This window comes from Leptosomus discolor, chromosome 11 (genome assembly GCF_034619465.1).
Source record: "Leptosomus discolor isolate bLepDis1 chromosome 11, bLepDis1.hap2, whole genome shotgun sequence".
In the NCBI taxonomy this organism is placed as follows: domain Eukaryota; kingdom Metazoa; phylum Chordata; class Aves; order Leptosomiformes; family Leptosomidae; genus Leptosomus; species Leptosomus discolor.
The window spans coordinates 15,004,541-15,076,347 of NC_141401.1; the positions used below are offsets into that span (position 1 = coordinate 15,004,541).

The following is a 71,807-nucleotide window of genomic DNA, read 5'->3' on the forward strand; positions in this document are numbered from 1 at the left end:
TCATTTATCCTTGGTCACTAACCCTGCAGAAATACTGAAAAGCTCTCATATTCTCCGTGTATACTCTCCACTCATTTCACTTCGCCCTGCTTTCAAACAGTGAAAGTCAACTAGTAAGTCTTATTCCAGTTTGCAGTCTGTATTTTTTCACTCTAAATTTAAAACTGTATGGTAATTCTACATTATTGTGCTGATACATATGAAACAATGAAAGTATTTCAGCCTTAGGCCAATGGAAATCCCAGTGCAATGCTTAGTCCTTAAACAGTGGCCATGTGTGGGAGCAAAAGGGTGGGAGAACTGGTAACACCAATAAAAACTCCACAGACAAGGTCTCTGTACCAGCCTATCACACTGATGCAATCACAGAAAGCAGCACCATGCTCCATCAACCCTTTCTGGTATTAACTTGGAAAATCTAAAGCCTCTTTCCCTTGGCTGTGGACTGGGGCCAAACATCATCTCCCTCAAAATCCATGCTACTTCAAGTACATATAGAGTGGATTTTGCCTCACTGGTGATTTTGGGCCACCACTAACAGCCAGTAAACACTACATATGCCTTGCAAATAACTTGACATTATTTCTTTGAACTTTGCTTCAACCAATAATCCAAAACACATTTTATAGATTATGATTTTTGCACTGTAAGTAGGTTAAACACATCTGGAACTATCACATATCAATAACAGAAATACATGTTTTATTTTCAGTTTCTCTGTGTCAGGTGTTTTCTTTATGACCTCTTTTCACATCACATGCACTCCACAACGCTCACAGGGCTTTTCACAAGTGCAACACTATCTCCTCGTTATACCCATGTCATTTGCATTTCGGTATTCTGCCCATACCCGAATGTCAGCTATGACACACTGACTACACGGGAGGGAGCAGCTCAGCAGGATTCCTCGGGAGCTGCAGCAGCCCAGGAGGTGGGAACAGTGTGGAAGCTGTCAGGGGACAGACCTCACCTCTGATCCGTACCTCGCAATCCCCAGTTTAGATCCTGGGGACTCTCTCTCAAGGGCTGGGGAAAAGAGGATCTAACACACTTAAAAAAAAAAAGGGAAAGGACTATTGAGTTAAGATCACCTGAAATCCCATCTCATCAGAAAGCAACCAGAACAAGAAAAGCAGTGACAAGGACTAAATCTGCAGACAAAAAGGGAAAGACAGCATGGGCAACCAGTGGGGATGTGAGGGTCCACCTCTAAACTGGGATGAGGGGCAGCTCTAGTAAAATAGGAAACCTTGAGCAAAGACTAAACAGGAAAAAGGAAAGTAGAGACATAGGAGTGTAAATTCAGGAACAAAGTCGAGAAAAGGAAACATGTTACAACTTGTTAACTTACAGTAAGCTTTTTCACATACATATTTTTCCTAGCACAATACAGAAGGTTAACAGTGGTTACTGATGTCTGTGACCCTCATCAATAACTTATAATAGTTATCTTAATATTCTACTACCCTGTTTAGGCAACAAAACATTTAAAAGCCATTTAGCCAAATAGCATCCCCCCTTATTCTTCTTTATATGATCGATTCCAACCAATTCCTGTATTTTGAAAGTAAATAGAAAGGAATACATATTTTGGTAAATATGCTTACAAGTGGATTTTCTAAAGAGCTGAAAAGTCAGAAGCACAAATTACCTAAGAAGTTGAAATGGTATTTTGCCTCTTCACTCTCTCTTTTGCTGAAGTGACTGTCAGACTTACCAATACATAGGGAACGCTGTTATTTCAAAATAACGGTGTATTCATTTACATGGTTTATCTATGTTCTAAAATAGAAGGAAACGCAAATGTCGCATCCATGAGCTCATTTATCAATTGCTTGTTTCCACATGCGTGGAGCTAGAAGAAAGTGCCTACTAGCAGAGAGGCCAGGCAGGAAAGCCTGCTGGCTCCTCACTCTGCAGCTGGTACCTCCTGCCCAGACTCAGCAATCACACCCTATCTGCCCCTGCTGTTCAGGTGAGGAAGAGACAATTGAGCCAACCAGAACAATCCAAGAAAGTAATTTAGGAAGTCTGTGAATTAAGTTATCTACGTGAGATATCTAAACAATAAGACACATCCATCATTAAATGAATATGTAAGATTAATCACAGAAAGTTACTCATGGAAAAACTGCTAATTCACTTCTTGCATACTTCTACATTTTAGACAACAAAATGAAGTTTTCCTGAACACACACTGGAGCAGTAGCTCTGCCAGGAAGATACTTCATCGGGATAAATCATATTGGCTACTTCACAGACAAAACCTTTTAAGCCAGTGTGAAACTAGATTAAGAGCTCTAACTAGTCAAAGCGACCAAATAAAATATCCACAAGTATTTCCTGCTCTGCTACACCACTGGAATCAAGCTGTCAGACGAGGCTGTAAGTCAAACAAAAGTCACACAGAATTAAATGCATCTAATTTGTAACAAAGGTAGTTGTTCAGCTGGCAATTTTACAGAAGTTTAAGTAAACTTTCTAACTATAGAACCTAATTATTGGAATTCCATAAAGTCTTGGCTCCTGAGACAACTGTCTGTTCTTTCCTTCCTGCCTGTATATCTTGTGTATTCTTTTTTCCCCACAAATATCCGAGAATAAAGTGCTTTGGCAGACATTGGACAGTCTTTAAGCCACAATAAGTTAAGGGGAAAAATCTGGAGCCCCTTATGAAGTGAATAAAGAAAAACGAAAGCCAAGCTTCACAAAATAAAACAGCAAAGACCTAAAGTAAACAGAAACTATGTTCTCTGAGAAGGGACCCCTACTAAATTCGAGGTCAGACATCTACCAGGCAACACTGCTTCTCCTCCTCCTCCCCACCTAAGAAGAGCTTGGCCATTCTGTGCGAGGCATGAGCTGTCTGATAAGTAACTAACCGCTGCAATGTATTTACATGGTTTCACTTGCTGTCCCAATGCAAATCCCAGCCTTTCCAGTCTAGTCTCAGCTTCCCCCACAATTAAAGCAGACAAACAGACCGACCTACCTAAAAGTCCAAAATAACCTTCAAGGGAAAAGGAAACACCGAAAGCCCGAAAGGAGGATGGAACGTAGCTACACACGTATACGCTAACGCGTATAGCCTTTTATGTCCGGAATTCGCAGTAATAACAGAGTAAGGGCAGAGCCCCGACAGGGACAGCATCCACATGGCACCTACAGTGGCTTTATCGTCGTGAAACTCCTAGAAAGTGTCCGCTCCGAAGCCGCGCAGCGCTCCCCCGCAGGCTCGGGCACAATATATTTCCCGCAGGATCACGCCGCAAAACTCCCAGCCGAGGCGCTGGCAGAAGAAAGCGCCCTTTGCCGCCGCGGGCCCCGGGGGCTGCCGCCGGGCAGCCGGGGGCCCAGCGCCGCGGCTGGGGGTGAGGGCGTCGCACGGCCCCACGGGGGCCCCGGGGCGGCTGCCGGCGCCAGCCGGACCCTCCAGGCGCACCGACGACCAGCGCCGCCCGTCGGGGCCGCTGCAGGCCGGGGCGGAGGAGCGGTGAGGGTGCCGGAGGGACCCCCTGGGGGGGAGCGGGCGGGCGGCGGCTGCGCCCGGCCGCTCCCCTCACACCCCGCCGAGCCGCACCGCGGCCCCTTCTCGTTGCCCCCATCCGGGGCCTCGCTGAGGGAACCCGAGCCGCCGGCGCGGGCAGGGCACGAGGCCGCCGTCCCCCGGCCTCCCCTCACAGCGACGGGGACCGTCACCCCCCTCCCGCCCACGAACTCGGACCGGCCCCTCACCTGGCAGGGGCTCGCCGGCCCCGCGGCGCCTCCCGTGGGCAGGCGGCGAGGGGGGAGGCGGTAGGCGGTGGCAGCTGGGCTGCGCCGAAAAGGCTTCGTCAGCGCCGGCTCCCGCAGCCGCCAGGACCCAGACAAGAACCGACTACCGGGACGCGGCTGCGACCGCCGCGCCCGCGCGCAACAACTAACTCCGGGCGCCGCCGGCCGCGGCCCGGCCCCGCCCCCCGCGCGCCCCGCCCCTCGCGCGCGCACCAGATGAGGGCGGCGGGGAGGGGGAGGCCCCCGCCCCTCGCCCGCCCAGCCGTGCAGCGAGGCCGCCCATTGGCTGGGGAGCAGCGAGGGGGCGCGGCGCCGCCACGGGTGGCGCGAGGCCCGCTGGCGGCCGGGGGAGCCGCCACGAGGTGGGCGGGGCTGGCACGGGAACACTACAGCTCCCAGCGTGCCTCGCGCTCGGCGCGCCGCCCGGCCCTTTAAAATTGCCCAGGTATCTGCGCGCGTAGAAAGGTGGTGTGTTTCCGCCTGTGGAGAGAAAGTAGTCCCGGTGTGTTGCTTGAGCTCCCGTTCCGCGCCGGGTTGCGGGGTGGGGCGGGTGCTTCCGGCCCGGTTGGGGGTTCTCTTGCGGGGTTCCTGCGGGGGAGGCGGGCGGGCCGCGCTGAGGTGGGAGGCGGAGAGATCCGAGCGGGTTGGAGGCGCGGTGAGGCGGCGGGACGCGCGAAGGAGGCGGCCGCGGCTGCGCGGGCTGGGGGAGAGAGCGATCGCTGCCGGCGTCCCCTCGGCCCTCCGGGAGAGCCGCCTCAGGCAGGTCAGTCGGGAGGGCCGCGGCTGCGGGCCCTTCTCCTTCCCTCCCCTCCTTGCGCGGAGCGGGGGAAGCGGCTCGGCGGGCGCCCTCCTGCCGCCGCCGCGGCGGGCAGCGGTGAGGCGAGGAGCAGCCCCCCTCGCGGGCGCTGCCGGCGGCCCTGGGCTGGCCTTCCCCGGCGGCCGGGCCCGGCGGGCTTCGCTGCCGGCCTCCGCTGCCGGCCTCCCGTCCTCCCCGTGCCCCGAGCTTGCCGGCGGGCTGCCTGTTTGCTGAGGCCCGTCGGTGAGGGCGCCTGGGGGATCCTCCAGAGCTCGCGTTGGCTGAACGGAGAGAGCTGGGTGAGGGTCTAGGCACTTGGCGCTCTGTGTTCTTCCTTACGGCTCTTATCTTCTCCCTCGGTTCCCGCAAAGCGATGAGAGATAATGATATTTGATGGCTCCCTAGTGCTATTTATTTATTGTTTCATTACGTCCATTTAATGTTCCCATGTCAAGCAGGTTATTTGTCATAGGATGGCTTTCTGATGCTTCTTTCCAGTAACAGGTTTTCACATTCAGTTGTCAGTTCCTGAGCAGCTTAAGTTTTTTATTGTTGAAGTAGTAAAAAACGGCTCCAACCCTAGAATTGAACACACTGGAGCCATGTGCCTTGTGGGGCGCCATTCGTTCAAACTCTCTGAAATACCATTTTGCTGGCCTGGTCCTGGCTTTCTGGAGCAGAGTGAAAGATTGGTGTTACTTGGTGTTAACTTAGTAGCATCTAGCAAAATGAGGGAAGACAAGACAAATAGAAACCCTCTTTTTTTTACTCAGTAGGAAAAAAAATAATCCTGTTCACAGAGAAAGGGAGCTTCTGCTTTCCAGAGAAGTGGCCTCCAATTTTTTTTGGCTGTGCATACCTATCAGTAAAAAGAACTTTTTAGTATGCACTCCCAATATATGTGTATTTATTGATTTATCAATTATGTACAGGTACTATTGTACTGATATACAGTATAAAACATACTCAAAACCACAAAGGATAAGATAACAATGAAATAAACGCTTGTTTTAAAATATTAGCTATTAATGTTACAAAAAATATTTTCTTCTCATGCCGCAGTGGATTGTCTTGCATGTGTGACCCACTTTAGAGATCATGTTCTAAAGCACTGAGGTTTCAGAATTTGGTTAGGACTACTCTCTTGTAAGCAAAAAGAAGCTGGGTGCCACATCAGTGCTAGTGTCACTACAGGGGAAACTTTTTCATTGGTTTACAGTTACTGCCTTTTTCAGCAGGTGAAGTCTTGTTAGATCTTTGAAAACATCATTCTTTCCTGTGGAAAGTGAGTTGTGTAGGTGGGCTAAGCTTGGCTGAGGCCATGTAGTGACAGAACTCAGCATAGTAATTTGGGGGAACTGTGCTCTAGGAAGTTTGTGTGTTGTTCTGAAGTGATCATTCTTAATTTTGTAAGAATGTAAGCATGACCAGCTGTTGAAAGCAAAGAATTTATTTTCCTGACCTGTTTGGTTTTGGTTTTGTTTGGGTTTTTTTTTGTAATCCAGGCCACATGTGTAGATACACAAACTATCTGGTGTTTGAAGATATTAGTGAAATGCCATTTTCTATTTTTTTCTCACATACCTATGTTATATGCTTGTCAGAAGGGATGAGATACTCATCATTTCTGAAACTATACCAGTTGCTGGCAAATACTGTAACTTTAGGCTCCAGGAAGTTGAGGGGAAAGTGATTAAATTTTTTCTCTGTCCTTGGAAATCTGTCATGTCTCAAATCACAAGTTGAGATTACTAATTCTAAGGACATCTAGGCTTAGAAATGGTGGCTAAAGCAGAGTATTCAGTTTAGTCTTAATATTCTTAAGTTTGCTTTTATATAGGATACTATCAGTTTTCAAAATAGAAAAACTGAAGATTGTGTGATCTGACCCCACTGTCTTGATTGTGAATTGAATATCTTTTTCCTTTGATTGCTCATGGTGAGGCATGTAGAGGTGATGTGACAGGCTCACCTTTTATGGCTCAAAGTGGAGAGGAGAATCACGTTTTTTACACTGATGTTTCTTTAGCACCTAGGAGTAGGGTTCAACTCTTCTACCTGTACCTGACTGTTAGGAGGTGACAATAACAAGTTCTAGTACTTTGCAATAAAGCAACCAAGAGGAGACAGATTCTTACCATCTTCCATCTTCTGTTCTTGCAGGACATCTTCCCTCGACAAGCCCAGGCTTTCTGTGTCTGATGGCCAGGGCCTGTGCAGAGAACTGAGAAGACCTGCTGATTACCCTGGTGCTGCTAGACTTGTGAATGAAAGCAGTGACTGTAAGCTGTGTTTTTGTACCTGCACCACAAAGTTATTCTTAGCATCAGAGCACAGGAATTGAGCAAATTGTCAACTAGTGTGTTCAAGTTAACTTTGTAAGCTTTGTTAGTGTATCTGTTCACTTGTATTTAAATGTATTTAAAATAAAGGGTCACTTAGTGTCAAGGTGTGCCCGATTAGCAAGGTGCACCTTCTCACCTGCCAAAGCAAGGTCAGCCTCCCATAGTAAGAGCTTCTCCTTGATTAGATAGGATTTGTTTTAGGGCCTGTTCCTGGATGAGATTTTTCTCAAGCTTACCTCTGGCTGGTGCAAAGGTTGCAGGCAAATTTAGAGCATGTTTCACTCAAACAAGCTGATACAGGTTTCTGAATTCTTGCTGTACCTCCTATCCTCTCCAGGCTGTGGTTGAAAAACTTAAGCACTCCCACTCACTGAAGTGTGAGCAGAGCTGTACTGATTTTTTTTTTTTTAATATTGTGGCATGTGCTGAGAGAAGCTGTTAGATGTTAGAGTACAGATGAAGAGGCTGCACTTGTAATAATGGGGATGCTCTTCTGATAATGATCTGTGAGAGAGAAGGCTACCTCAAGGGAACATGCATGTAGTGTTTTGAGGGCAGTAGGTGGATGAAGAAATATTGTCTTCTTTTTACTGGTTGTTCATGTACCCTAATAAAATCTTCTTTCTGTCTGTAGTTTGATTGGCTTTGGAGAGCTCCTAAAACTAGGTTGCTTTCTGCATTCCTTTAATCTTTTTTATTTTTTTAATTCCATGATTTCCCTTAGAGGGAATATTTCTTGTGTTCATGGGAACTGTTGAACTACTGTTCTTTTTAAGACATGAAGAGTGGTGGATAAAAGCACTTCAGCACTAAGTGTTCACTGGCTATGAATTTACTAAGAGCAGTTTGTTTTCAGAAACCACTGTTACTTTCCTCAGTGGATTTGTTCATGAAAGCAGCTAGAGCTAGTTGGTGTCTATTTGAAGTAAACAGTGTAAGTGGTAACTAAAACTTTTGTTAGTAATGTAGGTCAGGCTCCATTGGCAAGATCTGCCATGTTGTATTGTTGTCTGACTATGAATTGGCTTGCTCCTGCTCGGGGGGTGCCAGCAGTGCAGCCGTTAGCTCAGATGGCAGCCATTAGGTTTTACTATGTGTAGTCTGATACTGGTCATTTGGGGGCAAAACAACTGGATCTGAGTTTGTACGTGCACTGCCAGTGTTACTCCCAGTGGGACAGGTCAGATGGTAAGCAATTTAAAACAGACTAGTCATGTAATAATCTCTTCCATAATGGGATTGTTGGGATGTATCTGTTAAAGCTTTTTGTATGCAAGTTAGTCCCAGAGAGGGTTAATTCTTATCGAATGAGTAACTTGTGTTCTTGGTACCTGTCCATTAGGGACAAACCTGAGACTGACATTCTATTTCTGAAGGGCTACTTAGATAAGGACAGCTTATGGTGAATTGCAGCTAGAGGTGGTTTTGAACGACACTGTTTGTCTGGGAGAAGTCTTTATTCTGTGTTACAGGGGACCAAAACCAATTATGGTGGAATAACTGAACACTTCTAAGTTCTGAATTTGTTAGGGAATCTTTCTTTTTCCTTGACCTTGCTCTCAAATGCTGATGCATTTTGAAGAAAACTTGTCTTTCAGACAAGAGCATTACTGACTAGTTTTTTTTAATAGTAAATATGTTAAACGGAAGCTGTGCTAAGTTGTCTTCAAAGAGGCATATTAACGATTTTGGTCTCGGAAACAAGTGATCCTGCTTTCCTTTGCAGGAGGCTCGGGCAATAGCTGACTTTGGCTGACTGCTTTCAGTCTTCGGGACCATACATCTTACATGGCATACAATGAGTAACAAAATAAATCTTATACTTCACTGTTCCTGAAATTCTTATGACTTGGATTGTTTGTACTGTTGGTTCAGGTAAAAGTGGATCTAAGACTTTGGAATGTGTCTGTTGGGCATTATGGCTGGGATAAATAATGAGGTGGGCAGCTGACACCCTTAGCCTGTAGTTCAAAAAAATTGTGTTAGCATGAAAATGGGAAGAGTTGTTTCAGTTGAAAGACGAAATGGCATAAAGTTTTGTTACTGATGATAAAAATGTGTGAAGTACATAAGGCAGTGAGGATCGTGGAATTGTCAGTTATTAATTGAATTCAAGAGACTTAAGACTGATGGAATTTATTTCTGAACATTTTCCAATTTTGTTTTTCTTCCACTAACTAGTGCAGAACACAGAGGACTTCTTGGCAATTGAGTGAATTACCAGGGGAAAGTCTCCTTTGTTTTATTGTTGTGTTCAAATATGAAAAGATAAATTCATAGCTTTAATTATACAGTGGTGTCTGAGGGATTGTTTGCAGCCGAAAGAAGCTCTCAACAACATGTTCTTAATTGCCCTTCAAAATATTTGTCATCTATAGAACTTGCCAGGACTTAAGTGATGGAATATATGGTTTGTGCTTTCTGCTTGGGAGGGTAATTCTGAAGGAGCTTGAGCCAGTGGATCTTCACTGCTATTGCCCTCTGCTAGGATTCATGCCTGGTTTTGGAAAACTGTTTCAAAGAGCTTATGCAATAAAAGCTGCTTTATCTAGCTGCTAAATTAGTTCAAGGACTTGGACAAGCTGAAAACCGAAGAGTTTGCATGAATGCTAGTATATGTGTGGAGGAGGCAAGTGTGTCTGCGAAGAAGACTGGGAGTAATAAGATGGAGAAGTGCTAAGGCCCATGGTTTAACTGTAACATAAAACTGTATGATGGATGAAATCAAGGGGGTACTCCACCTTAGCTGCTCTGCATCCGTACTGATAGGATAATAACAGTTGCTGAACGGCTGGTTCTGTTCCTTTTCCTTATCCTGATGCTTATCTGATTATGCAGCAGTTCAGGGGATGTTACTGTCAGGAAGGAGCATTGCTTTGCTCCCCCTTTAGCCCCCTGAACCAACTTGCTGCGTTTGTGTGCACTGACTGCTTTGGGCTCAAGCAAAACAGGCATGTGGTTTGTGAGAGGACTAGGACAGTCCACAAAGGTGCACTAGCTGTGGTGTGACGTTAAACTGCAGTGGGTGACCGGCTACTTGGATAGTGCAACTGTTACCTCGTTTGTCCCCTGGATGTGCTGAATGTCCCACCAGGTACAGGGAGTAAGAGAGGTTTGGAGATAGCGGTTTTTGTGGGTTTTTTGTGTTTGTTACTTAAAGAAACAATTTATTTCTGTTGGAATTCCCTTGGCTGCTGTTTCAAAGCCTTGGACATAAGATGGTGTGTTGTCCGACTAACTTTGGAGTGCTGTTTGCTGAAAACTAATAGTTGACAAAACCCAAGTAACGCAAATGAACTTCTTTTTTTGAAGAATGGACTGTCTTTGTCATGTATGTCAGAATAGACTAAGTAGTAATCTCAGGCTTATGACTCTGGGGCCATAATTGTATGTTGATCGAAGGTTGAATTTCTGATGTAGTGGAGTTAGTGTCCCGTACTAGTGTTCAGAGTATACTGTGCCTGACAGTAGACAGAAAGATGAAGTGTCAGTGTCCATAGTTGTGAAAGCAGAGGAGAGATGTGGCAAAACAAGTTCTGGTAATAGTAAGAGACTATACAACAGAGAAAACAGATCAATGTCAAGCAAAGTATTGAAAACAGTAAACTCTGAATCTTCTCCCCCGCTCTTAAATCTGGAGTTCGCTTACATCACATTTCTGCCAAGAAGGCTGGGGGGAATGTTGCTGGTACAGGGTAAATGGCACACAAAGGTAAGAGAAGAAAAAAGCCTGGTGTTGTAGTTTTTAAGGGTGGGGTTTTTGTTTGTTGGGTTTTTTTATTATTTTTTACTGGCATTCTAAACCGTTTTCCTTGGTACAGTGCTCCTCTTGTGTCCCACTTCTCTACAGCTTACTTTAAGAATAAGCATCATCTTCCTTGTTTGCATTTTTACTGATCCAGCATATTGACAAAGACATCTTCTGATACTTAAAGGGTAAAAAATTTAACACTTACTGAAGAAAGATATTCTATTTAAAGCTACCATATCTTCACATAAACAAGCATCTTGTTGGAATATATCATTGATCACAAATTCTATAGGCTTTCTAGAACAGACAAGCGAATCAGAGTCTCCAAAAGTCCTGAACTAGATAGGCATATCAGAATGCTTTTATTTCTCCTTCAGGATGTTTCTTAATATGCAGGTTTTACATTAGTTCTTGCTGCTTGGATCTGAATGTTCATAATTGTCTCAGCAATGGAAGGCTCTGAAACAGGAGCTGGAGGTTTGTGATTCAAAGCAGAGTACTAAAGCAGTGATAAACTGGGAGAAATTTGGAAAACTTAGTGGAAGCAGTGTAGGATTAGAAGATTCATTGCAAAATCGAATAACCACAGGGAAGAGATGTTCTTCAAATCTGCCTGCTTACCACTGCAGTTCTGTAAAAAAACATGACTTTAGGTTTTTTCAGTCCTGACAGCTAGTCAGTTACTGTCATAGGTAACCGTGCTAAAGTCTTTTGGAGCAGATTTACTGCAGTATGCTTTAGCTGGTATTGCACTTGCACGGGACTCATGCTACTGATGAAATGAAATTGAAATAACCAATACTTGACTAAATCCTCACTGTTTCAGTGTGTGGGAAGCATGACAGAATAGACTTCAACTGCTTTTCTGCTGAGTTTAAGATAAGAAAGTGTATTTGCTGCAATTCATGTAAGATATGACACGCCAGTGTAATAAGTATCCCCTGTTAGGACAAATTAATCAGAATTTGTGGAATTCAAGTTCTGTTTCCAGATTTATGGGAAAGAATCTCAGCTTTCATCAGGAGAATAAATGTTTAGCTTTAGATTTAAAAAAAAAAAAAAAACCCCAACCAACCCTGAAAATGTCAAGTCAGTTTATGAGATAATCCTAATTTTTTCTGATAATCATGTTTCCTCCCACTTGGGACTATTTTGGGGCGCTCAGTTACTGGAACAGTTTCAAACGTTCTTAAATTTGACACCACTAGAATTTTAGAGAGATGAATCTCAGGCTATAGGGTTATAGAAATGTAAGTTGCTAACACTTGACTGTGCTACTTGCATGCTTTTTTCTTCTGCCAGCTGCAATGCTTGTTGGATCCTTTGAGCCATTTCACCCTTTAATCTGGCATAAACTGATTTGATAAATGAACTAACAACTATTCTGTTTCTTTAGCATGCTAAAACACATGACTTGTCCAGTGAACAGAGGTGCCAGGCTGAAGATGATGCTATATGAGTAGTTAGTAGTTAAATAGGCTTCGGCTGCCATAAAATTGTAGCCTGAGGCAGTCGAGAGCTATTGTCTGCACCTTCTAGCACTTGACTTATCTTCACTGGGGCAGATGACCTTTCTGAAGGCTTCTCTTGATGTCATGTGAAAGCCACAACTGACTAGTAGCAGAATGAGTCCAAAAAGTTGTCTTCGGTGATTGGGGGTGGCTCATGTAGCATAATATGACAGTTCACCATGCATGGAAGTGGGAGTTTCCATATGCATTCTCTTTTTTAATAAGCTCTGGTATTTATTTGAGCTCTTGGAGTCCTTTCAACTGTGTATTTGAGCTGTGGAAGATACCCAGCTTCCCTGCTTCCCTGCCCTTCTCCCAAAGGGAAGAGTTAGGGAGTTAAAGCAGCTCTGTGAAAAGCCCAGTAAGCTGTGGAGGTTGCCGTAACCAGGCGAGAAAGAAGGGAGCGAGACCTTTCCCTCTCTGCGGCAGCAGGCTATGGCTTAAATCTAGGTTGTGTGAAAATATGGAAAGTTTGGGCAAGAGGCCTGAAAATTGTACGTTATTGTATGCCACCAGTATTTTGCCAGTTTCCCATTCTGCTTCATTAGTTGACAGTAGTGTATAAATCATTACGTGACATTATCAGGATTCTGTAAACTGTCCACTACCACCAAGCACTTAATTGCAACTTGGAAGCACAAATCACATTGTTTTAAACTCTGAGTATAGGAAAAATAAAGGCAGAAAAAAGCTTCTGAATCATATCAGTTTGATCCCTGGCTTTTTAAATGTCAATTTAAGCTCATTTTCTGAAATTGGATGACTTTGAACAAAATGACATCAATTTAAAACTTCTTGGTTACTTGGGGAGAGGTAATGCGACAACTACTTTTTCAATAGTTGTGGTTTACTAACCCGGTTTAACTTTTATATTTTAAAGACTGTACTCAAGCAAACCAGACTGTATTTGGTCACATTAAACTAGTGTACCTTAGGACCAGATATAGCCTGAGGAAGGCCTCCTTGGAGGCAGTGATATGATGAGGTGTTGGAGGTGACTGGATAATCCAGCTGTGAACACTAGCATTTAGCAAAGCTCTGAGCAGCTGAGCCTTAGGTACAAGGACAGAGGAGTCTGATGAGCAAGGTAGTACCCAGGTCTTCTGCTGCTGACACTGCTACAGCTACATTTAGAATTCAGAAGGGGTTGCTAGCACGCTGATCAGAGTCTGAAAATGAGTTGCAGGCATAGTTTCAGTCCTAAAAATGAATGCAGGTGCTGCGTTTGTTTTAACTTCTTGAAAGGACATATTTATCAAACAACAACTTAATCAGAATGTATTGATACAGGTGCTTAGCTCATAGGGCTTAGCCTGTGAAAGTATGACAAAATCTAAGTGGCTGCTACAGTAGAAAGTTGTACAAATGCCATGTGGGACGCTGATGAGGTGATGCTTCTCTTACTGTCAGTCTTTAAAACAAGACTGGGTAACTATTATGTAGACTTTAATTCCTCTTTGTGTTTCTTTTTTTAACAGAGGTTAGGTGGCTGATGCTAAATGGGTCAGTCTGGGCAGTCCCAATCATCCCCTGTAGCCTGTGTCTGGGTATACTGCAGCTTTACAGACAGGAAATAAGTTTGTTTTTTTTTTAGTTCTAGCCCAGGAATCTTCCTTGAAAGTACAAAAATCTTGCAAGTATTTGTATTAGACTAACCGAAGTGCTCTTTGTCTTGACGTAAGATTTGAGTTGATGGTTCATCTGTTTATGTTTGGATGTAAAAAGCTATAGAATTAATAACTGCATGTTAAATTTAGACTGTGAGACTTCACATGAACTATTTTGAATGAGTAGTGATATCAAGGTTTTTGCAGATCAGAGAAACAAGTTTCTTGGCATTTGCTGTGACTTTCTGCTGCTAAATAACTTAGTGCTTAAAAGATAAATGAAATGCAAAGTAATCACCCCAAAGAAGCTAGACAGTACATCAGCAAAAGCTGACAAGGAATTAGAATGGCAATTTATTTGTACGAACAGAGAAGAAATGACAAATCCTTGAAATAGTTGACAAATCGGTTGCTTTTTGGATGTTGAACATATAGGAGGGGTTGCGAGTGTATTGTGTTAAATACTGCAGTGACAAATCATGATTTGTAAATCCCTTTGAGAAATTGAAAGCCTGTGGGAGGCTTGTTGAAAAACCCATAAGGAGATGGTGCCGTGTGGGAAGAAGGTGATGGAGTTGAAAGAAATTGTATCGATGAGGGCATGCAGAGGTTGAGAAGATGTAATCTTTAAAGCCACAGTGAGAAATTAAGGCATCAGGTGCCAGTTCCCATGTGCCAATGAATTCTTGAAGGAGTCAAGAGACCTGAATATTCCCTGTGCTCTTTCTTCCAGAGAGTTCTCTGGCAATTTTTTCACTTGTCTGTGCTGCTGATTTTTGTGACCTTTCTCTCATGCAGATAGACCTGCCTTCAAACATAACAGCTCCCAGCCTCACTCGTGGCAGCAGTCGCTCTTAAGCCTGAACTACTGTAGTAAGGAGGAAATACTTGGTTATTCAGGCAGGCCTTGCATATCGCTGTGAAGATGGTTGCATGCTGCTAGCAGCACGAGTGTTAAGTTTGTGAACCTTAATCTAGTTTTGGCACAGAATGTCTCTTCAATTTTTGGCATAGTGGAGACTCCATTTCTTTTCAGATTTAAACCCCTGTTGTCATGCAGATAATAGTATATCCTCTGTTATACTAGAAATGAGAACGTATGTTTTTCTTATATGCAACAAAGAGCTTGGTGTTACGGTATCTTCTTGGTCCCTCAGTTGTCTGTCCCTATAATCTTGTAAAAGTCTGTGCAGTTCACCGTGCTGCGTCCTCCACTTGAAGGACAGAATATATTGAACAAGTGGACTAATTAGTGGAGTGGCAAGCACAGCAGCCCTGAGCTAAGCTTTTCATTTGAAGAAAAGAAAAAAACCTACTTAAAACTGCTACTGAATTAAACCTACTTGAAATGACTGAGAGTTGGGATCTGTGTAGTGAGCCGAACATGCAACTCCTCTCTGAAGTGACAACTTGCCATTGTTTCTTACAATTTGATGAAATGGTTTGGGTTGGGTTAAATACTGCTTCTTGTACTCAGAGTAAATCTGAGCTTAACGCAAAGGGTGAAGGAATCTCTGTGTAGGGACGGTCTAGCTGTAGCACCAGGAATTGGAGAGAAGATCCTGGATTCCTTGCTAAGGTTGCTTTCGATACTTTTTTTTTTTTTCCTTGTTAATAGATGAGTAAAGTGAGAACTTTGCATCTCTGTTCTGGTAGTAGAGAGAAGAATTGGGGTTTTTTTATTCTTCGCTCCCTCAGGCTTTGTCAGGACTAGGAGAGATGTTGTCTGATACTCCCTCTATTCCTGTGGCCGTTGTAAGGTTTTTTTTCAACTGCTTTTATGTCCTGTCTCCTATCCGTCAGTCTCTCTGTCCTGAGGATAAACAGTGCTTATTTCTGCAGTTGTTGATACCCTACCTACCAAAAAAGAAAAAAAATTAAAGAAAGCAGTGAGGGTGTTTGCTAGTTTACTTCTGTGATGCCCAGAAGCTTTGAGCCAGACAGTCTACCATGGTAGTGTCTGCCATGAAGACGACCTTCAGTTTGGTTTTGAGTATGTGTTGGGACAAGATGACCTCCAGCAGTCTTCGAGTCATTACGTGTGAATAATGCAAGAGATACATTTATTGATTTATGGAAGTGGGGTTAATTCAGGATAGCAGAAAATGTGGACCTTTCTCACAGTTTCCTTTTCCTTTCTCCACAACTGGGTGGGAGCAGCCCAGAAAGAAAACGTGGTGACCAGACACATGCCTTGCTCATTCATGCTTTGCTGGGTGGATATTGGCAAAACTGGTTGGAATCTGCAGATTTTGTGTATGGTTAGAAGATACTTACGTATAAAATGTGTGATGTATATGTATATCTATGTATAAAAAGTGTGATAAATTGTATTTTTGTGATAAATGATATTTACATATAAAATGAGTGCTAAATCAGGTGATGTTAGAAAATGTTACTGAGAAAGGTGTTTTAAATAGGAATACAAATGAGTTCATGGTGATTAAGGCATGGATACTTGAGTAGAGAAAAATGTCAGTGTGAAGTGGATGAATGTTTCCACTTTCTGTTAACTGAACAGTTAGCTGTAAATGAAACATACTTCAATTGTCCAAAAAAAAAAATTACAATTTTTTCAAGCTGAAATTTCAAACAGTCTTTCCTAATCAGGTTAATTACTTGTTATAGTTTCAAATAATAGGCTTCATTCATTTGTCTTTTATGTGCCAAACTCCAAGACCTAGGCATATTGTGCCGTGGGTGGGAGATATTAAGTAGTGTCTCGTGCAGTAGTCCTCCATGGTCTCTCAGAACTTTTTATTTACACGTTGCAACCTGCTCTTGGAAGTTCACTCATTGCTGTTGCTTGGCAGGAAGCAATAGGAGAGGTGACGAGCCTGCTTTGAGACCTAAGTATTCATTGCTGAAGAATCTGTATTACTTATGGCAGCCAGGTAGAGGTTACTTAAAGGTTTACTTGCTTAAAGGATACTTAAGGGTTTCTGCTGGAGTGAATATTTTATCATGAAAAACAAAGCTCAGATGAGATGTGAATTGAACCTGCTAGATTCTTTTTAGTGAGCTTACAGCGGAGCTTTGGAATGCCATGGGCGTATTTTGTCTGCAGTTATACATAGATGACCCTTTCTAGAGGTCAGGAAACAGTTCCAGGGTGGGATTTAGCTGTTTTGGGAGACTGTTAAGCCAAGCTTCCTTTACTGTAATAAATGTTTTATCTCGGGAAGTCCGAAAGCTCAAATATGATTGTTAAAGTTTTCATAGAAGCCGAATACTTTCTGTTTTTAAAAATGTAATGTTTAAAAAGCAATGTCATGCTTTTTTGCCTTTCTTCTGGGAGATGTGGTGAGGAGCAAGATACAGATGAGTGCTTTTTCAGAGAAGCCTTTTTTAAATGAAAAGGGAGTGCTGGTGACTGAAAAGTCAGTTTTCTAACTGAAAAGCCCCTGAGCTGACTTTCAGGATTAAATGTGGTAATGGATCCTCAAGTAATCCGTGTACTTCTAACAGTCTGCAAGAGGTAACCAAGGAAACTAAGTTTCCTGAATTTGCAGCAGTGGGCTTGCACTTCTGTTGGGAAATGTTTAGGCTCCACAAATCAAAAAAGACTGTGTTTACTAAACTGTTGTTTTCCACCAGTTTGCTTTGTCTGTTTCTGATCAAGGCAATGAACTTCATATTAAGAGGTTGTACTGAGGTGAAATCTATGTTGTAGCCCTTCTGAAAATACAAATATTTTTCAGTTTTCCCCACTGTTTAATGCTGTGTAAACCAGAGTATTACTGACCTTTTTGTCAAGGTCATCTGCGCAGACTTTAGCTCTTATTTCTCTTTGCAGTAAGAATTGCGTAATGTGTATTCAAGTCAGATTCTCACAACTTCTAGATGTCTGAAACCAGGCAATGACTGGCAGTTAGCGGAGATGTCCAAAATAAAAGGGTGAAGATTGGTAGCATTTTAAAGACTGTTGCTGAAGTTAGGTTGTATTCTTAGCTCTTAGAGATTACCTATATGACCTTCTTTAAACCAGCTATGCACCTTTACCCATATGTAGGGGTGCTGGGATAATATTGCTGCTGTAGCTTGGAGGAACCATGTTTACTTGAGAAACATATACAGAAATGAAATCATCAAAAGGTAATGTAAAAGCAGTATAAATTTTTGCTGTTTGCTAAATATGGTAAATACTCAAACCTGAGTGCCAAAGGTCTTTCAGAACATTTAGAACTAAATTAGGAATCCTTTCAAACGTAAGTGCATGAGACTGTGTTAGATGTGAGACCTCCATCCTTGTCTTTGTTCAGTCTTCAGCCTATTTGAAGAGATTTACATTCGCTTTTATGACTAAATTTATTGTGTACCTAGATCAACTCTATTTTGCAGAGCTTGTGCATGTTTCCCACCTGCAGTTCCTTGTTTTCAGCATCTGAAGAGCAGCTGTGGAAGAAGGAAGTTGAAAGAGGAGATTATTATAGGTCTTAGTCACACTTTTCCCATGTTCTTGTTTGCTGTTTGTCTCTAAACTCTAAGCAGTGATGCTCTGCTCTTGGTCGCTATTTTCCCCTGGCTTCTTTTGACTCCTTGCCTATGATACGACAGAATAGGCACAAAGAAGAGATTGCAGCATCAGTAAGGAAGACAGTGGGAAGAAGTTAGTCACTATCCTCACAGCAATTTGTTTGGGCTACTGGAAGTAGCTTGGGGATCAGATGAAATATTGCAGATGTTAGCCTGTTGCTCTGAGCACTCAGCCGAGGACATTTAGGCATGCTGCTGGCATGGCTTCTTTCTTTTCCATCCTACTTCAGCTGCAAAATTAAATGTTTTCAGTGTGTATGCCATAGGTGTTCCAGAAATGTGCTCTCTGCCTGCATCTTCCCATACCTCACACACCTGTCTGGATGTCTGAATTATTACTTGAAACTGGAGAGCAGTCAGGCTACTCCAGTAGGCTTATGCTGCTGTTGGTTTTTTCCCTTGTTTTCCATTCATGATGCTAAATAGCACCATTTCCTGTTGCCTTTGGTGGATGAAGATGAAGATAGGTAAAGCTTTATTCTAACTTGTCTACATTCTGCTGATATAAGTTAATCCTTTTATGAAGCCATCAAAGTATCTGGGTTCTTGTATGATTTTTAAATTCCTGTGTGCTTTCCCTTTTGGTAGTGAGAGGGGAATCCTGGTGTGCGCTTAGTAAGAGCATATAGTTTCAGTCTTTTCAAATTTCCCTAAAAATTTTTATTCATGTTTTGGGTGTAGTCTTTCCCTATAGTATTTATCTTTACACATTTCATCTGCGGCCTTAGACAACTTTAAAATCTTGTTAACACTGGTCAAAGGAGCTGTCTGCTGCTTAGGAGAGAGGATGCTTTGGTAGGATTGTGTTGTCATTTCTATTTCTGTTCCTTTTCATGAATCCAGACAAGGAATTCTAAGTGGTGTCTGCTGATATCCTGCTAATTGCTTGAACCTTATGCCTGTTCTTTTGTGCTTGTTTTCGTTATTCATTTTCCCATCAGCCTGTTTCTGATGTCTGTACAATTTTTTATCCTATGGTGCATGGGGAATAATCCCAAATTAAAGACTGTTAGAAGAGCCTTGGCTGAAAAGGGATTTTGCTGCACTTCATGCATTGTGCATACAAACTTTAATTTTTGAGACACATTAATTTATTACCGGGGAGCTTTAAGAACATAATTGAAACAAACAGTCCAATCCAGATCTTCACTATTCTTGATATTAGAAAGAGTTCGCTAGTGCCAGTTCTGTTGATCTTTTACATGGAAAGAAATAGCAGATCAGAGTGAACGATGATATACCTGTTATTTTGCACAACTAAGCCTATCTGAAAATTGTGATTTCTTCTAAATAACAGGGTTTTTTTATTGCTGAAACTCTTTTGTTTTGTGTTGGAATGGTGCAAGGCAACAGCAAGAAAATGAGAGCAAAAATGCATGGGAGCTGGCATGCCATGTTTTTTTCTAAAGATGGGTCTTTTCTGAAACCAGGCAGAATTAGTTGCCTGTTTTGTGTGAGAATCGCTGACTCTTCCCACACTTCATTTCCTCTAACCTTTGTCCCTGTACCCATATCAGTGCATCTAAAATATCCAGTTCCATGCTGTCTTTGTGGCTCTTGAGGTCAGAGTAGATGCTTTTGTGTTGGGTCATGAAGCCTATTATGAGTCATTCTGGTAAGTATATACTCAATCCCTTTTTCAGTGTATTCTCACATCCAAAGTATTCAACCCCATATTCTGTAAAATGATCAGTAATGACTTGTTTTGGTGGGTATGCGCATGAGAAATTCCAATCTCTATTCCTCTGTGGCAGCAGAGTTTCCTCTCCCAGAATTTGTGAGCTAGGAGTATATACTGTACTTCCCCCGACAACTTTTGTGATGAGTAAGGCTTTGAGAGAGAGCAAAAGGGCTAAAATAGCTTTAAAACAACTTTTCAGACTCAGCAGGTGTATCCACTCTTCAGTTATTTTCAAATAAGTAACTTTTCATCTCACTGGCCAGTCACAATTGGGATTTCCTGACATTCAGCGTTATCTCTAGTTCAGAATACTTGTTTGGTATTTTAAATTAAAGTAGTCCTTAAGCATTAATTAATGCTGTTTCTTGTTTCACTTGTGTGATGCTGGCAATTGTTAGAGCTGGGCAAACACCATGCAAAACTTCAGTCTGTTCATTTACATTTTTTAATAAACTGCTTTGCTTGTGGCACTTTCATGTTTGTATTCCACAAACTGGAATGATTGAGTCTCACTGACATAAATGATCAGAGGAACTGAACTTTGATTTTTAAGGAAAGTAACTGTTTACTTGCTGATGGGGAAGCTAACAGCATCTGGTAAAGTCTTGGGTGATGTATAATTACTGTGGTTTCAGAGAAGTGTCTTTGCGACAGGCGTGGTTGTGTCCGTTACATAGTTGGTGGTTATGGGGTTTTTTACGGGGTATTCGTTTTGCCTTGTTAATGTAAAAGTAGCTATTGGGAAATGTTGTCCTGTGAAATATGAGGTCCTCAGATCCTAGAGAAAGTTTCAAATGACAAAGCAGGTGAAGAGGTAGACTTAAGTTGCCTATAGTAACTGGAAATTAGAGAGGGATTTTATGGACAAATTACAAAAGCCAGTGCCATCCCTGGTAGTCAAATACCAGACTTACCTTAGGTAGAGTGATTAATTAAAAAAGTCTCAAGGTTTATTTTGATACTTATTTTTTGTAGTCTGAATGGTTTATACTTTCTCATGTGACACCTATAACATGAGGATTAAATTAATTTTGCAGAGTTGTATATCTAGTGGTATTATTTTAGATGGCAGCTGATACTATTGTTGAGAAAGTTAATTCAGAATAAAATGAACTATCCTAATCCATAGATGCTTGATACCTGCAATGAAAGGCTGGATAACAAAGCCTTCCCTCTCAGTACCTGTACCACAGTTACTGATTTTAGCTATCTAGGGGTGGATAGCACAATTAATTATGGAGTCATCTCATTGTTGGGTTTTGTCTTTCCTTGCGTGCTCTAAAAAGCTTGTTTATTGCTAATGCAAAATTTTTCATGTATTTAAAGGGAGAGGGGATTCAGTGTGGAGCTGTTCTTGCTTTTGTCTGTAATGTTGAGTATATACCTTTCCTGTATGAATAACGACTTAAATTCCAGAAAACAGGAGGATTTTATATATATGAGAAGTCTTGTATATGCCCCATCCTAATGCATTTATATAAATAAGAGTAGAATATAGAATTGGACACTTGTGAGTTTTTTTAAAAATACATTTTTGCAGATGTTTGGCAGCTGTTACTAAGGTTTGAGTATTAATAGCTTTGTTAGCATTTGTCCCAAAGATCTAAATAAACTGAGCATAAGACTAAGCTTTACATCTTTCCCTTCTTTCTTTAAGCTGCTTGGAAATGCAGTGGAACTCTGGAATTTTTTACTGCAAGTCTTTATTTTGGTCTCCAGTGTTTTGTTTTTACTGGCAAGAAGTAAAAATAAAAGCAGTTGGCTGTTCTCTGCTATATACTTTCTGGTCTGACAGAAAAATCTTCCCCCCGATAGGTTTGGCTTGCGATTTTCCTAAAGTCACAAAGACCTTAGTCTAATGAGGTGCCTGTAGGGAAAAAGTCAAATCTCATTTTTTCAGTCAAGGATGTTGGATAACATGCTTGTGCTCCAGCTTGATGGAAGAAAATGCTGCTGTCAGGAGGGAATCTGAACTTCCTCTGACAGCTCCAAAAGCATTGTGGTTTTAATTGGAGATGTTCTTGCTTCAGTTTCCTCTCTGATATTCTGGCTACATGTGGACAGACAGAGGAAGTGATGATCCTACGGGGCTTTCTCTCAATAAATCATCAGCGTTTAAATTATTTACACTATGAAGTGCTTGGATTCAGATGCTTCGATAAGGAATACTGTGGTGGTTCTGTGATGTAGCAGAAGATTTTTTTTTTTTAATCTTATCCTCTGAATGGTAAGGTTTGGAGCTGTTTGTTCTGGCAAAGAAGGATGAGAGACTTCGGGAATAGGAAGTATGCGAGAAAAATCCTCCACTCAGCAGTAACATTTCTAAAATTAGGGCTGGCAATGAGGTAATTGGAACTCCTACAGTGTTTTATAGCCAGGCTGTAAGTCAGATTTCTGATGCTGGCTTCATATTTAAATATGTTTAACTGTAATAAATACGTATTTATAACCTTACCTTTTAATTGGATGGCTAAATAGTTTAGTAATTCTTGATTATTTTTTGTTTGTTTGCTTAGGATAATCTGATGCGATGCAGCCACTGAAAAGTCAACATTGCTAAGGACTCTCTTCACTCTTCTTTTCAGGGCCATTGTAAGTCTCCATGTGACCTTGAGATGAGTAAGAAGTCAGTCTGCATTTGACAGTGACTTACTGCATGACCAGACCTGTGCAGACACTGTAGAGTCCGGCCTCATTTAACATCTGTTGTGAATCACTTTATACAAGCAAAACAAGTTACATTTTGTGAAAGCAATGAGAGAGTACAGTAATTGCTTTGCTTTGGGTCTGGAGAAGACTGTTTCTTCACCTGGAGTGAGCCATGAGACAGCAGTGCACGGTGTTAGAGAACAGTGGCTGCTGGTAGCTTGCATTGGTGGAACAGCCTGGTCATGAACACGTCCTGCTCTGACTATAGTCATCTCCTTTGAAAAATAAGAATGCAGATGTGCTACACTGAGGTGGTCTGCTAGATAAAATTGTTTGACTGCTGATTTTAAATGGCATCTTGGCTGTTTGAGTAAAGTGATCTGATTCATTGAAGGAAAGGTTGACTGTGACAAATTTTACCCTTCATTTATTGCATGCTTAAAAAGCTTTTAAAAAACCTTGGTCTTTAGATTGTGCATCACCTGTGTATTTGTCTGCTGCCCTATAATAGCATTGTTAACAATGCAACCACAGTAATGATATTATGGAAAAGTCAGTCATTCAGTGTAGCCCCTATCATGGATTTGTTCTCACCCTGATCTTACAACTACCTTCTTTCAACTTTTCCTTTCTGCTGTACAGATGTGACTAGAAATTAGATCATCTGGTAGCTTTCAGTCTACCCTAAATAACCCCTCAGCTACTTCATCTTTCCTGTTAGAATAACATTAAAATGGTGGCATGGCCTACAAAAGTTAATGTGAGAAGAAAATAAGGATGTTTATTTAAGCTGTACTTCTCTTTTTGAAAGGTATGTGGTTACCTAGTTTTGTTTCTTCTCTGTTTATTGATGTGTGTAGTAGCACTTAGATGTTTATGCTGTTTAAGTTCTTTCATTGCCCAAGTAATACTCAAACCATGTTGGTACACTCTGTAGTATCAAGTATGATCTCATTGTATGCAACTGAAGTGTCCGGCTAGAAAATTTAAACTGAAAGTTACGGAATACTGTGGTACATTTTCTGCACCATGAAGCTTGTGTTTTCTCTTAGAGATGAGGGAAGGAAGAGAAGGAAAAAGATAAATTAAGCCAGATTTTTGGTGGCATAGGATAATGTAGAACCTTCTCTAGACTCATAAAGAGGTTTAACTAATGTTGGTATACGTAACTAAGGGATCTTTGGAAATCTTATCAATATTTAAACACTGAGAGCATGGAATGGTAGGAAATTTGTTTTTCACTGGTGTTTTTCTTGTCTCATCTTTGCACACATAATGCTGCCTTGTTCTCTGGAGCTCAAGCTTGCACTCTTCCTCCTTGATCCTTGTACTTGCTTTGTTTGCTTTTGCATTTTTATCCTTTTTAAATATCAGTTAGTAGTGGACCCCAATCCAGACATCTGAAATCTCTTCCGGCCTCTGTAGGTCAGGTTGTTACTGCTGTTCCACAGCTGACCACTGCTATGCTGGATGTAGGAAATACAAGGGAAAAAAACCCCTAAAGCTCAAGTTCCTGTGGAGTGTGCACTTGGGAGTAAAATCGGTGCACAGGAGAGCCTGGAGTGTTTAGAACTAAGGTAAAATCAGAAAAATGTGTTGCTGACTCTATTGGCTTAGCCATAGTGGAGTGGGAAGTATATGTCTGCTGTTGGCATTCTGAGAACAGTGGTTCTGGTTGAGCAGTATTGTGCTTAAAATGGAAGCAGAATCTCTATGGAAACTCCAAGTAGTGGTAAGATTGAGCATTACAGTTTTGGTTTGGCTATAGTCTTTGTTACACCCTACAGAAGTTGTAAAAGAAATATAATTGACTACATGCTGGATCTTCCTGAATTGATCTATCCCAGAATAAATCACGATCCTTCAAGTACGCTATCAAATGCGGCTGTTAATTTCTGTAGTCTTTCTGTATTCCTGCTTAGCTGGTTGTTTCCTTGAGCCAGTACAATTAGTAGCATAGCAGTACAGTGAACTCAGAGCTGTTCTAGTTAGAATTAGTTTTGTTTGGAGGTGGTGCTTACTTGCATTGATTTGTGGTGCTTGTAAAGGTTTAGAGTTTAACCTCAATTTCATTTTTACTTTTGCATTGGGGTGGATGTTGTTTAAAAAAATGGAAATGTGTTAGCCATTAAAAAACTGTGTACGTTGTTTCTTGTGCCTTTAACTGAGTCAAATGTGTCTTATTAGGCGCTTTAGCCAGAGTTTAAATTGACGAAACTGCACAAATATTCAGAGCAAATCTGGATGGGACTTGCCAACTGTCGTTTTCAAGTCCTGTGAATTCTGTAAATGCTCAAGTTTGAGAAGCAGCAATTCCCTTCCTTCCCCTGTTCTTTTCCTCAGGTTTTTGTTTTGTCCATTTTGTTACATCCTTGAAATGAGTGTGTAGTTCTTCAGTGGGGTTGAAACTAGTGGATAGTGGCTTTGGAGCAAAGGCTGGGGGACAGTTTTCCATGTGAAATATGACTGAAAGACTTACCTAGGCTCCTATCACTTCTCAGTGAGCTTTTGGGGAACAGTCATCTTTTCTTGCTTTCTGGAAAAGATTAGAAGTTATTGTAAATGCACTGATGCGCTGATGTTAAATTTTCTTTAGCGTGAGGCTCAGTATCAACTGAAAGAGTTAGTATCTACAGCATATGGGTTAAATAAAAAGGAAAAAAAAGTAAGAATGGAGTGTGTGTTCTCCCAGCTTCCTGTGTTTGTCTTCTGTTTATATGTTGTTAAGGTTGATGTCCGTCTGCCTTCCCACAGTTTGAAAGCAAGCTTAGACTCTGCTGCTGACTAGGTCCAGATGTGAACAGGCATATTGGGACCTGGTGAGAAGGTCAGAGTGGGCATGAGGGACAGAAGCGCTTGGTAGTGGTATGTTCAGATGCTGAAGATATGTATTCTTTTAAGGCATATGTGGGAGTGCTAAGTGCCAGTAGATTGACATGGTGAGGCTGAGAAGAGGTCATTGACTCCAAGAAGGCTGCTGGAGGTGCCTGGACATCAAAGCAAGCCATTTTATTTTTTTCAGACGTGTATAAAACTTTTCGTGTGTGTGTATATATATATATATAGATTTGCAAGATTTAGTCTAATAACCTTAAGCTTCCTTTTTTTGAAGGTATTAATTTAGGACTTTTGACTGACAAAACTAAAAGATTGTGTTACATAATGCAAAACTTCGTTGCTCTCTTACTTGACAACTGCATGAAGCAATTTATGTTGTATATTTAGGAGCTGTGCTTAAACTGGGCATCAGCGAAGAGCTCATTCTTCAAATCGGTGGAATTTTCAGATTTTCTTGTAATGCATAAAGCTCTAGCCTTGATGTACATTCTTTTCTATGTGTGAGGAAGTATCATTTGCACTTCCTTGAGAATTAAAATCCTGATTCTTCCACCTGAGTATCTCGCCGCTTTTCCTAACATTGCATTGCATTTTTTGAGTTTTCTTCCTTTTTGTCAGAGATGCTAGTGTTTGAAAGAAGGCATAATGTAGAGTTCTGGTTCAGAGAACTGCAGGTGTTGCTTGGAAGGGACATCTGGAGGTCATCTTAGTCCAGCCTCCTACTCAAAGCAGGGCTATTGCCAACACTAGTGTAGGTCAGTTACAGCTTTGTGTAACTCGGCATTTAAAATCTCCGAGGATAGACTCTACCACCACCTCTCTGGTAACCTTTTCAAGTGTTGTGCTACCCTCCTGAAGTCCAGTCTGAATGTGCAAATCCAATATAACTACTGAGACTCTGGTTCTGTCGTCTCTTCTACTTCCACCAGGTAGCTTTAGGCATCTATTAGATTTACCCTTAGTAGTCTCCCCTGCCAGACTGAGCAAGCCCCGTTTCCTCAGCATCTCTTGCCGGGTCAGATGCTCCCTGAGGGGCTTCCCTGACCATCTTGGCAGCCCTTTGCTGCACAGTCTTGAGCTTTGCCACATCTCTTGAGGCCGAGGCCCCAAAACTATACTCAATTCATGGTTCATAATGGTAGAGCAGGAATCTGATTTCTTCATGATTGAGTCTTCCCTGTACATGCCTAAAGGATGTTTCTCTGCTAGAGGTCAATGACTGTACCACCTAGAAGCAGTCTGCTTAGTTTTATTGTCTAGATAAGGAATCATAATGATGGGATTCTTAAGGATGATCTAAGGATTTCAACAGTTGGAAAAGCAGGAGGGAAAAGGGAGAATGTCATCTGAAAAATTAGAGAAGGTAACTACTCTTCTTTCTTGTGCTTTCCGTCTGTTTAGGAAGGATAGTCCTCTTTGGAAGCTTAAATGAACTTCATGGTGGAAGTTAAATTGACACAGTGCCTGTTTCATGGAGACCTTTGATCTTCTGTGGGTGCTAACTGAACATTTGCTGAACTGAACAAATTGGAGACTTACCAGAGATTCTTTTGTCAAGTAGCATCTGTAGTAGCTTATGAAGGTGTAGAGCTGTTGCTAGTGGGAGTAGATAGCCTTGTTTTCAAAACGAGGCATGAAATAAATATAGCAGGACTCATGATCTCAGAAGGTCAGATGTATGATTACACTCTTGGTTCCTGAGAACAGCCTTTTGAGTCCTTTGACCAATTTTAACCAAATACAGCTGTGGAATAAACGTCTCTCACATGCGATGTCCTTTGTGTAAGAGCATAGTGCTCACCTGCTTGGGTGGCCTGCTGTATTCACTGGTTCGTTGGCACATGTTTTGTGCCACATCGGATGTAGTACCTGTGACAGGGATCTGCGAGTGATAAAAGGTGCAACAAATGCAGTTGTTACTTTTGTTTGTAGAAAACTTTTACCTGTGGAGCTGGGGTGGGGTGTGGGAAAACATAAAATATTAAAAACATCGAGCAGTATTTTGTGTCTCGGATCACTTCAGTGTCAGTACTGAGTGGAAAGTGTACTAATCCAGGAGAAAGCAGCACAAGATTATAATTTACATCAGTCCCTCCAAGCTTAAAGCCCAAGTATGCTATCTGAAAGGGATAGCAATACTCAAGTTGAATATCTGCTAGCTCGTCAAAGGTGTCTTCTAAATGGAAGGAACAGAAAGTTAACTAGTATGGCCCTTTAAAATGGACTGAAACTGCAACTCAATCATAGAGTGGGTTCGTTAAGGCTTTTGTTTTGGGGATTTTTTCCCTACAATACAACAGTTCTGTATTTTAGTGAGAAGGTGGATGAATAACTTTATTCTTTTAATTTCTTATCTCATGTCAAATTTCCATGGCAGGCTACAAGTATACAAAAGAAACTAATTCTAACCTGGGAACAGTTTGTGTTGAATGAGAAGTACATTGTGCCTTAAAACTGCTTGCTTCTGTAACTGTTCTATGGGTGTTGAAGCTTAAAATAATCTAGCTAATTTAGCAATAAGTTACTCAGCAATAACACTCAACTATGTGCATAGATATACCGTGAAAATGTGGGCAAGGAATTATCAAATACAATCTTAATTTGAAACTTCAGGGGGGACTTAGTTTCAGTTTTCTTTTGAGGTCAACACAAACCTCTGTAGTGAGGGTACGCAGTTGAGGATGAATAGGAAGGTGGATTGGAAGAGTGGGTTCATGTACCTATCTGCTGAATATGATGGATGAAAGCTTGTCTCAAAGAATAAAATAGAATGCTACAGTGTGATTTCCAGTGACGCTGTGGCACTGGCACAGGGCTTAGCTAATAGGGAAACTCTGAATTGAAGCAGCGCTTACAATCTTTCTTCCCAGACAATCACAGCTGCCTATGGGATCTGTCCTGAGGCCAACCAGCTATGACTAGCCAATTGGCTTATGGGGTAAAAAAATCCGTGGTATGTTACGGTGTTTAAACTGAAGTGCTGCTGAAGGAAAACAATAAGGTAATTAACTTTCTCTTTTTGCCTTTTTTTTTTTTTTTTTACCAGAACTATGGAGAACTTGGTGGCTGGCTCCAACCTTCCTCCACTTTTTACAGATGAAGATGGATCTAAGGAAGGTAGTGAAATTACTGTAACTGGGTAAGCAGCTACTTCTTTTTGACCCTCAGCTGATAGTATCTATCTCTAGACTTGGCAGGGAAGCTGTTTCTAGTGGGAAGAGGGCATTCTAAATAACTTAAAAAAAAAAAAATCAAACAAATAAAAAGAACAAAAATAAACATAACATAAATAAATACAACATCACAGGACTCTGTTTAGGAGAAACCAGGACTCTTCTGAACTGATGGAAATGATCACAAACTTCTCTTTAACATCTCCTACCTTTAAAAGTTTGCTTCCCTGGGATTTAGTCTTTAAGACAGATTTAGACAGCATGATGGGGGCAGAGAGGGAGGGTGTATCTGTTGGCTACAGTGGTCCCTGCTAAATAAATTATTTCTATTAAGGCATACTATTCATCAGTGATCTCTGAAAATCGCTGAGAAACCGATGTCTTTGATTTTTGCCATACTGACTCTTGTCAGTGGAAGTCAGGTCTAGTGGAAGGTGTCTCTGCCCATGGCAGGTGAGGTGGAACTAGATGATCTTTAAGATCCCTTCTAACTCAAACCATTCCATGATTTTATGACTCTGCTTTTACAGACTGAAACAATGGCCTCTTTTAAAATCACAATGACAAAATAAGTTGTCTTCTAGGAATGCACAGGATTCTTGCTGTGTTTTGATACTTGGAAATTTCTTTTTTTTTTTTTTTTTTTTTGTAAAGCACCAAGCAATAAAATTCAGACTTTACAGGCAGGAAAAGCCCTGTAAAAAAGAATATGGACACATGTACTTCGAGTAGGTCTGAATTTGGGTTTACATATCTGGGACTTCAAATTTGCTGGTGCCAAATGACATAATGTTCACATTAGGGTTCTGTTGAATAAGCTTTCATCAGCTTTCGCTGCAAATGGCTACATCACTTTGAAGCTTTTCCTGTATGTGTGGTTTAGAAAGCTTCCCTGCTAAGGGGTAACAGATAGGAAAGCTGAAATATTCTTCAAACCGTAACAGTGATTCTAAGAAACTGAACTGTTCCATTTTCTTTCTGACACATACCAAATGTAATTAACTTATGGGGTGTGTACGCTTTGTTCCCTTTCTCTGTCTCTAATTGCTAGTAGTACGAACTGAATCTGCTATCTGAAAGTCGGGCATGGATCTCTCCAGCCCTTGTGTCTACCAGTAATTATGCTGCAATTGCAGATTTTAGCGAGTAATGAAAATATGCTGTATTCTCTATTTAAAGACAAATTTTCCTGTAGGCATTCAACTAACGGTTCTGTTAAAATCTCAATTTTCTATAGCTGTATTCTACATTAACAGGAACAATTATTTTGCATATTTAAAATTTGGCATGCATGTAAGCACCTGTAGATCTGAGTATATGAACAAGATAGACTTGAAGCATACACCGCTGTTACAGTGATTTTCATGAATGTAACTGGGTACTTTAGCCTGGCTCAAGAAGGGATTAGTGTCTGAGATGGTGGCCATTCAGGAGCCTGTTGGGAGTTAGTTGTGTTTGTGCCTTAAATACCTACGTGTATCCACAGGAGATTGTTGAATAAAGTTCAGTCCAAAATCATACACAACCACAAGCCTTTAAGTGTATTTGTGGACAAATATATTAAATGCATCCAAAAAGGTGTGTGTTGGTTAAAGGTGAAACCGTTGATTTCAAATCACGGATGGTGTTTTTGAAGAAGAGTAGATACATGCTTTCTAATTTCTGTTCCAAACGTTTACTTTCTTGACAGCTCTTTGTATAGTCAGAAGCTTCACTAAAAATGAAACAAAAGAACACTTTAAAGATCAAACTGTCTTTGAAAGTCCGTAGTAACTATGGTAGCCACAGCAGTTGCTTGGATGGAACAGCCAGTTCTTTAAAAAAGACTCTTGCAAATCTTTTTTTTTCTCTTGCTAGTGTAAGAAGTGAATATATTTGCAACATTTTTGCATGTTTTAGAAGATTAGGGAGGGAAGTGATTTACCAATATGATGATTAAATTTTTTCTTATGCTATTATGTGCTTTTTCAGATTAGCTCATTCAGAGAGTTCATTCAGTGGTGGAACTTCACAGTCTGTCAATAACCCAGATTTGGTGGAGGATTTGTCACAGGTTCAGCAGCTGCAAAATGAGTCCTCTAATACTGCTGAAAACACTGAGCAGAAGCCTGAGGAGGAGGTGAGAGGAAGTAATAGTGACTTCTCAATGAAGCGAAAGCATGGAGTTCTGTCATTACAGTGTCTTACCTACTCAGATTTTTTTCGATAGGATCATAAGTTTTCATCCATTTGCCATTTTCATCTTTTGATTCTCTGTAGCTTTGTCCTGTGTTGCACAACTGCACACAGATAGCCAAGGAAAGCTGGCAGTCATAATGTACAGAGAACAGCACGTGTGTGTCTAGCTTAGCCAGCGGGGCGCACAGACTGGTACTGCGTTCAGTCTTTCTGAAGACTGAATGTTCAGCTGCCCCAGCTTACCTTATCTCTTGTGAGTCAGGGAAGTGAGACCATTGTACTCTTCTGGGAGTAACTGCTATCTTTGAAAGCATTATGCTTACTACTTCAGACTATACCTTGTGTACCATCCCCCACTGATTTTTGGTGACTAAATCATGCAGGAACTTACTTCTGACAAGAAAGCGGTTTGGTTTTTTTTTTTTTGATAGATGCATTTGATACTCCTCCTTGTAGTTTGTCTTCAGCTGTGAGGTCCTTAATTAAGGAAGTAGCAAAATTCCAGAAAGGAAACGAAAACTAACATGATGTCAGGAATGTGTTGATCTGGGGAGAGATTAGAAGTACTGAAACAGTTCTATGTAGATAGCATAAGAAAATAGTGTTGTTACGGTAGTAGTATGAAGTCAGGAGGATGAGTGGTAATTGTTGTTCCTGTGAGCTCACAGCACGCCACAGGCAAATCTTACAATGTTCCCTCCTTTGGGGTTTGAGCATCTCTCTATTGGAGGTGATAAGTGAGAAAGAAAGCCTATGGAATAAATAAGAATAGAAAAGCCTATATGCTGTCCTTTCACCCACATTTTGGGAGCGTAATGCATGAAGGTGGAAGATTTGGAAGGGCAAAATAACTAGTGAACAAATTGTTAAGTAATACACAAAATCTCTCCAAATGTGATATTGAGGCAGATGACTGCAGAGGAGGGTATGTGAAGATGAGAATAATTAAAAAACAGAACAAAAACCAGAAAACAAAAAACTCAACCAGACAACTAAAAAAAAAAAATAATATTTGCACTTGCATTAGCTAGGATGATAATTTCATGAGTTATCAGTCCTTATGGTTTTACAATGAGAAGTTGATGCAAATGTTACTTTATTGTCCCTGTGGACCAGGGGACACTACAACAACTTTGCACAATAAGACTTCATTGGCTTTGCTTAGAGAAAAGTCAGGATTGCCCTAAAGTAATGTTTGAAATTTACATCCATGGAGAGGATGTGTTGCAGCAGCATACTCCTGATGAAAGTGTTTGAGATGTGAATATTCATTCCTTCCAGAGGTGGTCATTCTTTTCCTTCAATCTGAATTTTCTTCCATTTTCATTTTGCAGCAGCAAAGAACTAAACGAGGAGGCTGGGCCAAAGGGAGAAAGAGGAAGAAACCCCTTAGGGACACCAATGCCCCCAAATCCCCCCTCACAGGGTATGTGCGGTTCATGAATGAGCGTAGGGAGCAGCTTCGAGCGAAGAGGCCTGAAGTCCCTTTCCCAGAGATCACCAGGATGCTGGGCAATGAATGGAGTAAACTGCCTCCTGAGGAGAAACGGGTACCATTAAACTCCCTTTTCCTTGTTGGATTTTGATTACTGTTAAATGGGAATATTGTTGTTTAGTGAGGAAGTTAACGTAGGCTTTTGATTAAAGGTGTGTTTAGGAATATATTTCAAAATAAGAGGAACAGGTCCTCCAGAGTTCAAGTAATGAACCCTGGTAGGGCCGTAGCATGTCATCAAGGTGTGACTTGAGGCTTGTATCCTCTAGCTAGTGTAAGTATATACTCAGAACAGAGGGGGATTGCTATAGTGAGACATCCCATGGTTTATGGAATTCATATGGATGTAACTCAGCTAACTCAGAGCTGAGACCTAGCAGTTTCCAAGGCCAAAGCCACTGGAAGGGTGGGGCAGGCATTTATTCACTATGGCTGGATTTCAAAGCTGCTTGAAGGATTTTGCAGTTCTGTTTATTTTACAAACTTATCAATATATATAAACATTGGGTGTTGCAGAGTAAGACAAGCAGACCTGAAAGGACAGGTTACTGAAGCAGATGTCTAAGAGTTCATTCCTGTTAACCAATGTTTTAAAAGTATCGCTAGCCCTAGAACGCAAGTAGAGATCTGTATGATGGATGAGACTGTGAGAGTTACATATTCTACCTTCAACACACATTACCTCAGGAAAAGGGCTTTTTTCCCCCCTTTCGGTCAGAACATGATGTCTTCTAATTGGGATTACTGTGGCCTTCTGCACTGTCCGATATGTGAATGAAGACCAAGGAAGCAATTTTTTTAAGCAGCAGCACATAGAATAGAGATTTGAATTTATAACTATTGTGTGTCTTGTTATGATGACCTAATGGGGAAAAAAAGGTGTACCAGGTGACTAAGGTTTGCTCTGATTTAATACTTCCATAGAATTTTAAACTCATTGGGGGAAAAATACTGGGAAGGCAACTTTTTTCTTGAAAGGATCCCATTAGTAAGTGCTGTGACCACTCCTTAAATGGTTTGCAGTTCGTCAGTTGCCCTAAAGAATTCTCCAGTTAAGTTCATTCCATTATGCAGATGAGTGAAATATCTTCAGGCTAGAGAAAAAAATTCTTTTATCCTAAATGCAGATAGGTTAAATTGATATAACCTGGGCTCTTTTATCTTTATGCTACTCTTTTCCAATAGCCATGATGTTTTGTTTACCTTTCAGGTGGGCGAAGTGTGTGGTTGTAGAATGGTAGTGCTTTTTGTCTGTGGGGCATGAAAACAAGAGGGTATTGGAACCTCACGGTTACAGACCTGAACCTTAGAGCATGATCCGTGAAGGTGTTCTTGTTTCGCGGCATTTAATCCTGGCAATGGACAGAAAGGCAATTCTTAAGTATTTGGTCTATAATGTGTAGGTAATAGTTGAGTAGCTTAGTAGCAGGTTACTTCTAGGTCTAACAAAGAGTTAACAGAATAGTGATTTGAATTTAAAAAAAAATCAAGAGAAAACAGGACACGAGAACACAGTAATTTTATCCAGAAATCTTATGTCTTTACATCTCACATACATTCTCATTGTTTCTTCACTCCTTTCCTGTTTGCATAGGTGAAATGGATCAACACTTCATCTGACAAGTTGTTTTTCTTCCCTTCCTCCTGAAGGGGAGGAAACTCCCTGAAACTCTTGGACTTTTTTGTTTCAGCGATACCTTGATGAAGCAGATAGAGATAAGGAGCGTTATATGCGGGAGCTGGAGCAGTATCAGAAGACTGAAGCCTACAAAGTCTTTAGCAGGAAAGCACAGGACAGACAAAAAGGCAAATCACACAGACAAGGTATTGAATGGGAAAAAAATACGTGCCTAGCTAGAACAACTGAAGATTCCCAGCTAGTCATGTAGCCTAATGCTTATTTAAAGCCTTTGATTTAAAGGCTTGTTAAAAAGTGAATGTGTTTTCTGTGACGTTTGCATCAGCTGTGTGTAAAGTAATTAGATTTATATAAATTTAACTATGTAGGTTGTATTGGAGGACGTGCATTAAAAGCATCAAAGTTACATGCAACTCCTATGTGACTTATTAGGAAAGCTGCACAAGATTTCTGTCCGTAACTGTTGTGTAATTATCGTTGTATAACTGCTTTAATCATTTGGTTCTTGTTTTCTCAAGTTTTGTGTGTTTTGGGGGATTTCTTGTTTGTTTTTTCTTTTTCAGATGGAGCAAGACAGCCAGCCCATGATCATGAGGTAAACCTCTTCATTCTACCCTCGCATCAGTGGGTAAATTTCTCAGATGATGCAAGTTTCTAGTGAAGTCCACAAAAAAGTTCATGCCAGTTGGAAGACCCTAATCAGAGGTTTAGACTATGTATTCTTCCTCTTCCTATGCAGTTTTTGATCAAAAGTTAGAAATGACTGAGTATTGTATTCTTATGCTCACATTAGTATGATGGAAACCAAATTTAGTAAATCTTGGGCAGGTATGAATGATCTAAGATGAAGTGGGAATGTAGGGTACGCTTAAAACATCTGTTTTGTCTTGTTAAATGACTCGGTGGGTGCAAGTCAGTATAATTGAGCCTTTAAGCATTTGGTGTGTTAGAGGTTCAACTTGTGAAATTTTTACTTTAAAGTTCTCTGCTTTGAAAAATTTCAATTATTATTTGGTAAGTAAACATCGAGGTAAAACTTACAAATAGCTTGAGACCTAGATAAACCTTCCAAGCTAGCATCTTCAGGTTGCTGTATTGAGGTACTAATTTTCTGCAGCAACATGAACGCTTGTGACTTCGTTGAGAAGAAAATGGGTAAGGTAACCAAGTCATTGAGAGATCTCAGGCTTAAACCTCCTCCTGCCCCCTGCCTTTGCATATGCAAATATTGGAAAACAGTAATAATGTCTGGAGATAAGGTGCCTGTGCTTTAGTTGATGAGATGTATCACAAACCTTGTGCATCCTGGCTGACTATGGTATCTCTCCCTTTGAAGTGCTGAGACTTTCTCCAGTTGTATTACCTGGGGCCACAGAGCTGCTTTCATGGTTACCAATAAATTGCAAACAAAAAGCAATGAAAAACCTTGTTTATACACAGCTTCTTCTCTTGTAAGCAATAGCCTTCCTGAAAGATCTGTTTTTCTTTGTGAGGTTTTTTGCCTTGGGAAAGCAATCAAGTTGCTTTTTAGTGTGTTCATTACAATAGCGACAAGGCTGTGTGCTGCTTAGAGGCAACTACTGGCCTTGTCTACTTCAAGGAAAATAAGCTTCACTTCCAGGAAAATGCTGTAGTAGCATGTTTTTGATATGCCTTTTTATTAACTCTTAAAGAAAGTACTTGCAGTAAGATTAATCTAAGTGCATGGTCCCCAGGATTTCTGATGCTGTAGTCACTGAATCTAAGTTTGCCTTTAATTGTACAAAACCAGATTGCCAAAGCCTTCAAGTTCTAGCTTGGCTCTGATGTTTACATAACCTTTAAATTATACAGGTGGCAAACTACAAATTCAGAATCTTACCTCTCATCCTTCTAACTCAAGCTGTCATTGCTGAAATCTCATGTCATAAATGCAGTTAAAAAGCAGTCCTCCATACCCTGTGGGGCTTTTAAGCTTCGTCAGTTATTACATAGTTGAGCTAGCAACATGTTAGGCAGGCATCCTTTTCTGAAAGCCTGCACCTTTTGACTGCTTTAGCATTTTTCACCTTTATATTATAAAATTCCATATGCGTATCACCTGATATGCTTTCTCATCTTTTCTGCAAGAGAGTCAAGTATTGTATCCTGCACAGGCAAGGAACAAGCAGAAAAGCTTTAGATTGCTTTTAGAAATGTGTACTCAAGTTACCTCTGGAAGCAAGACTAAAGCTTTTTGTTGTCTTGCTGCTTTGTTATCCACACTGACTATTCTTATTGTGTCTGTGATTAGTAGGTATGATCTGAGTAAATTATTTCTTCAGAGAATCTAAGAACATAAGGTCAAAGAAACCTTTCCTTCTACCCTGGCCCCACTTAGGTGTGCATGATTTAGTTTCCGTAAATCAGTGTTGAACTAATTTTTAATATTGTATATGGAGATTACCCCCAAAAATATTGCAATGAACAATTCAAATACTAGCTATAATAAGAAAATAACAAAAGGATGAGGCTTGAGAAGGTGAGAGGAAACTTTTAATAGGCAGATGTAGTTGTGAAGAACATGGAGACACTGTCTCAATGAGCTCATCTGTGGGCATGAAATAGAACGTTTTTCTTCCTTCAAATTCTACTTTCATAAATATGACACATAGCTATATACACTAGAACTATCAGTTGTCATCAGAAGTGACCAAATCATTGTTACTATTCTCCATTGTTCTGTTATTGCTTCTTTCTTCAAGCTGTTTGATTCAAAGTAGGTCTAGCTTCATGCACTCAGTTACACAACATCTTACTGGCAAGATTTCAAAGATTTGTACAGATGTCAGGGAGATTAGACATTACCTGATAGTGTCTGCAACCTTTGAAGATAAGGAAATGGCTGCCATAGCACAAGTACACAAGAGGAAAACCATCTACTCCGAGAACATTTTTTTAGTGAAGTACTATATCTATTATACTATTATATCTGTTCCTTACATTGTCTGTACCTGACCATACAAGGAAGGATGAGCTTAACCCGCCCCCTCCCCCCCGCCCAAATGTCAGCTTTCTCTTTACCCTACTTCACCGTGTCTTCAAGAACTTTATCTGATTTGTTCTGCAACCTCCAAAGGTAAACCTCAGTTTTAATAACCAGATGAGAGTGGTATTATTTGTATTCTCAAAGCATCTCAATCTTAAGGCAAATGGTAGAAGCAATAATTTCGGTTTTCTTTTATTTGGGAGATGACAAAATGATATGCCAGCTGAACAGACTGGGCCTTTTCAATAAGAGGTAATCAAAACCTTACGATTTTAATCCTGAGTGAACCTCAGAGTGGCAGAGTTCTCAAAAGGATCTTTTACGGGATGGTTTTCATTATCACTCTTCTGTTGAATGGAATTTCTTGGTTGCCTTTCAGAAGCTGAACAGTTTCATCTAATCGCTTTAATATTTTCTTGGTTGTACCTGAAAAAAAAAGTTGTCCTAGAGGCTGCAAATAGAATACCCTCTCCTTCTCCATCTGTTCTCTAGGAGCCAGCAATTCAAGCCAGTGCCTCTTTGCACACAGGTAGCAATATTAAGCATGAATTAGAAAATCTGAGATGAATGTCCTATATGTGTTTTAACCAAGTTTCGTAACTGTCAACACTTCTTAGTGTGCATTGATGTTCATATCCTAGATTTTGGGGTGAAATTAATTCCCAGCCGTCTAGGGAGTGTTCAGACGAAATGAATGTATTATGCACGCTTCCATACGTGACTTCTCATTTCTAAATACATACTCTTGAGACTTTTTCCCTATAGTGGCAAGTATCAAAACTTGACTGAAGAGCACATATGTGATCATGAACCCCTAGCAACACCCTGCTGTGTCTTACAGAGCCGAGAAGGTTTGTTCCCCCTCCATCTAGTCCCGCCTGTTTCTAGTGTGTCTTCGGTTGATTCAGGCCAAGTGAGGTTTGAGTTCTTACTTGGCAAATACAGAGCTTCCTAGCTGTAATTCTACCAGACACAGCTTATCTTTTACTTTAAAATAGTCAATTGACAGTCTCATTGGGTAAAGACAGAGTATCTGAAATTCCATCTAATCTTGGCTATCTTGGTTGGCTGCCAAATGGCATTCAGCTCACCCCATCTAGCCCCTTCATGTGGCAGATACCAATATGATACTCTGAGCTTGGGTGCCCTGATTCCCTTATCAGCTGTCGAACAGTTAGCTTTTCTGCTGGGCACCAAATCATGTTTGATACTACATAATTTTGGAGTTCGTGGTGCATCATCAGCTGTGGTGTTTGAGAGGTTTGAAAAGCTTTTGTTCTCCACAGGCATTCTCTCATGCTTAACTTTGTTTTTATATTAATTAACAGGTTATTGTAGTTGCTGCAGTTTATCAAACCAAATTTGCATTGGCTCTGTCAATAGGTTTAAAGCAAACGTTAATTCCTGTTGATTTTGACATGCAGGAGTGGTAACTGAAGTATATTATGGTAGGCTTGTTTCCCTGAGTGAAATTAATTTTAGGTTTTTTGACTTAAGTTACAGAACATTTCCCGATTTAAAAGTTGTTGGCTTTTTTTAAAGAAAGCATGTTATAGTCACAAACCATAAATTGTGTCAAGTTGTCTGCACCCTAAATGCTCTCTTTGATTTTTAATAGCCTCAAGTTCACATAGTTGATTTCACCAGCTTTATCACAAATTAGGTGAAGAGATCTGAAAGCTGACAGAAACTCTTGACTATAGGCTTTATCTTAAGATGACAAACTTCTCTTGTGTCTTAAAGTGAAAAAATTTTGCAGTGTTTGGTTTTTGTAGCATGCAGGAGACAACAGTCCAGTTCCTTTAAGCCCTCACATTAATGCATACCTGTCATAGCCAGGGTGAAAAAATGCTTTCTAGTAGCAAAATATGCTTATGCATTTTCACCTTTATTTTTCCAAGGTACTACATGTTCTGTAATAAGACTTTCTCCATAGACTCTTACAAATCATGTTTATACGCTTCCTTTTCAGTGGTGGCAGCATCCATCTAAATCTTTCAGAAAAGATGTGGCTTGCTTGAAGCACTGTGCAGCTTGCTTCTATTTTGGAGCCAAAATGCACATCTCTTCCAGTTTGTAACAGACATATGGAACTGTGGAAAAGTCTGGAAAAATTGCTTATTTTTCCTTTAGCTGTTCTATTTCCTGGCTGTTTTCTTTTTCGCTTTGGGAGTGAAAGACAAAGAACCATGCGACTTATGTGCATTTTGCTTGCTTTCTCTCCCATTCGTTGATATTCCTGTATAGATTATTTCAGAATGTGTCAGTTGGTTGACAGTGGAATGTTTTCCAGTGGAAAATATAAATGAATTCAGATAGTTTTAAAACGGAATGATTGTCATATTTAATGTCATCAGGACGAAAAGGTATATTTTAGTGTGTTATATGGTATTTCTTGATAATAGTGTTTGGTCTTTATTAAACCTAGATCTTAAAAAGCTGAGACCTACCCTTTGGTCTTTCTTGGTAGGAGCTGGAAGTGCCTTCCATCCATCCAGCTGTTCATCTGCCTCAGATCTTGGTCTCCCTTCTCTTTCTGTTTTCTTGATCAAAACAGTTTAATGAATTCCTGAAAACAAACAGTATTTAGATATGTATTACTCTTTCTTTTGTAGAAAGAAGCAGATACAAAGGAGAGGTCTGTTTTTGATATTCCAATCTTCACAGAAGAATTCCTGAATCACAGTAAAGGTAAGTTAAACTTTTGCAGGGCCCCCTCTTTGCCTTTCCAAAGTTTTTGTCAAGTGCTGTCCAGCTGAAGAGTCCTTGCACTCTCCCAACTCAGCTCAAGTAATGACTTGGGTATAGTTGATTGGTGTTTCTGGTATTACCTTACTTCTGCACGAACACAGTGGCTGCAACAGCAGTTTTTCCTGGCTTTGTCTTCCAAAACTGTCCTTTTTGGAGAATGTGTTCAGTGTTTTAAGCTCCACTTGCTGTTATTCCAGGCAGTCCAAGCTGGATCTGCTGTTCTGTAGGATTAAGAAATACCTAAGATAAAGTGTGATGATGATTCAGGATAGTTAGCTGTATTTTATTTTTTCCCCCTGGATATGTGGAAAATTCCACTGATATATTTTCTGTTACTCTATTTGGTTTTTATAGCTGCATGTCCCAAGAGTTTAGGGGGTTTTGCCAGATTTCCTGGACTGAAGAGACTTCAGATACAGATACTTTTTCTGATGGTCAATAGAAATGTATTTTTGTGATTGGGATCTTGCCTGTATGCCTCTTACCACTGCTGCTAAGCTATGTGATGCTGAATGCATTCAAAATCAGTCTTGCAGTCTTCCCTCCTAATCAGTTCCCCTGTTAACTTCTATTCTGATGCTTTGAATGCACTCTAATTTGTCTGCCTCTCTAGAAGCTAAGTCTACTTCAGTACTACTGTAGACCCTGTTGGTGCTCCATGATCTGATGCTTTTGATCAGTAAACCAAAACTGCACTATCTGTAATCATCAGTTGAGCACTCTAGAATATTCTACTTCATTGCCTACCAATTACAGATATGGGGTTTTATGGCTTTTTTGACTACATGGGAACGGGTTGGTATTCACAGCTCGTGAAGCTGAGCTGCGGCAGTTGCGTAAATCCAACATGGAGTTTGAGGAGAGGAATGCTGCTCTGCAGAAACATGTTGAGAGTATGCGTACTGCGGTGGAGAAATTGGAGGTGGATGTGATACAAGAGCGGAGCCGCAACACAGTTCTGCAACAGCATCTAGAGACCCTGCGCCAAGCACTCACAACCAGCTTTGCTGGAGTCCCGCTACCAGGTAAGACTTTTTTTTTTCCCCTTATGACTGACTGATGTGTTAAATGTAACTTCTAACGTTGATATGACGTTGTGAATTCACAAATCGTGGCCTGCTCTTGTAGTTCTGTGGTCTTGGCTGTTTCTGAGCTTTTGTTGTATTAGGTAATGAAATCTTAAAATGCATGCAGGGGAAGGTTTAGTGTCAGTGCTTTATTTCAACGTGGCTTTTTTTTTCTTACTATTCTTACTCTTCCTAGTGAAGTGAGACACGTATTCAGTCCTTGCTCTCCTTCACTTGTTTTGTGAAAAAGTTACTAAATAGAAAAGACAGGACCTGCAAGTTCCTTGATTAAAAGAAAGGCTGCCTCTGTATTTTCAGATGCCAGGGAATCCATTTAGGTAATATGAATGCCCAGCTGAAAGAGTTTGTTACAATCAACTGTAAGACCCAAATCAAAGAAAACTGTGCTTTATTAGTCCTGATATCTTTGGAACAACTTGGTTTGTGGAGTTAGGAGGACATTGTTTTACAGAATCTGTCTCAAGATGTGGTGCATGGCCAAAACACCTCCTATAGCTGTTTACGTGTTGGCACAAGTCGCCCTTAGAATAGTCTTAACTTTCTGGAATTGCTGTGGTCATCTAAATATTCTGGGGCTTACTTTACTATGTTAACTATAGGTAGCGGGGAGACACCCACGATGGAAACTATTGATTCCTACATGAATAGGCTGCACAGTATTATTATGGCTAACCCGCAGGAGAATGAGAACCTCATAGCCACAGTCCGAGATGTGGTAAACAGACTTGAACGCTAGTGACTGGGTAAGTGTTCACTCTTAGGCTGCTTTGGTTTGGTGTCTAGTCTGTACCTCTGGCACTTGTTCTGACACTGATTCTTCTACTGATCGCTGTATTGTACAATCAAAAAGCTTTCTTCAAAGCCACAGGAGCAGGTTGATTTAACGAAAGTCAAATGGGGTTAAAAATATCCAGCAGCATTAAGGGGTTCTGAAATTCCCCTCAACTCCAAGACCTTTTGTATAGAAACTTAAATAGCTATTTGTCTTATTCGTTGTATTTGTGTAAGGTGAATAAGAATGTTGACAGAATGGTGTAAAACAAAAAAATACCCAAAATGGTGTAAAACAAAACAAAATGTTTCAGTAGCAGGGTGACTAATTTAGAAGAAGGTTCCTTTCTTGAGTGAAGTAAATCTGAGAAGTTGTGCATTAATTTTAGAATCTGATGGTCACAGAAACTTTATTTGTTGCAAGAGGTTACAGGTGAACTGAACTCTGTTATAAACTGAAAATACTTTACAACTACCTGCTCTGTAGCACCTGTAGTCAAGCTTTTCTGGTTACGAAGGTTTACATGTAAATGAGGCACTGATGTCTGGTTCAGGCTGTGTGTAGCATTTGCTGAGACTATAATGATCATGTGGCTTATGCATAGATTACTACTAAGCTAATGATTCTGTGTTTTTCCTTCTGTGTAGCAGCTTAGAAAACTGTATTAGTAAACTGAGTAGAAAACCAAATCAACAAAGAAATCCCAGTCTTTCTGTGTTCCTTTCATTTCTCACACCGCTTACTCCCCCACTTTCCCCACGATGCACAGCAGTAGACAGCCATTGGGAGTCTGGCTACTTCTATTTTAACTGTGTACATACCTGCGTTCTTTGGGCATTTATTATGTAGTCTACTGTACATGTCTTGAATAGTGTTTAGAAATGCAAATAAAGCTGTGTTGTGCCATCTGCAAATATGAAGACAGAGCTTTTCATCCTTTCTGATTCTGACCTTTTGTGATGCTGTGTAGAACAGTTAATTACGTGTTCCCCATTATGGTGTGGCTTAAGCTGAAAGATCGTTGTCCTTCCAGAGGGTAGCCAGATGGAACGGACTGTAGTTCTAAGAGATGACTGAGCTCCCAGTAGAATAAAGAAGTGCCTTTACTGCTGCTATTTATGAAGGGAACAGCTTGTCGATCCAGGTCTGGGGTTTTTCAGTAGCTCATCAGCCTCCTCATTTTCGTATACTGTTTTCAATTAGCACTCAAGCTCTGAAGGAGAATTAGGGGATGAGGAGGTTTTATGGAATGTATAAGAGGAATAGCAGTTTCTCATCAATCACTTATTAGAAGGGCGTGCCAGGCCCTGAAACAGATGTTTGTCCTTTAAGCACCTTGCCAGAAAAATCATCTCTCAAGGCTACTAAAATCTAGTTCTAAGGCGTATTCATATTTCCTAAATGATGAACCATTTCTGTGTTCCTAAAAATGCAAATATCTATCTTGGATAAATTGGATTCAGCTGTAATTGGTTTGGAAAAAATTTTTGCTTTAGAATTCTTCCTTCCACTTTATAGTTGAAAAATAGGACTCCATTCCCTTCTTTCTCCTCCCACTAATACCTCCCCTCTTTTCAGCAGCAAAACAGTGTGATGCAATTAGAAATGTGATTAATAATCACCTAGTTTTGTTATATAAAGACATGCATGTAACTGGATGTAATGATCAGTTTGTTGGGCTTCTACTTACACTGATGTTCACTTGGTAATGATTGTAGTTTGTGACAAAATCTTAGAAGGGAGAAGATTGGGCTTTATCAGATGCAAACCTAGAAAAAAGTACAACTCCCCTAGAAAAGAGGGAAGCTTTGGATAGAAAAGTTCAGCTGGCATCCAGTAAACTGTATCAGCAAACTGTCGTCATCATTGTCCCTTTTATCATGTGTATGAAGTATATTAATTTTCCTTAATGTAATCTCTATCAATGAAACGGTCTGTTTGAGGTTGAGCACACAAGTCAATTTTGTAGAAAAATCTATTATGATACTTTTGAAAACCACTGTACTTCACAGAACTGAAGTGGTTTTTTGTGGCTTAGTACATCATATTTAGTGACTGTTTGACTATACCAGTGAATGTTTTTGTTTTTCTGCACTGCCTGGTAAAGAGAACTTCTTTGTGGAAACAGATTATGGGGGAGAAGAGGAAGTTTTTTGTTATTTAGCACTCTGTTCTTTGGATGGAAACAGGAATTCAATTACAGGTCTGTCTCTGTAGGCTTCTTTGCTGTACTTAATAATGTGTTTTCAGTTAAATCATCCAAAAAATTATGTCACAGTGCCTATTTAGTCCTGGCAGATTGTAGTCTTCTAACACTTATTTTTCTGTTTCATCTGCAGGTCTCGTGACTCAGGGATGCTTTACAAATTTTTTTTGGCCAGTGTGGAATAAGAAGCCATGAGGGAAAGACTAGGGGTGGGAAGCAGAATTGCAGGTTTGTCCTGGTCCCTGCCTTTGTGGTTTGTCAGTGAGGCAAACAGATCAATGCGTTAAAAGGTCTTAAGAAGCCACGGACACCACCCACTAAACGTTTGGAACTGTCCTCGGTGTAAACATTTAAGAGCATGCAACTTTTGTGCAATCTTCAGTTTCTTATTAATTTTGCTGGGTGTGAGGGTGCACACATTCTGTGGACTGGCTGACTATGGAGATGAAATTTCGGGGTTAGTGAAATGAAGTCAGCCTACGTGTTGTAGTAATAACTTTGTTGTGTTATATTGCCTGATGTCTTCTAGTGTCTTTTATTTTGTTTCTGTGTTAATTTTGTTGGATTACCTTTCTCTACTTTAGTTTTCTTCTTTTGATGGTGTTATCTGATACTGGATAGCAGCGCTTGTGTTCTCTGCTATAACAGGCAGTCTTCCTTGGTGCACTGTCTTGTCCTACCCGGTCTGTTATGTTTATATAAGCTTTTCTTAAGCAGAATCCTGTTTTTTTTTTTGTGTTAGCCTGCAACATTCTACAATGTGAGTTTGCTCCCTGCTAGAGACTGGCTGTGGTTGATGCTTTGTGACTTGATTCTACTATGAGACAGACTTCCTCTCTCCCCCCTCTCTTCAAGCACCTCTCTTGCACATAGCATCCTGCTCTTCTGTGAAGGTCCCCTGTTATGTCTTGAAAATTTGGTGGAGCATTTTACTACCAGAAAGGTCAGTGGTAATCAAGATAGAAAGTGAAATGTTAGTTCTTCTCAGCAGGGAAAACAGCAATCTCCATTTTAGACTAAAACCACAAAGCATGCCCTTCCTCTGATATGTTGCTCAGTCTAATGTTACTGCCTAGTTTTTGAGAGAATGATCTCATGGTGAGAGCAGTAGTCTATAAAAAGAGAAATGGGCAGGGGGATTGCTTTTTTTTTTCTGCTCTCCTCCTTAGTGCTGGGAAGCAGTATGCCTGGAAGGAGCACATGTATTTTTGCATGAATTATTAGAGCAGAGGAGATTATTAGCAGCTAAATCTACATAGCAGCCCACAGAATTCTGCATTACAGCCCGTAACTGCTTTCACCTTTTGTACAGTTAAAATGCAGCCTGTGGAGCCTATACCGTTCAGTATATTATTTTCCAGCGTGACCTAAATGGCCTTTCTCTTACATCATGTAGAACTCTGCATGCTAGAGTCTGTAATCTTGCTGAGCTGCACTGCACCTCCTGTCAAAGATGAAGGCATCTACTGTCTGCACTAACATGCAAATCCCTTGCTGCTCTTTTGTTCCTGTCAAATTGTTAACTCAGACTTTGGTCGAGCACTTGTTGGACATCTCTGGGCTTTATGGTAGTGATTGAAATGTTTTCTTCTACATGACAATCTCTTTACTCCTTAAGAAATCTTTGATTTCCCTGTTGTGAATTGCAGACTGCTTTCATTAATGGAGTGCATTGCAGTCAATGTCACTTTAATGTACCTGTAACGCAAGTGTTTGAAGATTAAAAAGTTTCTTTTTTTCCCATGCTGTACATATGGACTTCATGCTTGCCTGAAGCCATCTCCAGGTCCACACCTTGTATGTCAGGTCTCTGCTTACTCGATGGGCTTATTGCTGTAGCCAAGCAGCAAGGATTTCCATGTAAATTCAAGTCTTCCTTCAGGGAGGAAACTCCTTTCTCTTGTCTTCGATCTCATTTTCAAGACTTCATGAAAAGGAACCTCAATTTGCTGCATTGACCTCCGTTTTCCTTAGTGTGGATGAGACCAACTGATGTTGGCATGAACTTTTTTTAGTTGATTCTATAACAAATACCGTGTGGGGGAAAAATCCTGCAGGTTAATAACGTCTCCAGAAGAAGCACCAATACCTGCATCTGCTGTGCATATCTTTTTTTTTTTTTTTTTTAATTGAATTGGTGATATTTAAGTTTTATTGAAGTGGCCAAAATGCGCTGCATAGACAAAAGTTGATTTACAAAATTCTGAAGTTCAGTCTGTGGCATCTTACGTAATACCTGGAGTTGTATCCCGTAAGGACTCCAGAAATTGCTGTGTAATATGATAGCAGGATGCAATTCCAGGCTGTGATGTCCAAGTACTGTAAATAAGGTATGGGTGGCTGCAGGTTGCCCTTGCTTACACAAATTTGTGGCGTGCTGCTAATACAGCATTCTGTTGAGTAGCATGCAAGTGTTATGGGATAGGAAATTTAAGGTGATATTAGCTGGGGGCTGACAAATCTCTTTTTCCCACAAGGAAGGAGGGGAGGTGGTATATGCATCTTAGAGCATCTGGGGGAAGACTTAAGTTCTTCCTCGCCAATGATGTGGCAGATGTTTTGTCTCATTAAGAAGCTTCTGATTTACATTGATTAACCCTATAAAATGTATTTTGTCTTTCCAGTGTTTTCTGAGTGACACTTCAGTTTACATTTTTCAGTGTTGGCTGGTAAAAAAAAAAAAAAAAAAAAAATGAAGTGAGTGTCAAGAAGAAGAGTGGGATAAAATGCTTTTGTCACTTAAAGAAATGTTAAAAGAAATACAAAACCAGAATCGCTTTGCTGGATTAATGTTTTTTGAACTGTTGAAATGCCAAGTTTTCTGTACCATGTTTTTGTAATTAAACTTTGGAGTTCATTTGTTTTTAAGAAGTTGATGTGCTTGTTTGACACTTGCTTCATTAAAATTGTTCAACGTTGAATCCATTTTGATTCAATTTTAACTGCATTTTCACGAAGGAGCTATTACTAGCATTGCTTTCTTGTCTGAGAGATTTTGGCAACTCCACGTTAACCTTTGAAAGGAAGTAATGTGCCCCTTCTCTCCATCCTAAGTGTATCTTCCTCTGAAAAAGCCAAAGGAAGTGGTGGTTATTTATAATGATGAAAACTTTAGAGATCTTTGGTTATAGCTGATTGTTATCAGGGTCCTTCCTATCGTCTTTGTTCCCCAACTTGAGTAACTTTAGAACTGTTGTGAGTCTCACTCCCTCAGTCCTCTTTTGACATCCTTGTCTTCCTTTGTCCTCCCTAATTTCTCACCACCATATTTATTTTCTCTTCTTATAAGAACCTCTGTATCATACCTGTTGTCCCCCACTTGGTTTTCTTTTCCCCTCCTAGACTTTTATCATGTGTCTTCCCTTCTGCTTGTTGAGTATGGAACCAAACTGTAGCCTTATGAAATTTGTACTTTGGGTGTAGATCTTCTGTAGAAGAGTTTGGATGACTTCTGCCCGCACTGGTGCTCTTTCTGAGGTCACGGCAACCATGTCTTTGTTACTTTTGTGATCACATCTCACTGTTTTGATTGCAGAATTAATTCCTGGTCTTTCTGCGTACCCACAGGCTTGGTTCAGCTACTATCTGCTACCTGGGAGAGACTGCACATTACTACAATGCTTTGGAGATTTTGTAAAACATCAGTTATGAAATTGTAAAGATATAAAAACTAGAAGGAATATAGGAGAATTGCTGCTGTGTAACACTGGCTAGTCCAGAGTTGGAGAAGGTAATAGCAAAACAGGTGCACACCTGGAGGAAAAAATGAGAGCAAAGCAGCAATAAGTTCATTAGAAGATGTAGTTCCCTTTCTAATCTGTGTTGCTGTACATGGCATGAGGAACAGATGGTAGTCAATCATGCTCAATTTAAGACAATGTAGTGTGTAATATTTCCACTGTTTTTTCCTATTTGTTACCCCCTGTTTACTCTGCTGGTCGATTGGACTGATGATTAATAATGAAGTTAGGGGGGTTTGAGGGCTTTGGGCTCTTTTAAGAGGAAGAGATCACTTCCTCTTTCCTCAGGCAGGTTCCTGCTGATAAGGTATTTGGAATCTGAAATTAGGTCTTTTTTTAATCTTTTGCTTTAGTTCAGCTGTATTCTTCAGAGTTGGGAGTACACTCAGGCCTATCCTCTACTTCCACTATAGAACTTTTCTGCTTGTGAACCATGAACAGTTTTGCAGCTTCTTTCTTCCTTATTGTTCGCAACGTTGAGGGTTTTTTTAAAACTTTAACTTTCTTTTTTGATTATATTCAGAATTTGCTATCTTAATTGCAAAATCTCTGGATTTCGTATGTATTGTACCATTTTGGTATGTGGTAAAGTATCCACATCCATTACATAATACAAGGAATACCACTTATATAAAAAGATTTGTGGATTAATTAATAAACCTGTAATTCTTACGCTGTGGGGTTTTGTTTTTTGTCATTTAATGTGTAGACACTGATAGTTTGTGTATCTGAATATATAAATTGGAGTTTGTGAAGGTTTGAAGCTTAGGTCTGTATTATTACAGACATACGGAGACTTGCATAATGCAAGTTGTTGAATATTTGTACCAAAGTGATGAACAGCAAACGCAGCTAGGATATTTCTAAGAATTTTGGAGGGCAGCAAGAGGAAAAAGTGGTTGTAGAAATCATACTAGACGTGCAAATACACAGCTTCCTACTCTGAAGTTTTCTAACTTAGAGAGGTGTGATGCTGATGGCAGGTACCACTGCACTATGGCCACTGTGTGATCTCTGTTTCAAAGTTATGTTGGGAGGGAGGTGGGATGAATGATGTACTATTCTCTTATTTTTCATCTTTGACTTGTTTCACCCAGTATGAGGTGCAACACAGGTTTATTGTGTTAGTGTCTATTTGTAGCAACAGCACAGTGTTCAGACAGCTCTGTAGCTGAAAAATCAGTGTTTATTTTAAACTATCTAGATTTTATTTGCATGCATATCCTATTAAGGGAAACTTAGTAGTGAAATGCCATCAGTTTTGTTAATTACTTCATGAAGTGCTGAAGTAATATTTGACGATCTGCATAGAGATGGAGAAGTAGAGAAACGTAGGAGAAGGGTTTGCTTGTTCAGTTGAGTGGAGAGTTGGGTCACGCGAAAATAGTTAAACTTGGGGTTTAGGTCCTGATCCTGAAGTGCGTAAGCATGAAGTCAGCTTTCTACTTGTGAATGGTTCCACTGAGTTGACTAGAGTGACGCTCATAGAAATGGACTTCCCGAATTACTTGCCTCATCAGTGCTATAGATCAGAAATAGAAAGAAAAAATAATGAAGCACATCTTAAAACAAAAAAAACCTGAGGAAGCAGGTATTCTTTCAAAAATATCTGGAAATGCTTATTTAATGAGAATACATTTAAGAAAGTACTGAAAGCAGTGTACTCCGTGAACCCATTAGTGGGATTTGAAGCCATTGCATGTTGCCAGCTGGGTATGTTCTAGTTAGAATGCTCCTTTTCCTTCATCTTCTTCATGCTGTGTCTTTATATCCAGGTTTGCATTGTCAGAAATTAAGCCCCTGTTGTCCTCTATATGTAAATACTTCACTGATACCAAAAACTGGTTCTTTGTAGCAAAACTTCTGCCCTAGCTTGCTTGTTTTAGGGGAAGAGAACATACTCTTTTTGACATGATAAATAGTACAGTGGGATTCCGAAGAGGCCTGCTGGGGGCTCCAGTGGTTCATAAGAGTAACGTGGGACAAATTATTTTTGCAATACTAAAAGGAAAGTTGTTTTACATTAGAGATTGTGGAAGTACAAGGTTCTCCAAAAAAGTGTGGTTATCAATACGTTTTGCTAATTTGTTAGTCAGGTTGCTTGTGGCATGTGGAAAGGAAAGTTTTGATTAAAGAGTTGAGAAGCTCTCCAGTTTTAGTAAACAGAAAACCTTGATTCTCCTGCTAATAACTGGAAGAGATTCCAGTGGGTCACAGGTGCTACTGTTTGTAGAATAAAAGCTTTAGGAAAAGTAAGTAAAGAGATTTATGAAGAACGTAAGAAGGATACTCTTCTGGAATTACTAACATATATATGTTTAATTTGAATATCGTAAGCATAAATGAGCGATTTATTAAAATTCATTCCTTATGTGTATGTCTGCTCAGGCCTTGCAACAGGGTTCTGGTGCTGATTTATCCTGGCCTCATAGCTGTTCCTGTGCTTGTGCTAGTACAGCATGGTTGAAGAATTTGGTCTGATTGATATTAAGTTGTAATTGTGTATATAATTGAATTGATGCAAGTTATTATAAGATGTAAGAGGATTCTGAGACCCTCTGCTTTCTCTTTTCCTGTTGATGAAATGGTTCATCTCCTAAAGTTGTGAAATACTACTGTTTCCAGGTTTGTAGCTTTGGCCACTCGTGCTTTGGAAGGTGAAACGCATTCTCACTTTTCCACAGAAGTATGTCTGTGCATTGAAGTCTGTCTGATCTTTGTTTATAAATTTGGATTCTAAATGCATATGTATAGAGTTCTGCCTGCCCAAATACTTGGCTGCTAGATATCTATTTAGCTTCCTTAAATTGAGTAGAATAATGATGCTCAACATCAACTGAATACCTGACTGTCTGGGAATCAGAAAGAGATCTAGTTTTCATTCTGGAGTAATAGCACCATGGGATTTCTCTTTCTATCTCATATCGGCAGTTTTAGTTTTATTAAATCTGTTCCAGTGTTAGTCAGGAGAGAATTCCCTCACCTAATTTATTTGAAATAATATTGCTTAAGCCCAGGACACTTTCAGAGAAATCCCAAGCTGAAATTCTAGAGCTATTAACATACTGTTTCAACACCTCATCCTTCAAAATGGATGTTAACAACTGTATTAGTATTCTAATTCTTCTCGGAGGAAGTTTCTTTTCCTCTATGACACTTCGAACTCCTGCCCAAGTTGTTTTTGTTTCTTTGATGTTAGAGGAAGAGAAGTAAACCATTTGGACTGGGGGAAAAGAGATGCAGGAAGTCTATCAGAAGTGCAAGCCAGCAGGATGGCTGAGTCTGGGAGAGTGAAAAATTCTGGAAAATTTAATGCCTTTTCTGGAAAGATTTGTGGCTTTTTAGCAAGAATGTTGAATATGCTCTGAAACAGCAGTACACATGCTGTTTGTGTATAAGTGTGGATTATGGAGGGTGTTGACATTGTCCTCAAAAGATTTTAGTTCTCTTAAAACACTTTCACAGAAGTAGAGCATCTGCTCCTTTAAAGAAATGTAGCTGTATACTGGCTTTCAAGCATATGCTATGAACTTGATATGCAGGAGGGACAGGTGCCACTTTTCTTCTGCTTCTAGCATTAGTAGTGAGTAGCCCTGGCCTGTGTAAATGCACAGAGTAAAATTCTGTTTACAACCCATTTTTTTCCAGAAAAGATGAGTTAGAATTACCTACAACCCTCATCCCATTAAAAATCTGTTAAGGGACTATTGTAGGATAAGGACAGGAGGAATGAGAGGATACAGGAATAGAATTTGCATTTATTCTTGAGGTTAATGTTCACCTACTGCCAGTGCAGAAATGGTTGAGTTTTTAGCCTCAGTAAGTTTAGATTCAGACCTGCAAGTTCCATACATTCTTGAAGTGCTTTTGCGTAGAAAAAGTAGCAAATTCGAAAATGGAATTCTAGCTGCACCCTAGTTTCAGGGCTTCACAGTTAGGTGGTAAATGTGCATTTCCAGATGTCTGAAAGTATCTATCCACTTAAGGAAAAAGAACCAACCCATTTTCTACTGGGGAAAGCAGTGCCCTCTAATGATAAATCTTGGTATTTCAAAATGAGAGTGAAAAAGCCTGTTAGTGGGAGCCAGAAGGCTGCTGCATGTGGAAACTTGAGTAAATTCCCTGGTTTTGTTCTAGGCAGGTGGTAGTTTCTTGGTGGTTATTTGTGGCTTGGGTTTTTTTTTTGTTATTTTATTTCTTCGTTTCATGCAGATAACATTATCCTTTTCTTACCATTCTTTGAGGGCTGGTCAGGGTGGAAGTGTAACACAAGAATGTTTCCTGTACCAAGGAAATGCTGTTATGGCAAATAAAACATTCACTCAGTTTGCATGTCTTTGAAGTTGTTCTGACAGCAAGGAATGGCTGTGATAAAGGTTTCTATTTGGCCAAAGCTGATTCTGTGTTTTGGCTGATATGTAAAATCAGCACAGCTTCCTAACTAGCAGGAGCTGTGAATGCATAAATTCACGTAATGGAAGCTTTGCAGCTGTTGGTATTTACGTAGTACTGTATCTTTGCAGAGCTGGCTTTCGTTTTGGGAGCGTGCAAGAGCTTCACACTTAAACAGCACTGAGAGCACTTTGGAGCTAGAGCGTATACAGCGTGGTAGTAGCTGCTTCTTGCTCCAGCCAAGAACATCCCACCCCAACCGTGAGCTTCGCTAATTCATCGAAAGAGTAGAAAACTACCCAGCTTTTTTCTTGCTGAAAGTTTTCTGTATTTTGTGAATTGGTTGAGCTCATGTAGAGGTTTGGCAAGCACTAGGGTTTGTGCAAAGTAGGCGGAGGATCAGAGAGGAGAGAATGGAGAAGCAGGAACTTCTATCTGGAGGTGTCTTGCTTGCATTTTGGCTCACTGGTGCATGGAAGCATACACTGAAATGATGTGAGAGCACAGACCTCTTTTCAGCATCTAAAGTCAGTAAATACATGACAATCTAAATCTAAACTCCTGGCTTTGTGCTGTTGCCCTTATCTGTATGTTTTCCTGTCCTGCCTTTCTTTCCCTCTCTTGCCCTCTTTCTTTGTGCCTCATTGTTTCAGCTTAAAACCAGTTAAAATCAAGGAAGCACCTCTGCCAACAAAGATTTTTCCTATACAGAAAGCTTTTTTTCTTCACAAATGTCACTGGACGAGTAGTGAATTTGGAAGGGGCCCACAAGCACTGCAACTGAAGTGTTTAGAAAAGGCAAAATGATGGAAATAAGTGTTATAAATTATCTTCTGTGAAATGAGGACAACAAATCAACCCAGTAACAGTACCAGTTTCCCAGCCAGATACTGACAAAACAAACTGAAGGTATAAAAAAATCAAGACTGCTTTAGGAGTCATGATTTTAGGAGGAGGGAGGTGAGGGCCAAGATCATGTTACTGCTAAAAGAAAATACGTGAAACAACAAATTCTTGGCTTTCTCCCTTGGGGTATACGTTCAACTGTAGAAAGAGCATTTATGGAAGAATATGTCCTATTTAAGCATGCTTCAAAGAACATATCCTTTCTTACCTTGTAGAAATTCCTCCAAATGGAATTAACTCCCAAGCATCTCATTTTTTTTCTTTTCTTTTCTTAAGATCATAAGTCAGTAGAACTGATGTATTTTACCCATGGGCCAGTTTGTACAGGGGTAGCTTAATCTGAGTACATCCTTACCTTGAATTGAAAGTCTGTTGTATTTAATGGGGTGTTAACTCAGTTTATTCTCTGGGATTTGTGTAGTAATTTTATGACCTGCAAAAGGAGCAATTTGAAGCCAGATGCAGTGTAGGTATACTCTGTAACATACCTGCTGAGCTTGGCAATGATGCCTGGACATGCTTGACTTGTTCTAGTGTTTATATTTTCTCATCACATCCCTTGCATCTCTTTTTCTGGTAGTCCTACTTTGAGTTTGAGGTTTATCTCCTTTCTTTCAGGAAACAGATTTGTGTTTACTGCATCTGATCTGTTTCGAAATCTAGTAGCCCATCCTGCACTGATGCAGTCCTTTGATTTCTGCAGGTTTTCATGGGCGCAACCACAGGCAGGATTTGGTCTTTACATCTTCCTCAGTGTATCCCAACTCTGACTTAATCTTTGTCCCTTCTTGCCTTCAGTCTTGGCCTCTGCTATGACTCTTCACTGCTGGAGTTTGCTTTTTGGCTTGCATGAAGTCATTCATTTGGTGCTTTCTCCACCTCTCTGAATCCTTTTGACGCTGTATAAACCTCCTTTTCTCGTATAAGAGTCTGCGTAAGGAATTCCAAGATCCGCTTTAGGAAGCAACTGTTATACAGATGCAATTTTGCTTTGGTACCAACCAGTTACACTGAGTGCCTCATGGTATTTCACAGACAATTGCTGTCTAGGCATTCAATTTTTAGTTAAACTGTGCTTTAGACGACCATCTACCAAGGCTTATCACACTCTGTTTTTGTTTTTCCTACCTTGTTTTGTCCCGTTTCAGTCCCATACAACAGATGTGTCAAGTGTTCTTGGCAGTGCAGACAAGCATAATGACAGTGGATTCTGAAGTCAGTTTTTACTAATAAGGCTATTTGGTAGTTGAGTTCAGTGATGTAGTAGAATCTACTGTGAATTGCAGCCCAGAACAATGATAATGTTAAAAAAATGGACTTCTCTAATGCTGAAGCACCAGCAGAACAAAGACAGAGAGGAAATCAAAGACAAAGGACCAAAATCAACTTAACGTTGACTGACTGTGTAGAGTGACAGAGATGCAGCTGTTCTGTGGGTGAGAATGGCATGGATCAGCATCCATGCCTTAGAATACAAAGCTGAATTGTTCAGTCCTCTTACATAGGTGGTCTTACAACTTTCTCGTGATAAAAGCGCAGACAACAGTTTCATGAATATGAAAAACCATTTGGATGTTGCTAAATTACTAGGCAGTATGTGTTTAATGTGAATGGGACGTACAATGTCACTTCTGTTGAACTAGCCTGAATACATTATGTGGTGTTTATGCTGATTATAGAGGACAGACAGCACTAACTTCATCAGAAGCTCTTCTGGAGCACACCTATGCCCTGAACTAGTATGAAGTATCAGGTTTGTCTCAGTTCAGTTTGTTGTCATGTGGTTTTGACATTTTTGATCTAGTAGTAGATACTTCACAACTATATTAGCTGTTCTGTAGAGCCAAAGCTTTAGAGGAATGTTTTGGCCCCTTGAAATAAATGAAAATTTAGTCACTGAATTTGCTGGAGCCGGGATTTCATCTGCAGTCCTCAGCAGTTGTATGTGTGGTTATGGATTATCAATCTGTAGGGAAGCTGAAACTGGCTCTGCAGCTTTTCCTAGAGTCATCCAGTATCTCCAATCCTGTCATACAGCTTCACAGAGGAATCTGCATGTGGTTTCTCCTAAGAAAAATCAAAGGGGAGCTCCTGCAATGCACAACAAGACTGAAAGAGCATATGTTTCTTCAGCTAAAATAGCAATGCTCTTTCACATGCAATGGGGTCACTGTTTCTCTGCTGTGTTTCTCGTATTATTGATACTTACCAGCTGGGTTCCAATTTGATGATAAAATATCAGCACTTTAAAATCCTAGCAGTGAGAGAGTTTCAAATCACAAAAATGTCAGTCCTGTCACTTAAAGAAACACTTTTGCTGCTCTCTGTCACTGCTGCTACTTTTTCTTAATGTTAGGAAATTTCAGTTAGATTCTGAAGTTCCTTAGTCAATTCCCCAAATCCAGTATTTCACTATCCAGGGCCAATGCTTTTTTCACATCACAGGAGATCTATTGGGAGGAAGGTGTCCTCAGGGTGAGGTGGGAGGACTCAGCCCGGATCCAGATAATCTACGTTCAGTTTCCAGGCTCTGAGATAGACCATTTCTGTCTCGTGCTCTGGTTGACATACTAGCAAAAGACACTAACATACTTCAGTGATGAGGATAATAAAAGAACTGATGTTCTTGGGCAGGTAATTTTTTCTTTGTCAGCTTCAGTTCTTCATTGTACAAATGAAAAGAGTAAACATCATCCATGAGATGCTGCCTGAAAAATGGGCTGTGTCTTAGCCTGTGTGTCAGCAGTATCCAGGAAATAGCACTGTGATCTGAATAGGAATCTGTAGGCATTGTTCTGTTAAATAGTCTAATGATAGTTTTGGATATGGTTAAGAGGATTAGGGATTGGAAATAGTAATTTCTTGTTGGCTTTTTTATTATTATTTAAGGTAGACTTGTGATATCTTTTTTTCTGTTTGAGATGTGCTGCCTAAAGCAGTACAAATATTGCAGTTGAGTCTTATTTTCATTATTCTTTCTCAAGCTCTGGCCTTTAAGAACGCAAGCAGAAATGATATCTACACAAGGAGGTGGCAGAAGGTCTTGTGTAGTCTTCTGAAAACAGTCCTTTTCTGTTTGCATGGCATAGTAGTCAGCAAATGCATCAGGAAGGTATAGTGGATAAAAGAGAGTGAATGATATGACAGTGCAGGAGCCAGAGATAACCTTTTGACTGGGCTTGTTCACCTAGCCAGAAATTATCAGTATAATGAAAGTGTGATTTATTTTTTTTTTTACCATCTTTAAGTATAAAGGTATAGTCTGCCTGGACATATATTTATGCCAAAATACTTAATTTTGGTGTGGATGCATTAATAAAATGAAATGATCCAATATTAAAATCAGTATTCATACAGTTTTACATAATTTAACTGTATCAGTTTAGAAACTGATTTTTAGTGTACTAACGAGCTCTGTCTGGGTTCATTGTCTACAGAAACTGCATAGTAAATAATACCATTACAAAAAATTTGTTTCTCAGGATCCTAAATTCACCACTCTCCCCAATTTGTATTTTCTCTTCACAGGACTACTTGGTCTCTTCTGAATTCTAGTCTTGCTCCTCACTCAAGTCAGGATGAAGTGTGTTTCCACTGCTTTTTTAGGATTTAGAACAAAGGACAGGCTACTACAAGGGGTTTAACTGGGGAGGATGAATACTGAGTGCTGTTTCAGCTAAGGAAAGAGTGGCACTGCCAGGAAACTTGCGTTGTGATTAGGAGTTGGTCGTCATGCTGGGATGATGGAGCTGTGTACAGAAGAAAACTAGTCAGTCAGAATGACATTTTCCCATCTTTTCTGTTCTACACAAGGGGAGGTCACAGGTGAGAAGTCTTGTTTTATTAACCTGGTGTGAAGTTGGGAGAAGAGGAGAGAACAGAATAAAACAGATCAGATTAAGCCTTCACTGGCAGATCTAGATCTGGTTCAGTTGCTCCCCATGAGGGAAATGTTCCTGTCAGCTCCAGATCTCCCAAGAGACATTGTTTCCTGAGCTTCTGTGATGAGACAATTCAGAGCTAGTGTCAGTCTGGATGGTTCATTAGTTTAAATGTCTGGTTTTGCAAGGTATGTTCTCAAGTAAAGTCTTCTAAATATAAAATAGTCTTGTGAAGTTTTCATCTTATGAATATTCACTTGTTGAATTTACATTTTGTTTTTCATCTCCGAGCTCTGAGAACAGAGCCTTACGCAGAGGACAGCCCTCCCATCTGTCTGAATAAACTCTGACAGAAAGATTTTGCAAAAACAGTACCTTGTTTAATATGCCCATACCCTTCAGTTAGTTTCTTTCAGAACACTTTGAAGACCCAGCCATTGTCACATGTGAGCTCTAATAATTTAGGACTTGAGCAGAATTTTCATCTCCTGTGCACCCTTGAATGTGTTGGCTGAAGTGGTGGAGGTGCAGGTGGAAGTGATAATACAACGTTGCCTTGAGAGACTAAGGTTATTGGGGTAGGTTTTCTCACCACAGAAAGTTCTTGATGAGCTTGGGAAAGAGCAAACACATCTGTCACACGCTCGTTGGGCATCTGGAGTGGATGCTTTGGAACTACAGGGAGGACTATCTGTTAGGTTGGAGAGTTACTACTAGAGCTTGCAGAGATGGGAATGGGAGAACCCTGCATGGGGAAAGCTCTGTGTGGTTTGGCAGATTCTGCAGGTCCTCCCTGCTGGACAGTGAACTCCACAAAAGAGCCCCTCCCCCAAACCCCCCAAAAAAGAGGAAAAAACCCAAGGAAACTGAGGCTGACAAAATGGCAGGGTGTCCTGCCAGGCAGTGCTCAGGTGACTGGTTTCACCCCCTGCCCTGAGCCTGGAGCTGCTCAGCCCCCTGCCTGTGCGCCGCTGCTGACGCAGTGCATACTGCAGGCGTGGCAGGAGCAAGCTTGCGGGAGGTCCCCCCTCTGCCTCCCATGAGAGACCCCTCGCTGCCAGGCAGTCAGGGCTCCCCGCAGCACCGCACGGAGGCCCCACTGATGTTCAAGGGCTTTGTGGAGCTTGCTGTGTGGTGGGGAGGACTGGTGCGGTGCCAAGGACCAGTGGAATCTGCCAGGCTGCACAGAGTTGGGGCCATGCAGAGTTGTCCTAGACCCTGCAGAGATACCTGCCTTCTCTATCTAGACGTGTTCACTGCGGTTCATGACCTCTTCTGAGACCATTAGCTATTGCTGTCAGTCCTGTGCTTTCATGGGCACTGCGATAATTTGAAAAAGAGTGAAATATGTAAATAAGGGTATGCATTCTCTGCTGCCCCCCTTGCAATACTCTTGGATGCTTGATGGCTTCTAGGCAGAGAGTTTTGTTATACTGTTCTCATTTACCTTCTTTTTTCAGCTATGTATCAAGTTATTTCCTAATCCGACTTCATGTGGTGGCTAATGGAACAGAATTGATGCAATTGCTCCAAAAAAAAGGCTTTTAGCCAGTAGATTCTAATTAAAGCAACCTTTTTTTTTTTTAGAGGAGGAAAAAAAAAAATCCTTCAAAGAGCCCACTTTCTCTGTATCAGATGAGTATATATATGCAATAATTTGCCAGCCTGATGGAGACAGAAGTTGAAATATGCTTGGAGCAGTTATATTCAACCATATGTAAGTGCTGGCACTACCTGGAGATTATTTCTCCCACAAGGTGGTATTTTTACCATGTAATCTTGCTGCTTCCTGCTGTAGGCAGTATTAGGGAGAATGTGTCAGAAAATTTGTCAAAATGGCTTTTTGTCAGAAGATTCCATTTTAGTTATGCCCGTGGGGAAAAAATGCATAGATTTAGTTGAAAATTCATAGTTCTCGGGTTTGACCAGCTTGAGTTTGAGGGGCAAGTCCATACGCCCAATTGCAGAAGCACTTGCATTTACAAATCCTACCCTCAGGTTCTCCAGGCAGACATTCTTTGATCTTGCCTGCTTCTTCCATGTGCTTAGTTGTTCAAGAAGAGATGGAGGAGAGGAGCTTTTCCTAGCAGAGCTCTGCCTCCAGGAAAAAAACCCCCACCACACCTATAAACACTATTATTAAAACTAACCAATTAAATTTCACGTGTGTGGTAGGCTCTTGGTGACCAACGCTAGATGCAGCCGTGAAAACAGTGGGAAGGGGTCTAGGCTGTGGTTAAATAGCTGTCCTGCCATGATGTGACGGACTGCTCATTGTACCAGCTGGGTCTAATCTGGGGCGGGGGGCGGCGGGAGGAATTACCTTATCTCTAAATGCCAACTCCCTTCCAAATCTGCCTGTAATGTCAGACTGAGAAATCAGTGCTTAGAAGAACAGTCATCACAAATGCAGCTTCCACTCCCAAGTGCCAGGAGCATTTTTTTTAAAAAAAAAACAAACCCAACTTCCTTCTGTATTAGTGAATCAACTTTACAAGCCTTACCAAGGTAACTCATTGCCTGACCCACAGGCATCCCCAGGAGGAGAGGGTGGTGAATGAATTGCAACTAACGCTAGTCTCAAGACTTGGTGAAAAGACGTGGTAGGTAAGTGTGCAGGAGGCTCAGTACATGAGAATCTCTGATTTTCTTCCCTGTATTACTGTCCCTGTGCTTCAGAACAGCTCTTCAGAATTCCTTTCCCTTACTGTTCTAAACAGAAAAGGCCTCACTTGGAGCATTTAGGTTCTCTATTCATGGGGAGCTATTCCCTGTCACTCTGTACAGAGCCCAGTAAGTTATATCCCTGAAAATCCTTCCTGTCTGACATTCTGTGGTTTAAAAAAAACCCAACCAACCAAACCAAAAACCTTCCTCTGTCTCACCCATTCCTCCTGGTCCCTTCCACCTGAGCTGGCTGTATCTGTGAAGCTGCAAAGCCTGTAAGTGATGCTGTTCGCCTCTGAGTCAGAGAGGCTTTTAAATCTGTGTGTAAAATGAGACTCCTACAGCAGTAAACAGCGCGATCATATGCCTCCTTTGAAGTAACCATTTAAATAACCTCCAGGGCTTTAGTAATGCGGGAAGCGAGCAAGAGGAAATAATTCCCCCCTCCTCCCCCCTCCTGCTCCCCTCTCCAAGGCAGGGAAAACGAAAATGAATTCCCTGGCAGAGGAGGAACGCTGGTTTTCAGGGTGCTGCAGAAGAGATGAATGGCTCTCACTTGCAGCTTAGTTAATGAGTCAGCACATATTCATTCATGGACACAATTTATTAACACATAAACACTGCAGATGATGGTGTTATCACTGTGATAAAGTAATTTTAATTTGCCATATAATTTATAAGGTAGCTGCTGCATCAGAGGGAAGCCCGTGTCTGCTCATGTGTTGAGGTCCTGGCTTGGTGCTAGGGAGGGAAGAGAGGAATAGGGAAACAAAAAGGAGGGGTCCTAGCAGGACTACCAGAGCAGACCTGGTTGCAGACCATTTTTTGCTGGTTCCCTACCCCTGCAGGTTGTTCCTGGTGTTGCTAATTCATGAAAAGGTCAATGTGTGTTTTCAGGCCTCCAGCTCTATATCTGAATTGATGCTTAAATTTTTCCTGAAGGCAGACAGATGTATAGCAAGAGCACAATGAGTGTGCATGGCATCTGACAGCACTGGAGGGGTGTGCAGTGATGCACTGGAAAGGAGTTCATTCTGTGTTGAATGGGATACTGTAATGTTGGATGAGAGCATTATATACTCTTGAGATTATAGTAGATTTCTCTGTGGACTGATGGCAAATGGCTACCAAATATGAGCATGTATAGCCTTCTGAGACCTTTTTAGTTAGTGTGTGCTGCAATGTTATAATGGGACAGCTTTCTAGCAAGGCAGCAGGTTTACCCAGTACTGGAGGGGTTGGGAACTGGGGAACCTGCAGAAGTAACACTCTTACTTACCTTGCAAAGTAACATCCAGGCATGTTAACTAGTCAGTACCTAAATGAGTTCACTTCTTTAAGTGATCTATTAAATAGTAAGATTTATTCAAATAATTGCATATACTTTATTAGTGCAGCATATTAACTGGAGAATGCCCTAAAGATATCTTAGCTAAGTCTGAAACTTGCCAAGCTGCCTGAGGCCAGTTTCTCCTGGGATCAAAGATGCAGTGCTCATGGATTCCTGTGTTTTCAGACTGCTCTTGTTCAAGTGTTTGGGGCTTACCTTTCATAAGGAGAAATACATGCTTGCTTGAACATGTTACTAGCCAGTTGTTGGCCTGACTAAAAATGCGGGGAGTTTCCAAGGCAATTATACCTACACTAATCATAATTTGCTCCTTAATCTAGGAGTATCTGCCTCTATGCCTGTGTTTATGCTAAGTTGCTGAACAATTTGATTAGGTGCTTTGAATAAACTGCATAATTATGCCGTAGATATTCCCGATGCGTACGTTATTTTCATTATCTAAGTTATGACCGCCCATTGTTGTCGTGCAATAACACAGGCTGCTATTAGAACTGGAGCTGCATTGTGCTGGATATTGTACAGACATATAGTAAGCTGCAGTCTCTGTCCTGGAGAGGTTACAGCTTTACTGTACTGTTGTACTACCGTCTATTATAGCACCATTAAGGACATTAGTGCCCAAAATAGTTCCATGGGTTCCATAGTGGAAATGGGCTATCAGACCTTTTAACCTGTGAAGGCAGCAGTATTCCTGAATGCATCTTTGTCCATATTCTTCCAGCATTATCAGTGCTGGGGCTTGTTAGAATTTTAGGAAATTACAGTTTTGAGTGTACTTGGAACTGGCCACTTTTGCTTTCTCAGTGAGTCCTCCTGAGGGCGGAAGATTAGACCCAGGCCATCCTCTTTTATATCCGCAGCATGGATTTCTGTTTTGTCAAATGCATTTTATTGTGAGCTGAATTCTTTCCCAGCTTTTTTGTACTTTGCCAGATTCCCTTGACCTTGCGCCAATCAATGATGAATTGTACAAGTCCCCATCGAAAACACTGCAGAAGCCAAAGGAATGCCAGCCTTACTGTGTAGTACATTAAGTCAAAATATTTTTAAGCTTAAGACTGATGGATATGACTCTTCTATTTCAGTCTGTCTCTTCAGATTAAAAAGCTGCAAAAAGCTTCGGCTTGTCTTGATGCATCTGCTGCTTCATGACCAATGAATGGCATGTCCAGGACTGGAGGCTGAGGGTAGGAGGATGGTATTTTGTGATAAATGTATCTGATGGTAGTTTATGTTCAGAAAGTGTTTTTAAAACCTTCTACAGCAAATCATCAATCTGTTAGAGAGATTGCTGAAATATAGCATGTAGCACTCCTTTGATTTTGAGGAACATGTCTAAAAAGGCCATAGACCTCTAACATACACAGAGTCACTTTTTGCTTATGCCTTTCTTGCCTTCCCCTCTGCTGTGCTGTTATTGTGTTAGATTGGCTGTAGCTGTATAATATCATTATGTATCAAATCTCTTATTAATTCTGTAACACTTGTTACAGTTTTGTGGCTATATGATTAAATCTATAAAGCATTTATATGAAAAACTATAAAATAACAGATTATTGTTATTTTTCACTTGCCCTGCATTCAGTTTTCAGTGTCAAAGGTTCAATGAGCCAGATTCTGTGGTGATGGGAATCAATGGTGGTAGGGTTGATTGATACGAATTTAATGGTATAAGAATATGAAAATTTCCTGATTAAACTGGAAGGCTGGAAACATGCTCACAGTTGGTAGAACCTGTCTGTAAAACCTTTGAAATGATGAAAAGGCATAAATATCAGGCTTTTTCCTGTCAGACTACTGTGATCTGTCAGAGCATCAGTGGTAAAGAGAGGAGAAGTGCAGAGGCTACAAAAGGCAGCTCATATTTCTGGAAATGGCTGGTGGGATTTAGAGCTGGTTTTAGCTCGCATGAAATTTTGGGACTCTGGCCAAGCACTGCTTCCAGAATTTGAGGTTGACCCATGGCTAGGATTAAGGGCTTGAATTTGATTTAGTTTAAATCTGAGGCTGAACTTAGTTGACATCTACTGGTTGGGATTCTAGGAAATCAAAGGAAGCTTCATTGACTGACGTGAAATTCAGTTTTCAAATACTAGTGAGAAATCAAATACATTTGAGCCATGTTCCAACAACAAAATGAGAACCCAAACTAGTGATGCTTAGGTCTGACCTCAACACCCTCATTTCTCCTGCGTTTTGGAACCTAGTGTGGGGGTCAAAGGAGAGAGAAAGATGTCTGGCAAATAGAAATTGAGTTGGTTTAATACACAGACTATTTTGGTGCAATCGAACTGGAGCCTCTTATTAACAGTCAGATGGCACTTCTAAACAGGGAGAGCTGCTCCCTTGGTGGGTGCAATCTCCAATCATACGCCAACATTGCTTTTGACATATTTATGACTCCAATAAAATCTCCCATCTGGTATATTTTAAAATAAAATTGAAGATTTATCACTTTCCTTTAGTTGGTTTGTCGTTCTCCCCGAGAGAAGATAGCCAGGCTGAGATTATTGCATTGGCAGCCTGTCAGCTAAGGTTAGGCTGAGGTGTGATTTAAATTTCAATACTGTCCACATTACAGCTGACTGGGGTGGGGAAATTACAAGGAGAAAAGCAGGGAGTCTGTTATTTTTGTTTGTTAGTCTCTCCTGATCTGTTTTATTCTTTTGGTTAGCTCCATTCACCATGTAGGGCACCTGGGGAAAAAAGATACTCCCCATTTTTCTGGATTTCTACAATCTTTGCTTGATCAGAGGCACTTGGGAGGGGATGAGGCAGAACCTGAGTGTTGTCTCCCCCTTTGCTCTAGTATTAAGCTGGGCTGTGATAGCAGAGGAGATCCTTTTCCGTATGTGGTACTGTGCAAGTTTATAGCATTTATAGAGCCTGTCTTAAAGAGACTGTAACTTTTGGCAGAGCAGAGCTGAGGGAGCAGTGTTGATTCCAATTTCCCTGACAAAGCACCAAGGGAGAGATACGGATGGCATTTTATGTCACTTAACTTGGACAGCTGTACGTAAGCAAGTCTAGATTTCATCACAGCAGAGAGAAATGCACATTTCCGGAAGCAGGAGCAAACATGCAGTGCATGTGCCTGGCTGTTTCTAAGCCTTTATGATGAGTTTAGGTTAGGCACTTTTAAACAGTCTGTAGTAAATGAAGTGAGTCACCTGCCACAGGGGTTCTTTTTGTGTCCATAGCTGAAGTGGGTCTGGAATGTAAAGGAGCTGAAGCTGAGTCTAGTACTGTAGCTGCAGGCCAGATTTTGGCCCCCAGTGGATCACTGGGATTTCACGTTTAACCTGTAGTGGACAGAAACTGTGGAATAAGGATGACATGTGAGGTGCTTCCTCGCTAAGTTGTATGCAGATCTTTCTGAAGTGGAAGACTCTAGGCCTTACAGGGCCCAGGCATGCAGCAGCGTGTTCTGCCTCATGCTTTTGATTAATACTGGAGTCATGCTGGGCTGGCATTGCCCACTGCTGCATTTGATTAGGTGCATTTGTTTCTGTTTGGATACTTGATCATCTGACTGTAAAATTATCAGAGGTCTTACCTGGGCAATATAGGGGAGTAAAATGCCTTTATCCTCCACCTCCTGCAATCGCTTCATTGCTCGGATTGTGTCTTGAGCTGTAGTGGAACTCGTGACTGATGCCCTCCACTGTAGTTGTATAGGTAGTGAGGTGGGAGGGCACAGTGGTGATTAAGATGCTTGTGTGAAGGGTGCAGTAGTTTACCCCCCCCCATAAGCTTGAATCCTGGGTCCGCTAGTCGGGGTAAAAATGGGAAGATAACAAATGAATCTCCAAATGGTCTCGGCTGGTGCAGCAGCACGGCAGTCCTGACACAGTAGCTTATATAGTTACAGACTAGTTCAGGGGAATTACATGCAGCAATGCAGCTGCTTACTCTGGGAAAAAATTAAATTCTATGCGTGGTTTATGAGGTATTGAACCTACGTGGGGCCAGCTGTGACCCCAGACCCACTGTTGTATGTGCTGTGGTGTGCTCTGAGCTACAGGATAAAATGCAGCATCCAGTATATTAGGCATATTAAAAGCAGCCTTCATTTAAGATGTGAATTATTTTATGTGGAGCGCATATAAAACTTTTATGCATGAGTTGAGTATTTGTGTAGTGTTTTCTCATTTCTAAAGTGTGCATGTTGGGCTCCTTATGTGCAGTGAGCTTTTGTTCTTCTAATATGTATTTGTGCAGGTGAACATATGGTTAAGGATCTGTCTGAGTGCATTTGAGCACAACATTAGTATATGGATAAGTCTTTTGGGAATACTGTGTTTGTTTATGGTGTGCTTTCACCGGTGTACATTTTGTACACATACAGTGCATACGTGTGTGTCATTTCATTTGATTGTTCTGTTTTCTGGACTGAACAATTAAGGGTGTTTTTTAAGTGCATTAGAAATTTCCTTTTGGAGCAATTGTACATTGCTAATGTCAAATTTATTCTAAATGGATACACAGGTGCACTTCTTGATTTGGTAGACCTAAATCTTTGTCACACAGAATGAATGGATGTGTTGTTTGTATGCTCAAGGTATGTATGCCCCTTCAGTACACATGCTCTTGTTGTCTGTGGAAACAAGAGGTGCTTTGCACTGAAAATAACCTGTGCCCTTCTCATGTGCTGTAAATATGTATTTGTGAAGGTGGGAGTTACAGCATGTGCACAGTGTGTAGTAAAAGTGTGGTTTATGTCTAAAAATCAGTGTGCTCAGTTTTGTATTTGTGCAGTGTAAGCACATATCTTCCTGCATTTGCTGGCAGAGTTACAGAAGTGTTGAGTCTTCATATTGTTAAAATAACAGAAGAGTTGTCCACATAGATTCTAATTTTTTTAAATGTCCTCTAGCTTCCATGGTTTAAATTTCTAAATGTCTGTCCAAGTGATATATGTCAAAACATCAGGAAGGATATTTAAGCAGTTATGTCAGTGGAATGGAACAAAGTCATGAGTTAATGCTTTTCTGATGCTATATAAAAGGGAAAATGGTGAAGAAGAGCCACAGGTAAAATACAAAATGAACAAGATCAACCAAGGTAGTGTCAGGAGTTCTTAAATTGAAGACAACTGCAGCAACAGAATTCACATGACTATATTTCTATTTTATGCCATCCTATGATCATACTGTGCTGTCCCAGATCTCACACCCTGTAGGGTCAGTCCTCAGGAACCAGGAAGGATGATGTAGCCCTCCTGACCTCGTTGCTTCCTCTTGGCTGTCCTGTCAGGTGCTTTGAAAATGAGTCAAGGCCTTCATTATCCCACCATTTCTTTTCAATGACTTTAAAAGCCCTGACACAGAGTAGGAATGATTGAAGAGCATGCTGCTTTTCTCTGTAATTATCCAGTTTCCTTGTTGGGACTGAAATTATTGCCCTGTGAGAGTGCAGTGTCCCTATTACCACTCTAGTAAGAGCTAGCCAAACACAAACCTGCCTGGCTGCAGCTAGCACCATTCCACATATTCAGACATAAAAATGATTTTCCTTGGCTGCTGGGCTGTGCCGTGGAGTACGTGACCCAGACTAGAGTGGTGGAGCTGGAGGGAGTGTGGTATGTGACTGGAGAGGCAGCGTGCTTTGACAAGGCTGGGAAAAGGAGAGTGAAGGAGCACACTGAAAGGAGACTGGCAGAGTGTGGGGATGACAGGAGGCAAGCAATGCCAAATGGCAGAACAGTGCTCTGAAGGCAAGGATAGGGGGAGGGACACAGCACAGCTTTGGGAACAGGGAGCTGTGAAGGACTTGGGAGGGCTGGTGCACTTGAGGGCTCTGGGATGGCTGGAGCAGTGTCAGACCAGGCTTGGGATGCCTCCAACCTGCAGGGTCAGTGCACCGATCTGAGCAACAGTGAAGCTCCATGCACCGTCAGGGGGAGGTGGTGGCATGCTTGTAGATTGCTACGAGATGGTTACAAGTGGCTTACCTCCTTTTTTCTGCGTGTGTCTCTTTTAATAGTAACAGTAGTACACTGAAGCAAAGGAATATGGTTCCCAAACTGTAATTAGTCCTCAAACAGCCTTTGCTATGGATTGCCCAGCTGAAGGCCTTGCCTGTAGCCTGTGGTAGGAATAGGAGAACACAGCCTATTCAAGGAGGAGGACAAAGGAACAAATATGGGGAAAAATGAAGAATGGGTTGAAGTCAGAGGAATAAAATGATGGTTAAGGAAAAGTCTCACTCAATTATGGAGTGCCTTCTGCAGCGTTTGCTTTTTAGAAGGTTTTCAAGGAGTGTGTGCAGCCTTTGCCAAGGGAAACTAGATCTGGAGATACAAGGCAACACAATAACTGGGAACAGTTGAAGCTTTCTCAGCCTTTTAGCAGAAGGCAGGAGTGTGCCAGGGATGGTGTGAGACACCAGAGAGAGCTGACAGGGATTCCTGTAGGTATTCATTGGCCAGCTGCTATTTTGTCCTCAGATCCAGAAGAGTCAACAAATAACTAGCCCTGATGTTCAAGGACTGTCCTTCTGCAGTCTGAGTTCCCCATCTCCACCTGGACTGTAAATTCACCTCCAGGATGGATACTGAAGTGTCAGTGAGTGTGCAAGGTGGGAGATGTAGGGAAAGAACTGGAGGATTAGGCTGAAGGATCAATGTAGTAAATGACATGCAAGCTCTCTGAGCATGCAAGTGCTCTGTAATAAGGAAGGAGACAAAAAGAGATCCTGTGTAGCCTCTGAGATGTGCGGGCAAACCTTGTCTTAGCCCACGGGGTTTTTGTGGAGCTCAGCTCGCACACCAGCTGCCTGGCCCTTGCTTCCCACTTCCCTTGGCAACACATGCTGCCTCTCCCCTGCCCCCTCTCCCTCCAGTTCCTTGTGACAGGCTTACAAATCCCGGGACCCCTGATGCTGGAATGGCATTTTGGCCTAGCTGGAATCGTTTATAAGCACAGAGCTTTGATGCTGTCTCCAAAGCCTCTGGAGAGCTGAGAAGGGCTATTTTTCATGTGATGCCTTTGGAGAATGCTATGGGAAAAGGTCAAGGGACAGAATGGGAATGAGTAGGTCACATACTCATTGGTTTAGGGCACCACGACAACATCAGTTGTTTAAGATCTCAGAGCCTGCTTTGTAAAAATAAGCACCTCTCACTGAGCTGCCTGGGAAAGAAGAGGGACACGCCTCCTGCAAGCATGCCTTCGCTGCCTTCCTCTGGGTTTGTTCTCTTGCCTTGGCAGTCGCTGTGTCTCAGCGTCCCTGTGAGCGGGACAGATCCCTCAAACGGTGTGCAGCATTTTAAAAAGCCTCTTTGCTTACTGCTTTGACCTTTGTAATACAAGGAGGAATTCTGTAAGAGCAGGGGCTAGCCTTCTGCACCTGACATAGATGACTGTCTTTTAGTGGGGTCTGGGAGCAGCCCCGCAGGATTCCTCAGTCCGCCCCTGTGTCACCATGCTGGGTCTATGGGCAAAAGGAGCACAATCCTGAACAGCTGTCCGACCTTTGTTTTTGCGTGTTATCTATGCTCACTTAAACTGGGGTGGGGGGAAGCAGTCTAACAAGGATTGTCCTTTTTCCTTTCTTCCTCCATGATTCACACATGCTACGGATATCAGCTGGAGTGTGGGGAGTGTGTGAGGGAACAGGAAGCAGAGGGGTGAGGTGGCAAGTCATTTACATTGGAAATATAAGATGAATGTGCATTTCCCTACTCTGCTGCCATCAATCATTCAGATTTCCTGTATGCTACGGAATAGAGCAGTGGAGTTTGCTTGCTTCCTACTTCCCCCGGGAATGGAAACACTCATTTGTTTCACTGCCTAGAAATGCTGATCACTCAAAACATTTATTGTTTGAGAGACGTGCAGTTCTGAAATGGAACTTTTCAGCTTCCTCTTATCTGGTCTGCAGAAATGTCTTCAGATGTCCTGCAGACCTGGAGAATTACTCTGCTGGTGCTCTAGTGCCATTTGAGATGTAAAGGTGCTGCTGCAGTAGTGCAGAAAAGCCAATGGCCAGTTGAGCAGGTGCTTTACTGCAGAGCTCTGGCAGATACCCTCTGTTCCCCATCAAACCAGTTGCTTTAACTTCATATGATCTGGCACCTGATCCAACAAGGTGAGGTTTTCAGAGGCCCAAGTCCTGCTTGTCATTGGAAACCTTTTAGAGCCTATTTTATGGGGCAAACAAATATGCTGAAAGAAAATTATAGTGGGGAATTCAATGAAATAGACAGATCAATGTGTTCACTGTTTAGCTCTGTTGGAAAGGATGGGGACAGTAGTAGAAACAGGGTGTGGAACTGGGAAAGGAATAGAAAAAGAACAAAAACAGAAATAGAAGGAAGGAATAGGACAAACAGGAAAGGAACGAAAAGTCTATCTCTTTCTATAGCAAATAGCAGAAATGAAATAAGTGTGGAAGAATTCAGATAGCCTTGCCTACTGGAGAGGCACAATAGAAAATGCCCAAGTGTATATTCATTCACCTTGTGATAATGCTAAGGTCTGGCATACTTCTGCATGTTTTAGATGGTACCTGGCCTCTGATTAAGAAATGGCTTCCTCTAATTTCACAATCTCTCAGGAGCCAAATTCTTGCCCTGCAGAGGAGGTGTTGACTTAATTCCTACATAGGGCCACTCAGGGTATGGACGGTTTGGGACTCTTGGATAACTGAAGGGATGGGGCACTATAAAACTCTTGTATGACTTCAGCAGCCTTGTTGGTTTTATCATGGTGTCCCTGAAGATTCTATGATATGGCCGGGACTGGGATGTTGTTAGTATTCAGCTCAGTAGCTGTAATGAAGAGGCTGATGGGGCACTGTGTCCTTGGAGTATCGTCATGGCCAGGAACCTACTCCTGGCTGTGGGGAACTGGAGCCTCATTCCCTGAGGGTATGAGCTCAGCAGCTTTTATGAGCTCAGCCACTGTGGGTCTGGGCAGTAACTCGCAGGGGAGACCAGTTGGGAAAACCCAAGGGCTGGAAGGAAATACTGCTGATGACTCAATAGGCAGAGCTCTTCCCTCTGTTGATTTTGGAGCTGGGCCACACAGACACATCCCTCCGTAATCACCTACTAGCTACTTATAATTCATGTTTTGTACCACCAGCATTTGTGTTTGTTGTCCACCCATCCAGACATGGGAGGCTAGAATCCGTATCATGATATCCAGTATCGCGCCGATTGCTTGCAGCCTCTGAGAAGCAAGGGTATGTTTGCCTCTAGAATGAGGCATGTTTGGCCCATGTGTATGCATGTCTCAGGCATGTACAGATGTCATGACCATGCAGACAGATCACAGACAGTGTTCATTGCTGTTGTGGTCTGTCTGTGTTCTGCTTGCCCAGGAAAGGTTGCATGTGGGATTGCAGGCACATAAAACCTCAGAAAGATGCGTCATTACCCACTCGGTTAGAGACTGGTGAGAGGAGATGATGTGAGGTGTTAGTGGTTTGGTGTTCTGGGGAACTGTGGGATGGTTAGGTAGCATGGATGGGGGAAGAGATGAATTTGGATGACAAAACATCATGACAGAGAGAGAAAAATCTCTGCTGTGGCCCATATTAAGCAAGAGAGACCCTTAGCGGTCACCCGGAGAAAAACAGTGGTGCGGAGTTCAGTGCTGTGTGAATGATTCGTTTTCTTTTCCATTTGCTCATTTCAGACATGAAGTCATGTAGTAACTTTAACTCTAGAATTTAAAAAAAAAGCTTTGGTTTCAAGTTAACTGTTTTCACTGTTAACTGCAGTGAATAGTTTAACTTTTTTTTGTTTGTTTCTTAATGATCCACTTTGAAATGGGGAGGCGTTTTGTAAAACGGACACAGTTTGAATCAATATTGATTGCCATATCATATTGGTGTATTTCACTGTAATTGTTGCCTTATTCTGAGAAGTTACGACTTCAAATCTTCTTGTAAACCCATTTCACCTGCTCTTGTGCTTCCATCCGGCCACACTGGCTACCTCTTTTCTCCCTTGCTCCCCACCAGCCCACTGTCTCAGTGTAGCTGAATTTGGTGAATACCTTTAGCTGACCTGATCCTGCAACACCCTCATCCCCCTTGCTAGCAAATGCATAGATAATGTACTTGCTCCTATAGGAGTTATTTCTGTGTAATTAGTCTTTTTATTGTGACTGACAGTGGGATCGGCTCACCCATGCAGTGGATGTGTTCTGGCTCTGCAGCAGCACTGCCTTCCTGTCCCAGCAGGGGTGCTGACATGCATGGGCTGCCCTGTGCTTTTGCCTCTGACAGCTGCTTGTGAGAACAGCCTTTCTAGAATTTACTAAGGTGACAACCAGCAGCAGGAAAATCATCCCAGCTCCGGTGTTCTTCATGGGGTTTCCTCGCTGTCATCTCAGTGATCAGGGACTGCTGCCTTCCAGGGGATCTGTGGTTGTAGCTTGATGAATGACAGACTGTGAATTGGAAAAGATGCGTCGGACATCTTGAAGGGTGGCTCATTTTTGGTCAGTCACTGTGGGTAAATCACATGGAGATGTGCAAAACAAGGATAATGATCTGACTCACCTTTGCAAAGAGTTTAGGGAACTCGGCTGAAAAGTGTTTTGAAAGAGCTATGCTCTGTTACAATGGCATTGCCTTTTTCTGCCACCCCCCCGACTCCAACAAAGGCAGACTTTCAAGACCTCCTGCAGGACTCTGCCAGCAGGATTTCTACTGGTCTAGTAGGGAGCACAGCAATATATGCAGGGCGCTTCCTTGTTCTTCTGTCTCTGGCTCTTCCTTGTTCTTCTGTCTCTGGCTCTTCCTTGTTCTTCTGTCTCTGGCTCTTCCTTGTTCTTCTGTCTCTGGCTCTTCCTTGTTCTTCTGTCTCTTCCAGTGATGTTCAGCAGTGGTACCTGAGTTACCACAAAATCATCATTGCCATCATTAGGTTGCTGTGTGTAATCACCACTCGGTGTGTTCACTGAACCAGCTCTTTCCTGGTGTCCACAAGTAGAGCTAACTGATCAAAACGAAAATGAGCCTGCAAAAGATCTAGAAAGCTGAGATTCTTTTCAGCCCAAATTACCTTCCACATTGTTTTTATTATCATCTATCAGTGCTGTAAGTAGTAAATTTTCT

At 41.2% G+C, this 71,807-nt stretch overlaps 1 protein-coding gene across 1 annotated transcript; it reads left to right on the plus strand.

The window, feature by feature from the left end:
- The first annotated feature begins 6,820 nt into the window (after positions 1-6,820).
- HMG20A (high mobility group 20A) lies at positions 6,821-43,963 on the plus strand. The gene is made up of 10 exons (XM_009949845.2): positions 6,821-6,852; positions 28,535-28,627; positions 30,633-30,780; positions 32,174-32,389; positions 34,026-34,158; positions 34,537-34,568; positions 39,596-39,671; positions 40,541-40,756; positions 41,419-41,562; positions 43,931-43,963. The coding sequence occupies exons 2-9, from the start codon at positions 28,539-28,541 to the stop codon at positions 41,553-41,555; spliced, it is 1,047 nt and encodes a 348-aa protein (XP_009948147.2). The 5' UTR covers positions 6,821-6,852; positions 28,535-28,538; the 3' UTR covers positions 41,556-41,562; positions 43,931-43,963.
- The last annotated feature ends 27,844 nt before the right edge of the window (positions 43,964-71,807 follow it).

What these genes read in the sequence shown, in the direction of transcription:
- HMG20A (XM_009949845.2), top strand. Translation starts at nt 28,539, where the DNA reads ATGGAGAACTTGGTGGCTGGCTCCAACCTTCCTCCACTTTTTACAGAT. An exon ending in AGTGAAATTACTGTAACTGG is followed by an intron (nt 28,628 to 30,632) that starts GTAAGCAGCTAC and finishes GTGCTTTTTCAG; the next exon opens with ATTAGCTCATTCAGAGAGTT. An exon ending in AGCAGAAGCCTGAGGAGGAG is followed by an intron (nt 30,781 to 32,173) that starts GTGAGAGGAAGT and finishes TTCATTTTGCAG; the next exon opens with CAGCAAAGAACTAAACGAGG.